Genomic DNA, 71,315 nt, shown 5'->3' on the forward strand with positions numbered 1-71,315 from the left:
TGAAAATTCAGTCAACATTTACTCACCCTCAAGTTGTTCCAAACCTGTATGAATTTCTTTCTTCTGCTGAACACAAAATAAGATATTTTGAAGAATGCCGGTAACCAAACAGTTGATGGGCCCAATTTGCCCCATTGAAAAAAAATATCATGGACGTCAATGGGGCCCATCAACTGTTTGGTTACCCACATTCTTCAAAATATCTTATTTTGTGTTCAGCAGAAGAATGAAATTCATAATGGTTTGAAACAACTTGAGGGTGAGTAAATGATGACTGAATTTTCATTTTTGGGTGAACTATCCCTTTAATAGATTTATAGTGTTTTTTTTCCTGCTGAGTTCAGTGTGGCAAACAGCAAAAACAGGCACAGCACAAAAGTCTATTTTTTGTGGCACGCCAGGGAGGCTTCTGAGGCGCAACACTGCTCACACGTGCAGTGGGAATGCTGCGTAACCTGTTAATATGGGTGCTGAAACAAATATCCATTGATCACATGCCACAGACGCTATATGTGTGAAACAGGCCTATAGTGAAACTGAGCAGCGATAGAGAGAAATTGTTTGACTCTGTGAAAGTGTATTGTGAATGCATGTTTAGTCAGACTTATGACCCAAGGCTTATTTCAAGACTAGAACTTGTACAGCTTATGACTTATGAAAATGTAAGGCTGTATGCTGCATAGAGGTCTGCATCAGTTTCTTAACCATTTTTAGACTGATTTAGGATCCATAAGAAGTGCTTCAATGTGATGCCAATCCAGGGTAAATAATATATAAATATTTTTTGATAAATTAAAAATTTCGAATTTGAATTCTTTTCAAAGCAGCTTTACAGAAAATAGAAAAATAAAAAAGAACATAAAGATCAATTAAAAATAATGCCTGACAACATCAGTAACAAGGAAAGGATACTAAGATACTGTAAGGAATAAACCTTAAACCTACAACTAAGCCAAGACTCTCTTTTTTTCTCCATTTAATGAGATTTTAAGAACACTGACAGATGACTCAATATGCCTATTAATTTGCACAATTAACCACAAACAAGTTCTATTAATAGTAAGGACTAATAGCTGTTCCTTCTTTAGAAAAAAAAAAACCCACAGTAGGGGATGCTAAAAGGAATTAGAGCTGAAGAAACAATGAAGTAAAGCTTTAACATGCTGCTCCAAAAACAGACCTTGAGGGGCATGACTGAGAATTTGATTTTAGCAAGTGCTGAGTGAGACTCTGTGATGGGAAACGGGGCACAGGTGTGGGTGAACAATGGCGAGGTGGATCTGGCCATAACATACCTCTGGATGGGCATCCCGAGGTATGAGTGGATAAAAAACAATGCAAAGAGATATTTGTGGCTCAAATAATGTTAAGTGGAAACATTTACATATGCATCTGGCACACACTTGCATCCAAAGTAACTGACATTTAATTCAAGGTCTGAATTTTTTCATCAGCTTGTGTGATACTGTATGTGGTTGCAGTGCCAATTTATGTTGTACTTGGAGTTCCATGCCTAAATCCTCAAGCTTGTTGAATGATTGTTTTGACTTAAAATGAAAATGAATTCATAAATTCAGTGTTGTTCTAATACAGTATGATGTTTTTTTTCTTTTATGGACTAAAAAGGACTCAAAAGTAGAATGATCCCATGTGACAGGTGTAGTATATTCAAAGTGTTCTGGGGGTATACGATATAAAATTTAATGTATTATTTAACGAAAATCATGACCTTGGCCTTTGGTCTTCGGTGCATGGCTACGCGATGTGTGCGTTCGTGTGACTCGAAGGACACAAGTTGGTAGAAATCAAGATTAACAAAAACACGACACGAAATCGACAGCATCCTGTGGCTTGCTGATGATTCCATATACGGCACTCTCATTACATCTCATCCGCAAAAAAGAACACACAAAAAAAGCAGAAAAGTGCAGCTTAATTTTTGTTGTTGTTGTTGAACCACATATTCATTCATTAATGCTATACAAAGACATGTGCTATTTGAGCTGAAAAATTTAGAATTTAAGAATCTGGCTCAATTTCAGTTCAAAAGTTGGAATTTCAGTAGGCCATATATAATAAGTCACTGCTATAATAGATCAAATATTCAAGCATAATGTCACACAAAAGATGTAAAAACAAATTGTATATTTTGTCCTGGGCAATAGGTGTAAATTGTCAATAGCCATTTTTGTAGTCTTTCTTATAATTTAAAGACTTTTAAGGTGAGACTTTTTAGTCAAGTCAAGTCAAGTCATCTTAAAAATATATCTAAATTTCGACATATGTTTTTAATGACAAATGTGGAACAGTTAGTTCATGTGTTCATGACCTCAGACTCCATCTGGTCCAAAATGAGGCAGCGAGTTCTTCCCAGAACCAGGAAGTTCTGTCAACACTGCATTGGTTCCCTTTTAAACATCATACATTTTAAAATCTTGTTGATTACTTACCAATCACTAAGTTTTTTAACTCCTCAGAACTTAAGTGAGCTCTTGACACGATTAGTCCTTCACGTCTATTGCAATCTCAAAATTCTGGCCAGTTGAGAATACCTATTTCAAAATCAACTGCTGGTAGTAGATCCTTTCCTATTTACAGAGGTGGACAGTAACAAAGTACATTTAGGCCTACTTGAGAACTGTACTTAAGTACACTTTTTGAGTATCTGTACTTTACTTTTATTATTAATATTATTATACATTTTATTTATAGGCGCCTTTCATGGCACTCAAGGACACCTTACAAAATCCATAAAAGCAATGACATTAAACAATAAAACCAGTACAGCAACAAAAATTAAATCACATAAAAGCCTGCCTAAACAGAAGTTTAAGACGAGATTTTTTTTTCTACAGGAAGTGAGTTTCATAAATGGGGAGCCGCATAACCAAAATCTTGTGACCCCATGGAAGTTGTCCGAGTGCGTGGAAGAACAAGTGTAAGTGCAGAAGCCGATCTTAAAATGTGGGAAGGAGTATGTATATGAACAAGATCTAGAAGATATGAAGGAGCCAAGTTTTGTAAGTTAAAAGTAAAAAAATTAAATTTACAAGGAATTCAACTGGGAGCCAATGCAAATTTTGTAAAACAGGAGAAATATGTTCAGAAATGGAAGTTTTGGTAATGACTCGAGCTGCAGCATTTTGTACCAACTGTAATTTATGAAGAGTTTTGGAAGGAAGCCCATAAAACAAAGCATTACAATAGTGGATTCGTGATGTTACAAGGGGATGCACAAGCGAAGCAGTACTCTTGAGTGAAAGGACAGGACGCAGACGATTTATATTCCTAATATACATATACTTGAGTTTAAATCAAAAATAATTGAGTATTATTTTTTCTGGAAACTTTTTACTTTAACTTCATTTGAAAGACAAATATCGTACTTTTTACTCCACTACATTTCTGTCATTCTGGTTGGAAATGACGTCAACATCCACTGTCGGACGGACGTTGGACTTTGGTTGGAAATGAAAGTCGGGTTGACTCCAGAACCCGACGTTAGACAGACGTTGGACTTTGGTTAGAAAAAAAAGTCGGGTTGACATCAGAACCCGACTGATGTTGGTTTCTAATGTCATTCTGATTTTCATTTTCAACCACAGTACAATGTCTGTCCAACGTTGGAGATTAACGTCAATCTGACGTTGGATTCCTGACATCAACCTTTTTCAATGAAATTTTAGCATTGTTTTGGAGCACTATAGCTTATAGAGAACAGTAAGGCTAACATATTCTTACTAAAAGCCAAAAAACTTTAAATAGGGCACTATTTGAGGGAACTGCCATTTGGGTGTCCGAAACCATTGTGGACATTATTGAGTGCACTTATTCAATCTCACATTCAATCCCACTTCTGGAACTGTGTTCTAGAAATAAATTTGATATTGATATGAGTGTAGGTAGGCAGGTATAGATTCAGAGGCATAAGGTACTGTAAGTATTACATACAACAATGCAACAATAATAAAACAATGCATTGCCATTTTTACTTTTGATACTTAAGTACTTTTAAAAACGAGTACTTCTGTACTTTTACTTATCGGTCTTTACAACTTTTACTTGTAACTGAGTAATATTTGACCTGCATCTGTACTTTCACTCAAGTAAGGAAGTTATGTACTTTGTCCACATCTGCCTATTTAGCACCTAAACTTTGGAGTCTTCCTAGCATTGTTAGAGAAGTAGACTCTGTCAGTTTAATCTACACTAAAAACAAATCTCTTTAACCTGGCATACACGTAGAACATTATTAATTTATATTAGTCAAATCAGTTAAATGATTGTAGGCTCCATAAACTAGTCAGCCGGATCCGGGCCATATCCAGATCAGATGGTGGACCTGCGCCATATGACCACAACGCATAATGTAATCAGCCGGACCCGAGCCGTATCCAGATCGATGGAGGGCCTGCGACCACAGCGCATCCCTGAAGTGTCAGCAGATATTCAACCCTCCCCTGTAAAGGCCTCATCGACACGACAGCCAGTGGTACTGATCCTCAACAACCCCGTCTCCATACTGGCGTCACGGCATGATGACTCCAATCTTTAACCAGATGGAACTGGATAAATATTCTGACTGTTCCGATCCAATTTGATTTCTGACCTATAATGCTGCCTGAATCATAATCATACACTGTTCGTTTGTTGGCCATGCAGAGGAGGACTGGCCCCAGACTAAGCCTGTTTTTTCCCAAGGTTTTTTCTCCATTCTGTCACCTGCTTCTGTCACTCCACTTAAGCTGGAATATGACAATATTTTCTTCTTGATCTGTTGCACAGCTGAAACAAACTTTGTTGCATTATTTTCCTGTTATATATCACTGTAAGCTATCATCAGCTGCTTTAAAACCATCTGTATTGTAAAAAGCGCTATAAATAATGGTGACTTGACTTATACAGTAGGCTATACATAGGAACAAGGGATTTTTTTTTTTTTTTTTTTACAAATTATATAATATTTTTTGAATTTGCTGCATTTACTTTCATCCCACAATCAAGTTTGATCTTTGGACATGAGTTTAGTCACCTCTGCACAAATGAGACGATTAGCCCCACAGAGCAATTGTGTTCAAATAAAGTAGGCTATAATGCGCAAACTTAAGTTGAATATTGATTATTTATTTACGTATTTATTTAATACATTTAATGTGTAATAGTTATAATTCAGATGTAGGCTACGCATAACTATAGGAAAAAAATAAAAGAATCAATGTTAAATGGGAAGATAGCGCGCGCCCACGTCCGCCTTCACGAGCATACGCTTGAGAGAGAGAGAGAGAGAGAGAGAGAGAGAGAGAGAGAGAGAGAGAGAGAGAGAGAGAGAGAGAGAGAGAGAGAGAGAGAGAGAGAGAGAGAGATTGGTGAAGATCAGTTGAGTCGTTGAGTCTCGTCACGGAGATCTTCAGTCAATGACAGCGCTCACATTCTCCTCTTGAAGGTGACGCATAAGGGATGATTGCAGCGGTTATTCGGTATTTTTCTGTCGTTGTGTTTATCCGAGTGTAGTGTGTTGATAGCTTTATCTATATCGATGCAGATGCTTGTGCTGGTCGGTGTGTGTGCGCTGCTGATCGCCGGGGCTTCTGCCCGCAACGACAACGGCAATTTTTTGGACGACAAATGGTTGACCGGGAGATGGGACAAATTCAGAGATGTGAGTGCAGCTCTGCTTCCTAATAGTGGCTCATTTGCTAAGTCTAGTGACCTGCCTACATATACGGCATATTTGGATATCTTAAGCGCGTTTGAATCCATGCTGACTAGGTAGGCAGCTCACTCGGTTTTGAGACACAGCATGCTATTTGGGACTGTATGTGTTGTGTGCGTGTGTAATGGATTTTTACTGAAAGATGCTAAATGTTTTGGAAGAAGCCGCATGAGATTTCATAACTCGCCTTTCGCAAATCCGTATTTAGTGCTCCGTGTGGTATTAATACTGTATTTTACGGAAGACAGTCACCAATCAATTAGACTCAGTGCGTCACTTCTGCGCCGTTAAGTGGGCTTTGGTACGGCTATTTTAACCATCCACTGGCTAATACACTTAAGATGAGATCTGAACTATATTAACTTAGTGTCTATCAGGCTGAGCACTTAATACACAGAGCAAAAATGTGAGTATCTTACAAACAATAACAAGTATTCTTTCACCTGCGGATGTTGCGATGCTTGATGCGTGTGCGCGTGCGTGCGTGTTAGTGTAGTGTTTTTTAACCTGGGTACCCCAAGGAGAACTTAACCTGGTTTCAGTGGTTACTATGGAAGATATTGCTTTGTTAAACATGTACAACTATTTCTTATTTAAAATGTTATTTAATATTAGGAGTGTCAACTCTTTTATTATTATTAAAACTCAGAACCACATGATTGTGATAGGCCTACTGATTTAAATACAACAACTAAAAAACAAGAAGTTGGTATTGAGTAACTTTTCAGGCAAAAAAATTGGATGGTTAGCTTGTATGTTTTTCTCAACAAAAATAGTTCCAAAAGAAGGCAAAAGCATCAAGACTGAAAGACATGTGATTTCTGCTCCCCTCTCAAAGCGTTCTGTAATCACTTGGCACCGCTTTTCTTTTTTTCCCTTTCCCTGCACACTTGTTAGAACACCCTAGAACAAGGAAATCTGCTCTGTCTTTAAATGCCGCTTGGCTAATTAAATTCAATGGCCGGGCCTAACAATTGTGTAAACAACTAAATTATATTCAGTGTAATAGGATGTAGCCTAGATGGAACTAATTTCTGGTTTAGTGTCGATTAAAAGACAAAACAGACTGGGAAACATTGTGTTAGACCAAGAAAATCTCCTCTGACCTTAGGTTGTAGAATTCAATAAATAAACTCTTTAAATGTTCTCTCCCCAAAGAATCTTCACTAAATCACTGTAATATTGTTTGCACAAAGTCATTAAAACATGAAGAAAACCTCAAAAATAGAGACGCATAGAACAATATAAAAATTATATATATTTTAAATACAGTTTTTATACAATTACTGGCAAACCAAAAGTGATAGCTCTTGGAAGCCCTTATAGCTTGTCTGAATTCACATCAACATCAAAACAACAATCAAGATGTGTCGAGGTATATAACAAGGTCCTTTATAAACAGGATGTTAATTGACAGTCTACACTTAGTGTAATGATATCATCTGGACCAGAGGACTTCCATTTCCTCCTGCATGTGTGTCTATTTGTGGTAATGATGTTTATGTAAGGGATGTAGTTAAGACAGTCACATGGGTGGCATAGGTCTCCCACATAGGGCATGACAACTTAGAACTGGTTCTCTACCTGATTATTCAATCTCTCTCTCTTACACACACTCTCATTTCAGCCAAATATTTAGATGTAGCTATTTAATGGGAACACCAGTAAAACAAACACTTTTAAACTAGCAGAATCAATAACACCGATGAAATTAAGTGCGTAAGTATCTCAATATCAAGAACTTCAAGGCCACACAGACACACTTTAACAAAACAATCATTAAGAAAATGAAAACAATGAAGGAAACATGATGCATTTTAATAACTGAGATTGCCATGATAAAATCTTATTGTGCAATAAATGCCCCTTGTTTAATTCAGCCAATAAATATAGTTATTGTTCAACAAATTATAATGAATATTTGTCTCTGAAGAAGACAACCTTTTGCACAGCAAAGATATTACTGTATGTTCAATAGTTTTAAATGGATAACATGGACCTCAACAATTATAACAAAAAAAGCTGGATGACAATCAGCAAACCTCATTAAGAAAAAGATGAGTTATTGACATCACCACACAGTAAAAAAAAAAAAAAAAAAAAAAACTTAAGACAAAGAACAACAGCATAAAGTCAAGAAACATTTAAACAATAATCCTATAACACCAACCACTAATTCATGCTGCAATGGCATGCTGGGCACTTGCAAACCCTTAACAAATCTGCAGCATTGCTCAATATTAAACTTTTTATTCATGTAACTCTTGACAAGTTTACGGAGAATTTTGTATTATACTGACAAGTCAATTTAATTCACATTTCTTATTCTGTGACACAAAAAGCCACATATGCTGGATAAAACGTAATTCCCCAGTCCATGCATACTTCCACTCTGTACCCATACTGAAAACTCACTCTCAATCGCCCTCTCTTGCTTCTTTTCTTTCCAGCTTCACAGCTAAAGGCACATCAAAGATTGCATAGACTCCCCATGTGACACTTCAGGCCATCAGTAAAGAGAAAGTGATTTATGCAGATTAGTTGTTCATCAAACACGGCTTCCACAAGATTTTTTTCCCATAATCAACTGACCCTTACAGCAAAGCAATTACTGAAAGACTCTGAGCCCTAAAATCACAGACCCCCAATCACATTTAAGCTTTGAGAGACACTGCACATGTAGGCCTACTGGAAGCACAGGCTGTCAAGCTTTTGTTTGGTGAAGTGTGTGTATGTGTGTGGCTTTGTGAGATTGACAGGCTGAAAATGGCCATCAGTGATCCCCCTGCAGTGTCAAACATCTTCTGTCTCTCTCGCGCGCATACACACACACACACACACACACACACACACACACACACACACACACACACACACACACACACACACACACACACACACACACACACACACACACACACACACACACACACTCTTGACTTCACTGTCAGCTTTGCTTTAGTGACATTTTAACGCTCTATCAACTTCAGGCTAATGCTGCCAGAGGAGGTAAGAAAAGAGTATGGAGAATTTTATGACTTTGTGAGAGGCTTGAATGAGAAACATAGCCAATCTACAATCATGTGTTTGACTTCGGTATAAAGGACAGATCTGGGAACTACCATAGTGATAGGAAGGACTAGATCTCACAAAAAGGAAACGCTGCAGTGTGTAACACTTCAAGATGATAGAAATTGGCATGTTTCATATGTTTACATGCACTAATTTTCGTCAATCCGAACGTATCCAATCTGATTTCAGATTCTGAAAGTTCTGCTTATATTAACCCTAAATATTAACCCTATAAATAAATATTATGTTAACCCTAAACTTTGCAGTCTGATTGACATATTCATTTACATGTGCATAACATGTATTCCGCGTTCAGAAGTATAAATAAATCCAACACGATAATGTCACCAGAGCTACCGTGAGTATAATTGAAATTTTTGATATATCTAAAAAGAAAGCTGATACTACTGTATGTCAGAAGATCCGTTTTTTAAAAGCAATATTTAGTAAATATTCCGTTTTCAACTACTGGCCAGTTTGTAAGTTGTAAAAAAAAAAACATTTGTAAGATGTAAGACGTAAAACGTACACATGCGGCACTGCAAATGCAAGGTATTTTTAAATCAGATAGAGAAACATTTTGGTTTACATGCTTATTCCTATTGATCAGATTATTTCAGGTCTACACCACCCCATCCAATCTGATTTCAATCTACAATTTCATTCTGATCGAGCTCAGTCAGACCGATTGAGGCGAGCACTAATGGATTATTTGATTGCATGTTAACTTAGCTAGAAATACCAAAATAAAAGCCTCAGTTTCTGATATACCTCTACTGACAAAGTTTATCAATAACATTTCCAGTAAACCAGGATTTGAACTTGTGACCTCAAACACAAAAAGGAATAGTTTACTTAAAAACTATATTTTTATATGTGGAACATAAAATCTTCAAATAATCTTTACACATTTCCATACAACACTCACAGTGACCACATCTATCAAGCACTAAAATTTACCAAAAACTTTGTTATGTGCCATTTGAAAAATATCCTCAAACAAGTTTGAAACACCATAATGGTGAGATGTTATATTTACTAATACATTACAATAATCTAATAATAATAATAATCTCAATATATTGTTCTTATTGATGAACATATAATTTCTGAAATGTCTGAAATCACAAAAATGAATCCTGGTTAATGGGTGGGTGTGCTTTGAGTATTGTGTTGGATAGAGAGTCAAAAAGGCTGAGAACCACTGCTTTAAAGTAAGCAATACTCCTATTTATTCATTTGCAGGACTGTTGATCAATTTTGAATGGTGCAATAAAAATGTCCCCCTGGGAAATCACTATTAGATCTTCCCCACAAAGACATTACCAATATTATTGCGAAATGACAATACAATATCACAGAGAATGAAAATGTAATTTACAGATATTACACTAAGGTCAAATGACCGTGTTTGGTTTTTGGACATCTGTGTATTGTTCATCCATTCGGTAGTGTTCCTAACTCTGAATTCCACTATGGTTTCATAAACTCCTGTACTAACATATGGAGAGATCGTGTCAAAGAATATAGATTAATTGAAGATAACTAATTCATACTCTGTCTACTCTGAACTGTATCTCTTTATTTCTCCCTTTCATCCTTGCAGCTTTGTCTCTGTGCATATCACTCTGTTCTCTCATTCACCCTCTTTTCTTTGTCCTCTTAATGGAATGGAGGTTGGCAGTCTGCTCCAGGCCTTGAGCTAATGGAGAGAGAGAGGAGGAATTATGCCATGTTTATGAAAATACCCCTTAGGACAATCAATGTGGACACACAAACACAGGCAAACTTGTGTCTGAGTGATGTTAAAACTGTACATTCATTCTCCCTCAACAAAATCTAACACAGCTGATACTAATCATGAATCTAACTGAACTTAGCTTGCTTTGCAAGCTAAAGCTGTCGTGTGGCATGACACAATTACAGCCAGTCAGAAGATATTTGATGTTTAATATAAAGTTATGTGGAGTAATTTTGCACCAATGAGATTTTATGGTGGGCGGTGTTATGCAGCTGTTCACACTGATTAAATCTCTCTTTGACATTGATTGCAGGTATAATAATATATTAGCTACATTTTTTGTAGCATGAGGGTCATTTTTAAAATAGTAGCTTTGCAGTGACAAACTATAACAAAAGATGCTAGATATGTAGATAGATAGAGACCTGTAGATGGATAGAAATCATAAAAACATGATTACAGGATATTTTATAGTAATTTTATATGATTTCTACACAATAAAATATTTTAGTGCTTGAAATAACTAAAAAACGTATACTCATTATAGACTTTTTGCACTTAATTTACATCTTGTTTTTAGCTGTTTTAGTTTATTTTAATGCTTGTTATATATGTTATATATTTATTAATATGCCTATATTTAAACCAACTTGTGGCCTCCTTGGAAGTGTGCTAAGGCCTCCTGGGTTCCGAATCCCGACCCTCTGGTTGAAAACCACAGTAGATACTTTTTGTTAGCTTGTGGTTAGCTAACAACTTTTTTCAAATGAGTAGCTTAACTATAGTCTAAAATAGTACTCTAATTAATAGCTGACTAAACATAGAAGCTACAATTTCAAATTAGCTTCAACTGAGCAGTGAGCACAGTCTTCAGCCACCATGGGAGTCGCTCAAATCGGTTCTCATTTGCATAAAGCATTGGCAACAGTCGCTGTCACTCATCTTGCCGGAAATCGTCAACTCTCTTTAAACATTAATGACTTCAGGCCGCTTTGTCACTGTAAATTGCTGTCAGCTTGAAAGCCCCTGAAGAGTTCGCTTGTATCCCTCATATCACGTATAGCATCTGGTGTTAGAGTGGCATGGACTTATTCTGTTCTGATTGTATGTAGCTTCTGCTGCCTCAGTCTGTACTCTGTATGGTTGCATGTGCCTGTTTGTGGTTCCCTTGTGAATGCGTATGTGGTTAAAGACTGGACAGAGAGTGGGGGGGGGGGGGGGGGGGGCAGAGAGTCATAAAGAATGAATGATGTCAGAAGGGTGAGACGCTTCCGGCACTTTCTGCATGAGAGAACAGCCGCCTTGCTGTCCTGCTGGCCGCCCTCACACACACACACACACACACACACACACACACAGCCCTGCTCCTCAATATGCGTTGTACATCTCTTAGTATTAACAGATTAATGTTGTTGTGCTGTTTCTTTATTAGTTATTCATTTAACATATGCTTGAAAGCCTTCTGATAATACCCAAGGAAATCCCTCTGTATGTGGAGAAAGGCCTTTAAAGTGATTATAGTGGAACTAAACATGATTTATTGTGCTCAGACTATGGTAATCTGTTTGTGTATGTGTGTTTGAAGCATTGGAACTGTGGTGACAGCGAGTATATTTAAATGAAATATATTATTGCACACTGTAATTATTCACTAGATTTAGATGCATTTACAATAAAATATAACGGGACTTTATAAATCCCTGAAAAGCAATTTAGTTTTGGCACAGGGAAGATCAGGCAAACAGACAGGTTACAGGTGAATACAGAAGATTGAATGGGAATTATAAGATTAGATTGGAGTGTTACTTTAAAATCTTCCAGTACCAACTGCTAATTGTTATTTAAAATGTGCTGCTTATATATTTCAGTCATGATAGTATTACATTTCTTTCCTTGTGAGATGAACTACACTTTAGCATACTTTTAAAAAGAGAATTTATTTTGTAAATAATGTACTTTAAAAAAAACTTAATTGGGAACTGAATGTAATGTTTTCAGACACTTAATTGCAATTATATTAAATGGAATTAGCTGAACTTTAGAATGCTTTTTATGCTCTTAACTAGGATTTAAGCACATCTTTAGGCTATATTTAATTTAATATTTCTTTGAAATAGGGTTAATGTGTACTGCTGAATATACTAACAAGCCTTTATATGGTAAACTATCTTTTAATGTCATTTCTATGGACTTGTATCATGTCATGCAGTTAAATATATGTGTAATTACACATTTGTAATTATAATGAAGTTGCAGTTTAGGACATTTAAAATATATTAATATTTGAATGTTGAATAACACACAGTTAAACTGATGATCAAGTACAAGTATGTTATGTAATATGTTTGTCAACACATCAAAATAAGTATTGTACTTTAAAGCACTACAAAAAAATATTAAAACAATGATACAAGTGTTGTACTAAGTGGATGTACGAAATTGTACATTCAGTACAATTAAGCTTATAATTTTTCATAAAGTTATTATTTTAAAATCAGAGTATTAATAATGCCCACTTTTATATATTTTTTTAACTGTAATGGAATGCAGTTAACCTTGTTGTATTGGGATTAAATAGCACCCTCAGTATTCTGAGAATAAATTATAGAAATAAAATATCTTACAAAATATACTGTTGTTATGCACAATGAAATGCGATATGGGAAGTATACAATAATGTAAGTGGAATAATAACATAAATATTCAACAAAATATATTATATACAACATAGTATACACAATCATCTAAATAAAATTAATAAACTGTTATAACTATCACGCTATAAACAACAGACAGTAATAATATCTGCAATCTGAATCTTGTCTAAATAGTCAAATTGTTAGCAGCTAAGAAGTAGTCTGGTGGTGTAATAAGGGCATCTCTAGTAACAGCTCAGAGCTATCATCTTTAATGGGCCTCTTCTCCTGGTCTGCACTTCGTCTAGACTTCATAAACCCACTACAGTGATTTTAGAGCAGATGTTTACTATGGGTTGGAGGCTGTTCCTGTTCTTGATCGTGAGATGTGAAGCAGCAGACAATGGAGGAGCACAGATTACTCTCAATATCGGAGCTGTAGAAAGGCTTGATGGCTTAATGGAGCATGCATCATGCACACGCACACACACACATTCACCAAAGGGAATGAAACACTTACCCAGGCCAGGAAAAATGTAAACATTAACATGTAAACAGTTGAAATGCTGTTCAATTCAGGATTATATCCAATAAATATTTACTTGAAGGTCAGTATACGGTTTCCTACTGAGCGTTAAGTATACCTTTAAATAAATATAGAAAATGTAAATTAAATTCTTGGTGAGTTGAATTCATGTAATTGCCTCATTTAGTTGAATTTATTTCATATAGGCAAGGATTAATTAGAACTGAGCAGGAATCAAACTCTACTTCAACACAGTATCAGAAATATGACCTAATATTTTAGTAATATATTACTTGCTATATTACTACATATATTTTTGGGGATTTTCTGCTGCTTTTTTTGCTGCCATACAAAATTAAATAATACTTTTTATTTAGTACTAAATTATATAGCTAAACAACATGGACAGATGCCATTTTATGCCATTTTGCCAATTTTTTTAAATACATTTTGAATAATTTCCCATGTCTACATTGAACAAGCAAAAAAATTTTTTAATTTTACGTCACTTTCCTTTCTGGTGAAAGTATGTGAATGTTCGTGTTTAAAGCATCAGCAGTATAAGCAAGAAAAGAGGACTGCAGCTGACCCGTTCTTTCACACAGTCATGCTATCACATGACTTTCATATAAAGGATGCTTGCAGCATAATGGAGGCTATTCTATTTCTATCCTGTTTCCCTCACATTCTCTATGTACAGTAGGTCTTAGAAGAATATATAAATATCTGTATGAAACGAAAGACAGACAGAAAAACAACTGCACAAAATCAAGAGAGATCTAGGTGTAGATTGGGTGGCAACTGTATTTAGCTGCTGAAATAGAGGCACAAACAAGAGGAAAAAGAACAATGAAAGTGTTTACACACAGTGAGGCTGAGAGATATAAAGTTCTTTGTGAGCGGGAAAGAAGGGAAAGGATATTATGAATGACCAACGGAGACGCTGTAATGGATTTCATGTGGTGTTGTTTATCCCAAGATGCATTTGCATGCCACACACGCAAACACACACTTAGAGGAAGGAGAGAGAGATATGGCAGTCATCAAAAATGTTTAATTGCAAAAGGACCAGACAGTTGCCATGTCATATCCATTTCTTTGTGTGTGTGTGTGTGTGGCCTGGTAAACCCTACGTTATGGGGACAAAATGTCCCCACAAGGATGGCAATATCCAAAATCCTTGTTCGTGTGGGGACATTTTTTGGTCCCCATGAGGAAATCAGCTTATAAATCATACTAAGTGATGTTGTTTGAAAATGTAAAAATGCAGAATGTTTCCTGTGATGGGTAGGTTTAGGGATAGGGTTAGTGTAAGGGAATAGAATATACAGTCTGTACAGTATAAAAATCATTATGTCTATGGAAAGTCCCCATAAAACATGAAAACACAACGTGTGTGTGTGTGTGTGTGTGTGTGTGTGTGTGTGTGTGTGTGTGTGTGTGTGTAACCATTTGGTGCTATCAGTCTTCAGTGTACCTTTGATGGAAACTGACATATTAACTTAATTAAGCATAAACAAGTGCAGACCAATTACTGAATGTGACAGGCAACAAACAGTCCAGTATAAACAGACACAATGCCAAGTCATACATATGCATTTCATTATTATTTCTGTGTTTATGGCTTATTCTGTTGTTTATGGCATCCATTTTGTGTTGTTTTGTTGAAGTGATCTTTGTTTAATGTTCTGTCTAATGTTTATTTGTTTTCTCCACAATGCTTCCTCTACAATCAGGAGGTGGAGGTTTGTATGATTGTGCCTTTGTTTTTCCATTGAAACAGAGTCTTGCTAATCTGCCTGTTTGTCTGCAAGGAAATCCTTCCAAGTTTACGTTATGTGCTGTAGTTGCATGATAATATGTGCAACGTACATTGAATGTAACTGCCTGTAAATACATGTTGAGCTGAATGTGTAACTACAAGCAAGGCAATGTAAAAATATGTACTTGCATAGTTCAAAGAGAAAAGATTACTTTATGTACAATGACATATAGAATTTCAGAAAAGAAAACAAATGCAGACTGTTGATTAATTCTGTTGATCAACTTCTGTTTTAGGAACCAGGAACATGGAGCCCAGGAAAACCATTCGATCAAGGTAGGACTGACAACCAAAAAGAGCAACATCATTGTGTTTTTCATGCGTTCAGAGTTAAAATCAAAGAAAACTCTAAAGCTAAAGTGTGTCATTTTTTATTGTTTTAGTCAAATTCTTTCTCCTGACCAGCCAGACTCGGCAACAACTGCTTAACCAATGGCGTGAGTTTAAAGCGTGACTATTTGTTTAAACAGTGAAGGATTAGTGAGTGTTCATTGTTAATAAATTAAAAAAATGCAAGAAGTCCAAAGTCAGTTATTGCACTTTGTTTATCGCAAAAGTTTTTGGTCTTGTGTGCACAACTTCTTTCTAACATCACTGATTAAGTCAACCAAACCCACGCTATTTCTAAGCAGTTATTGGAGTAACAAGTTTCTTTGTGTGTGTGTGTGAGTGTGGTATTCCCTTCGATAGTAAAACCTAAAAAACAATTGACATTGTGGGGGAATTTCGGTCCCCACATGAGGAAAACAGCTCATAACTATGTGTACCAAATGCTTTTTTGAAAATATTAAAACGGTAAATCCTTTCTGTAAGTTTTAGGGTTAGGAGCAAGCGGCAACATTCTAATCTGAAAAATGAAGCCTACCCGGAAGTGCGAAAAACTGCAATACATCGAAAATCCGCTAGACGGAGGTCCCAAAAGGGAGCAAATATCCATAGGCCGCATGTTAAAATGTCCGTTTTCACAGCATAAATTTATATGTTTACATGTTGGTCCCATGGACTTTTATTGTATTTTTGGATAGGTCCCGAGTGCCTGACAACTGTGAGGGGGGTGAATTTTTTTCTAACTCGGTAGTTTAGATCGTATTTAGATATAAAATGTATGACAAATAAGCGCGTGATTGACAGCTGATAACGGGCTGCGCCGAGTGGAATTCCTGAAATTTGACGTCTCGGCCATGATCTGACACAACACATCATACCACCTCTGTATCCTTTCTGAACATTTGTATTTGAAATATCGTAAGATTTTCCAAGATGGCACCGCCCATACCCCCCATAAACAGCCTCAAAACCGTTCTTCAGAAAGTCTATGGGTGACGTCACAGACGCTTTGTCCATATTTTTTACAGTCTATGGTTAGGAGATAGAATGAAAAGATTGTACAGTATTAAAATCATAATGGCTGCTGAAAATTCGGCTTTTCCATTACTGGAATAAATTACAACATTGTACATATTCAAATATATTAAAATAGTCAAGTTATTTAAAATTGTAATATTAATTCACAATATTACCATTTTGACCGAATTTTTGATCAAATACACGCAGCCCTGCCCTTGTAAGCATGAGAGACTTCTTTCCAAATTATTTTTAAAAAAATCTTACAGACCCAGAATTTTTTAACAGTGGCATATGTGACTTCTGAAATTAACATGGTTTCCATAGGTATATTCTTTTCCAAAAAAAGTAAAACATTATTTTGCTAAGGTAGACGGCTCTGTAATTAAATCATTTTAATAATTAAACTTTCGTTTCAGAAATAACATAAACGTCTGTCAAATAATCTGTATAAAAGATTTAACTGTCCTGTGGTATAGGGATACTTTATGTATGGGAGTTGTGCTTATAGGCAGTAAGAACGTCTCAGGTTACGACTGTAACCCTAGTTCTCTGAGAAAGGGAACGAGACGATGCGTCGATGACGCTTTGGGAACGCCCCCAGCGTGTATGCGTCTGAAACATCTATGTCAACTAGTCCAATGGAAAGAATGAACGTCACGGGCGGGTGACGTCATGAGCAGGAAGCGATAAAAGCAGATCCGGTGCAACCGGCATTAGCTACGAAAATTGCCGAAGCAAGTCGATCACAGGGATGCAGGAAGCATGGCAGAGCGATGCATCGTCTCGTTCCCTTTCTCAGGGAACTAGGATTACAGTCGTAACCTGAGACGTTCCCTTTCGAGGGAACTCGCGATGTGTCGATGACGCTTTGGGAACGAGAATACCCAAATCGCCAAACTTACAAATGCCTGAGTGTCAGCCTGTTGTCAGAACTACACTAAGCACCTGAGACCCTGGGGCAACGTCCAGGTCCAGGCTATAAAACCTCACGAATGTGAGCGGTGAGGACCAACCCGCCGTATCGCTAAGGTCTTGGAGAGAAACCCCAGATAATAAGGCTTTAGAGGCCGCCATACTCCTAGTGGAATGAGCTCTGACCACCAAAGGGCACGGCTGGTCAGAGGACTCATACGCAAGAGAAATAGCTTCAACTATCCACTTGCTAACTGTCTGCTTAGAGGCAGGAAGACCTTTCTTGGGGGATCCAAAGGAGACAAATAATTGATCAGTGCTCGCACTACACACAAGAGGTTCAGCTTTTCCTGGTCCAAACTAGTAAACGGAGGAGGACAGAAAGCCTGCTGCACAATAGGCTTTGGAATATTGGTCGGCACCTTAGGGACGTATCACGGCGAGGGAGAATTTTTTTAAACGCCTCTGACTGTTTTTTGGCCTCCTGGAACCTCACGACGACCCTTTTCTCGGCTGGCCATTTAATATGTAATTTATCCACAGCCCGAGTAATCACCTCCACCAACTGCTCTTACGCTGGTGAAAGAGGTGGCAAATCCTCTTCCCCCGTGATTGTGTCACTTCCAATGCTTAGCACATCTACCTCCTCGGAGCTAGAGCACTGAAGCATTGGGCTCTCTGCCCGGGCGGAAGAAGCCGCAGCGCGGGCTTCCGACACCGGAGAGAGAGCACTGGATCCCCCTGGAAAGAAAGGAGATAAGACCCTCGGACCCGTCTCCAACCCCTCCTTTTGCGATCCCCAGGAATGCATTCTCCGTGCTGCCTCGGCACCAGTGGGTCCTGTACCCTGAGGAACGCCCGCCCATGACGTTCATTCTTTCAATTGGACAAGTTGACATAGATGCTTCAGACGCATTCACACTGGGGGCGTTCCCAAAGCGTCATCGACGCATCGCGAGTTCCCTCGAAAGGGAACATAATAAGCCATGAAATCTCAACATCACAGCTTTTTTTTTTTTTTTTACTGTTTTATTATTAGTAGAAATGGCAAAAGAATTGCCTTAATGATTAACATTTTTTTATGTTGTAAGCTCGTCATTTTATTGAGGTCATTGGAAATGGAAAGATCTGTATCTCTTCTCCTTTGAGCCATATGTTGAGTGGATGTTAATCAGGCATATATGTTGTGTGAATTCACAGTCACATGCTGTGGCCTAATACCCATATCATCACGCTACATCCGTCTGAGAAAATGAGAAAACTGCTTTTTAAGACTCTCTATCACATCAAGCTCTCAGTGTGCAGTAAATCTTACGAGATTAAGCATATTCGAAAGTCATTAGAAGCCCCTTGAATATTCATCACGACTTTGATATTTATGCAAATGACAATTGATAGAGCATTGAGTGAGTCAAAAAGAGCAAGTAGAGCAATTTAAAACGGATTCTGATCATACTCAGACATGATGATGCTCAAATCAATCACAAATTTTGTCACATGCACACAACCTCACACACACACACCCACTGACAATGGACTCCGAGTGTGCTGAGGAGATTGGGATTGGATAAGCCCTAAAGCCTGTGCAGGATTTGACTAAGGCTCTTACCATGTGAGGTCAGAGAGCGTTCGAAGTGTGGTTGTGTGTGTGTGTGTTTGTGCTTTGACAAGGGGCAGGTAAAGGATGAGAATGTTTGTGAGATATTGTCTTTCTTCCTCTGTGCATGTGCACAAGCCTCTAAGGACTATAAAGGCACTTAATGGAATTAGTAGTCTTTTTTTCTTTCTCTCTCTCCTTTTCTACTCTTCCTTCCTTCTCGCTCTCTCTCTCTCTCTCTTTCTTTCTTTTCATCTCAGAGCATTAGCTTCAGCCCCATTTTAAGGCTATAATAGAAATAGAATCCTTATTTACACACACAGTGAAATCAGACAGATCATAGTTAGCCTCTTTAACTGTGTGTTTATTTCATGTATTTTTGTTTTAATGCTGCACCTGAGATACATTTTTGTTAGGAACATCTGATTTTAATGATTTTTGGAGTTAAGTGGTTTTAGTTAAGAAGTTAAGGGCATCTGCTGTTCAGTGGGCAAATCCACTAAAGAGTTACGCCACTTTTGCATGCTTTAATTCAGTGCAAAAACCTGCGCATTGTTTACTAACCACCACCAATCCAGCTTAACCAGGTGCTAATGTAGCGCTTAAAGTCTAGTTCACCCTTAAAGTCTAGCTCACTCAAAAAAGAGAATTGCTCATCCTCGTGTCATTCTAAAGTTAATCTTCGAAAAACAAATTAAGACATTTTTAATTAAACCAGAGAGATTTTGGTCCATCTGTTGAAAAAATTTTCAAGCATCAAAAATAAATTGTAAAGGCATTGACATACTGTAGAGTTGAGAATTGACCCCTACTGTTGAGGGTTTTCAAACTGTGGGTCGCAGAGTGGGAAAATGGTGGTCACTTGGCTGCAGCTAAATTTGCGTTTCAGTGAATGACACACACACACACACAAACAGTTAGTCTAGGGCTGCATGATATACCACCATCAAATAGAAATCGCAATTTCCTAATGTTTTATAGTATAGCGTACATGCGACTACTTTTCTGCGTCTCAGGGCGGCTCGTATCTTTATTAAGCGGCTTGGTGTGCATTATTAACAAGAAAAAACTTGTTAGAATTCAAATGTCACAAAAGGCTGTTTCAGGTCTGTTCATTCATCTCTGTCGTCTGTTCAACTCAGCGCTGTCGTCTTTCAGAGACATGGTCTTAAGAGTTTGTTCTTTGCATTCCCTCATGTGCATTTGGCTACCTACTGTACCAACACATAGGGAAAATATGTCTGTTAAAAGCATTTTAGATGTACACAGAGAACGAGTACGAGAGAGTGTTCTGCGCTGAACACCGCGATGAATTAACACACTGTTTACAGCACAGATGTGTGAACTCAGCATGGATCACAGTTTATATCCAGACCAGACCGAGTATGTCCAAACGTGAACATGCACCATTTATGCGCACATATTCAATCACGTCTTCTTAAAATGAAATAAATGTGCATTATACAGTGGTATGTCTGATCATGAATGCGATGACACAGTGGATTTGTTGTCATGGGTTTATACCTCATTTGTTTTGGTGGAAGCTGAAATCTCACGCAAGCACAAACCTCATTGTTTCTTGTACCTCAAGCAAGCATGTTTGAGCTTTCATTTACCATATTTGATGTGTTCTATGTATGTGTGTTGATCAGTGTTTAATTTGTGAATATAAATGAAATCTGCTTTATCAAAAGTGATTATTCATTTTCAGAAGACTTGGATTAAACTGTGATTCATATGCATTACTTTTGCGATGTATTTATCAACATTTTGAAGCGTCAAAGTTTAGATGTTAAGGACTTTTAATGATGGGACAGAAATCTCAAATTTCAGTAAAAATATCTTCCGTTGTGTTTCAAAGATGAACTTACGTTTTTATAGGTTTGGATTGGAACACCATGAGGGTGAATAAATGATGACAGACTTTTCAATTTCTTACTTCTGCTGAACACAAAAGAAGATATTTTGAAGAATTTTTTTTTTCCTGCTGAACATAAAATAAGTATTTTGAATAATGTCGGTAACCAAACAGTTGATGGGCCCCATTGACTTCTATAGTATGAAAGAAATACTATATAAGTCAATGGGGTCCATCAACTGTTTGGTTACCGACATTATTCAAAATACTTATTTTATGTTCAGCAGAAGAAAAAAAAAAATCATACTGGTTTAGAACAACTTGAGGGTGAGTAAATTATGACATAAATACAATTTTTGGGTGAACTATCCCTTTAAGTCATGTAATTGTTTTTAGTACATCCTTTATATGTAGATTAGGCTTATTATAGATTTTGCCATGTTCACAAAACACAATTCATTTATAGTATTTCAGGTGCTGAAATAACGCAAACAGCGTGTGCATCAGTGTGCACAATTAATTCTTAGTTAATTCATTCTTAGCAAAGCATATAGCTAAATATGACAAATATGTTTATCTGTTTGTATACATATACATATACATATATATATATGTTTATTTTTGCATGTGTTTCAGCTCTGGACCCTGCCAAAGATCCGTGCCTCAAGATAAAATGTGGCCGCCATAAAGTGTGTGTGGCAGAAGATTACCAAACACCCACCTGTGTTAGTCAACGCAGGATGAGGTAAACGTCTGACTCACAGTTATAGCTCATTACCGAAACAGTAGTAAAAACAGTGTACAGGCGTGGACAAAAAGATTGGCACACTTGCTGCCATGCTTGGATCTGTGTATGACATCTTTAATTACATACACATTTTGGAGCATTAGAAAGCTGCGTCTCAGTCAAAGATCAACAGTTCACCAAACACCCAGGAAGGGTTGAAAACAAAACACTGAGGGCCCTATCTTACACCCGGCGCAATGCAGCGCCAAGCGCGACGCAAGTGTTTTTTGCAAGCAGAGCAGTCATCATTTTCACGTCCTCCGCCACGTTGTTTAAATAGCAAATGCATTTGCGCCCATTTGCGCGCCCATGGGCGTGCTGGTCTGATATGCGCGTTGCTATTTTGAGGCAATTGAAATAGACTGCGCCATTGACCAACTGAAACCTGGTCTAAAGTATTTTTTTTTGTTATTTAAAGAGCATGTTAGTAATGCGCCCCTATAGGCGGGTCCACAACGCGCGTACACTCTGCTTATTAAACACACAGGGACGCACAGAAGCACTCAAACATTCCACATATTTAAAATAAAAGGATTACAATGTAAAAGATTATTATTGTGTACATAAAGATATGGTGGAATCCGGCTTGTCTCGTAGATGATCTGCTTGCGCACTTTTACCTCGCGCACGAGCAGATCCGTTTGCGCTCTGGAGACGTGTTCGGTCTTTCCACTATCAAATTGCGTCATGTAAATATCGAATCCGCCATGGCACGAGCACAGCTGGCATTCAAAGGGAATGGGAGATGAGACTCTGACTGGTTTATTGCACGTACAGCCCAAAACACACCCATTACTCATTAAGAGAATAGGGATAAGCCTTTTAGACCATGTGACTGGCGCGCCGAACATTTTTCTCCTGTTGTTAAACTAGCAAAAGTGGATTCGTACACGCCCTAACTGCACTTGCGCCCTGTGCTTTAGACCATGTGTTAACGTGTTAAAATAGGGTCCTAAATTGGAAAGCAGAATTAATTTCTACTGAATACCATTGGAGAAATCTGAAAACAGCAGTTTTGAAGAAACGCACTGATTGTCATTAGAGGCTTTGGAACTGTTTAATAGCTGTTCCACCAAATATTAAATCAATGGTGCCAATAATATGGTCCAGCTTTCAGTTTGTATCAATTCCATATTTTTTCCAAGCCAGGTCCACTGCAAACTAAACAAATACATATGTGGATAACAAAGGATGTTTTATTTAAAAAAAGAAATGTGCTAATATTTTAGGTCACAACTGCAACTGATTTTGTTATGGAATATGTCAGTAAGTTAACATTGCGGTAGCATTTTGGAATATATATATATATTTTTATAATGATTTTACATGGTACATTTTCCTGCACATTTGATGTTAAGTATGTCAAAAAAGCTTTTGAGAGGAAACAAGGGCTGTCCTATGTTCTTACCCAGTCAACCTATCCTGGAACTAACTGGGCAAACTTGCCTGCCAAAGTCTGGGAATTAGTTGTTCTGAGAGAGAGCGAGAGTAAGTGAGTAAGAGTGTGTGTGTGTGTGTGTGTGTGTGTGTGTGTGAGAGTGTGTGTGTGTGTGTGTGTGTGTGTGTGTGTGTGTGTGTGTGTGTGTGTGTGTGTGTGTGTGTGTGTGTGTGTGTGTGTGTGTGTGTGTGTGTGTGTGTGTTTGTGTGTGACCGAGGTGAAAATATGGCACAGACTGACCTGGATTTTTACAAACAGTGATTGTTGTTATGAAACTAATCATTTAGTGAATTGGAGGTGATAGCATAAAACAAATGTTGTTTTTTCAAATGGCCCAATGAAACATAGACAAAGAGGGATATTGAAAAGAAGTATCACAGAAATCAACAGAAAGAGAGAAAAATACATAACAGAGGTATGGGAAAAAACAACATTGGATTCTCAACTGGTGGGTCGCAACCCAAAAAGGGGTCACAGGTATGTTATATAGGGTTATGGGCAGGTGGGAAAAACAAATCTCACATAATAAAATGCATCTTATCATTTAATTGTGTAGAGCTAAACAATTAAAAAAAATGATCAAACTTGTAAAAAGAGAATCATTCATATATCTTGTCAAAGGCAACGTTAGAGCAGTGGTCCACAACATGGTCCAAATATTTAGCATGCTAAATATCTCATGGGTATCAATGATGCATCGGCGCTTCTATCAGATCGCGTCTTTGATAATACACACAACGCGATTGTCACTAACATGAATGAGCACCAATTTGCCTCTGATTTCCGGCATTTGACTGCAATTTCTACAAAACTGTCAGCGAGTGAAAATCGGGCCTAAAATCGTGCAGTGTGTACCCGGCCAACAAAACTATTAGACGCAAATTAATTTGTTACTTGGTAGAATTTAGACAAATTAAAGAATCCTATAAATGCATTTTAATAAAGTACTGAATCAAAAATGGTTGTTGATTAAATCAAATTATGTAAAGATTGAATCATTCTGATTTGGCATATATGGCTCTGGAATCGAATTTCAAATTTAAAAATCAGTTTGCTGTCAACCCAACGATTCCTTCTTATTCATTTAGGCAGATTCCAACATGTAGAGGTTCTTAACACCTCATCCTCAAAACCCATGAACAAAACTATACTAGGGACAATAATTTATGAAAATATTCACTTAAAGTGAGAATAAATATTATTTGTGTTGACCAGAATGACCATTGTGTGTTTATTTGAAACCATCAAAGAGAATTTTTTAGAAGCAAAATTGTCAGTTTTCCAACTCACTCTGTCACATAATGTTGGATTGGTTCTATGCAAATACATTTCAACTGATTTTAGGTAATTTTTTGTTTACTTTTTTGTACTGTATTGGATCGCTACTGGATTTGCCATGTTAAACTAGGTAAGCAAACCAGTGCAGTAGATGATAGTAGGAATAAGACAGATGAAAAAAGGCTGCATTTCTGCAATATTGTTTGGCTTCTTCATTGTTTGTATTAGAAGAGCAATCTCTCTTTCTGTCTGCAGTTTAAAGGACATGAATTTGAACTCACCACTGCTGAAATGCAAAAGATGTCCAGTTGTGCACCCTGCACCTGTTTGTGGAACAGATGGGCACATTTACTCCACCAAGGTAACACACACGCTGCCTGTTTGTGAGAACTGCCACGGTGTGTGTGTGTGTGTTTCTGTATGTGTATACTGTCTGAATTGCTTTTAATAATGCTGTGTCACGGAGGTATTCAACCAAGAGATTAATCCTCGATCAACAATGTACTTATCTAATCTAAGCTTTATGTGCGTGTCTGTGTTTGTGTGTGTTGTAGTGTAAACTAGAATATCAAGCTTGCATCTCTGGGAAGCAGATTTCTGTGAAGTGTCCAGGACAGTGTCCCTGCCTTTCAGGAAATACAGCAGAGAAGAGAGGTACATGCACTTTATCGATGCAGTTCATTTCTATTAGGCCTATAAATACTTGCACACAAACACTGCCTTTGTGTGGAATGGAATATGTGCACTGATTATTGCATACACAGATTGACATAAAGCTACAGGCAGGTGAGTTTTTATCAGGGTTGCCGGACAGTGGCCCTTCAGGACCTAAGTTGCCCTTTCCTGCTGTACAGTATTGGATTTAATATGAATTATGGATATGATAAACCTACAGGTCAATGACTAATAAGATTCTAGTTTAAAACATGCAAAGTTCTTAGAAGTATATTTTATATTCATGTTAATTTAGAAAAACATTTTAAAGAAAATGTTTAATTTAATGACACTAAAAAAGTCATGTGGTGTAAACAGCAATAACATTTTACCCTCAAACCTTAAATACATTACATTGTACACACCTTATAAATGTTTAAATATACACTTCCCTTCAAAAGATTAATAAGTTTAGTGAGACTTTTTTAAAAAGAAATTAAAACTTTTATTCAGCAAGAATGCATTTTAATTGATCAAAAGTGACAGTAAAGACATTTTAAACGTTACAAAATATTTCTATTTAAAATAAATGCTGTTCTTTTGAACATTTATCAGTTTCCTGTGTTTTTAGGGAGTTACACCACATGACATTTTACAACCTGAACGAATTGCCTTGTCATTAAAAGGTACACTTTTAAAATATATTTTAAGAGACTTTTTGAACTTGACAGACTTTGATATAATTTCCAGCTTTACTGGTGAATTAATAATGAAAGATTATAAATATGGACTGGTATAAAAGATCTAAAATACTTAGGGTTTCTTTTAATTATTATTTTTTATTATGATATCAGGCCAGTTGTGTCACTGTTACATTTTATGCCCACCAAAACATATCAAACTTAATTTTAATGTAGAAATTAAAAACATGCTCATCATAGACAAGGTGTATTCAAGTCTTTGTATGCATGAGTTACATTTTTGAATAATTTAATAGATCCGGACATTGTCATTGACCCATTTGCTACATTATGGTCACATGATCTCATTACCTTGATTGCTTATTTCAGCGAGTGGTGTCAAGTTATCAGCTTGGAAATCCAATGATGAGTAAAAAAAAAAAGATTACAAAATCACAGCTGATATTACTTCTGGTGCATTTGTCACACTAGAAAATGTACAGTATTCCATATTTGTTGTATACTGCATATTTTAGCTAATTTAGTAGGTCATCCATGTATTCTATACTTACAATTTGTACACTGCACACAATATACAGTGCATACTACATGGTAAGAATAGTATGGCAGTATGCGATTATGTATGTGTTTATCTCCCTTAAGCCCTCATAAATGGTAATAATAAATATCTCATGTCATTACTAGATGAACCAAATTATTCTATATATAAAACCAATATTTCATCTCTGCAGCTGTGGAAAGGAATGTGTACCCTCTTGGGTGGGTACTTGGCTTGTTTTCAGCTGCAAGGAGAGCAGCAAAAAGAGATTTCAATACACTAAACTAGTCTTATTTTGTGAAGATTCTCAAAGCTGAATCCCTTAGGAACTTATTAAATGTTTGCTGTTCCAGATTGTTTCTGTCAGTGTGTTTATGCGTGTACGTGTGAGAAAGACAGCACGGTAATGTTTGCTTTCATCATTATCCCAATGAACATAAGTCATGTCTTCAGCTGCTCTGCATCAGGCTATAGAGAAAATTTACCTTCGCCATCAAAAGATTGTCAATGATACCTCACAGCTCAAATCAATGCAAACTAAACTTAAGATCATGAAACTGAAGTCACAATAGTTTTTTTTGAAGGGGTGAGAAGGATGAATGCTATTGTTTTGTCCAGTTGCCAAATATCAGCAAGACCAAATATCTTCCTCATCATTCATAAGTTTGGGGTCAGCAAGAAATTAATACTTTTATTTAGCAAAGACACATTTAACTGACCAAAAGTGACAAGATTTCTATTTCAAACAAATGCTGTTCTTTTGAAATTTCTGGTCATAAAAGTATCTATCCTGAAAAAAAATATATCACAATTTTTACAAAAATATCAAGGGGAGCTGGGCTCTGGAGATGATGACTCGGCTGCGCTGCCTCCCTCTAGGAGACCAGCGTTGCCCGATCTGGATCCAGAGATGGTAGGGCTCGAGTGGAACACTCCACCGTGTCCCGAACCTTCTTGGTTGGATGATTGGTTTATCCGAGCGGGCCGGTCTGGTTCTCAGCCCGTCGCTCCGGTACCTTTCTTTCCTGAAGTGCATGAGGAGTTGACGAGGGCATGGATGGCACCTTTCTCTGCCAGAAATCGCCTGAGTAGCTCCTCCCCCCTCACTACCCTTGACGGGGGAGTGGTGAAGGGTTACGAGGCTATCCCTCCAGTGGAGCGGTCTGTTGCGATGCAGCTGTGTCCACCGACCGCTACCTCATGGAAGGGGGATCCTCGTCTCCCCTCTAAGGTCAGTAAGTTTTCTTCCATTCTCACGGGCAAGGCTTACAAAGCCTGTGGGCAAGCCGCTTCCTCTCTGCATGCCATGGCGTTAATTCAGGTCCACCAGGCCCAGGCACTCATTAACATGCACAAGGGTAGCCCAGACCGTGAGCTCATGGATGAGCTCTGCACTGCAACTGACCTCACCCTCCGGGGCATGAAGGTTGCAGCTCGCGCGGTCAGTCTGGCGATGTCCACTCTGGTGGTCCAGGAGCGCCATCTCTGGCTCAACCTGGCAGATATGAGAGAAGCAGACAAGGTTCGGTTCCTGGACTCTCCCATTTCCCAGTTTGGGCTGTTTGGCGACGCGGTTGAGAACTTTGCCCAGCAGTTCTCGGCCGCCCAGAAGCAGAAAGAGTCCATCAGGCACATCCTGCCCCGATGACCTGCTACTGCCTCCACCAGTCCGTCGGTGGCAGATCCTCCGCCTGCTCGTCGCCGAGGGCGCCCGCCTGCAGCCGTCTCTGCTCCCGCTGGACCGTCGCAGCAGCCTCCACCCAGGTCTCAGCGTGGAGCCGGCCGCAGAAGGGGCGCCCCCGCCCCCTTTAGGCGCTGCCAAGCCAGATGGAAAGCGACAGCGAAAGTGCTAAACCTGAGGCGGGCCACCAAGGGATGGAGGAATGCTCTTGGAGATGGTCACCGGCCACTCCCTTCACTCGTAAGAGGACAGAGTGAAGTTTTTGTTTTGTGTATGTGTGTTGTTCCGCCGTTGGTTTCCAAACAAACGGAGCCAGCGGCACCCACATTTTCAAAGAAAGAGCAATTTCTCCTTTCCTGGGCCCCAAGAGAGCTAGTTGGCGGTGTGTGACCCTGCAAAGCCTTGCACCCTTCAGCTCCCTCTTGTTCGCCAGCCGGCACCTGGGTGCGGTTCGAGGACCCGGTTATCCGCCTTCTCACGCATCCCCTGCCGCTCAGTGGAGTCAGGTAAGTGCTGCACTGCACACTCAGACCCTGCTTCGGGCCGTCTCCGGGCCTCTTGAGTTGGGTCCCTGTTCTCCACCTCTCTGCCCCACATTGGGTACGTCTGTGGTCTCTATGGCCCCTGGTACGGTGTGTGTAAACCTGAAAGTGCTTCCTACCGCTCCAGTTGGCCCTGAGTTTAACCGGCAGACTCGGCTTGCGATTCATTTTGTGATATTATTCACACCTACGTGTTGAGCGCTGCTCCTGTCCTGCGTGTGCACGTCACCGTCCTACTGGCGAAGGACGTGGTGTAGCCTCTTCCTCCAGCCGATATGAAGACCGGTTTCTTTAAACCCGTACTTCATTGTACCCTAGATATGTGGTGGGCTATGGCCGTCTTGGACCTGTGTCAATTGAAATTGACCCTTTTTCGAAAGCCTCCGTTCAATTACTAACACAGATATGCATTTTCAAATGCTCCATCCCCAAGGTTGGCCTGCAGCGTTCGACCTGAAGAACAGTACTTCAGATCTCTATCCTTCCGCTCCACAGACCATTCTGTGTTCTTGCATTCGAAGGTGCGAAGTATCAGTACAAGTCCTACCCTTCGAGTGCTCCATAGCCAGTTGGGTCATTAGGTCAACTGGGAGAGAGTAATCTCGCCCACGGGCTGAGTATCTCTTTTTCAGTTCAGGAGAAGGACTCGGTCCACCACGTCTCTTCAAGAAGAGTGTGTTCGGCTGGTGCTTGAAGTGACAAAGGGTCCCACTGAAAGAACTTTCAGAGGCTCCTGGGGCATATGGCAGACGCAGCCGCTATGGCTTCCTCCATGTGAAGACCGCTTCAGCACTAGCTTTGTGATCGAGTCCCGAGGTGACAGTGGCAGAGCGGCACGCCCTGTGTGACGCAAAGATCACCCCGGCCTGCCGTCAAACCCTCAGCCCGTGTTCAGACCTTTTGTTTCTCCGGGCCAAACCGTTCCTAGAACGAGGTCCACTAGCACCGACTGAGAGGCCATGCACAAAGGGCATTCTTTAACGGAGCCCTGGGCGACCTCCGACTGCATTGGCATTCGTTACCTCGAGTTGGCAGTTCACCTCGCTTTGATCCACCGCTGCTCAGCGAACTGGTACTGGTCTGAAAAGACCACAATTTGACCATTGCGCTAAGCTTCCCTCGCATGTCACAACTCGCCCGTCACCTCCTCCTTGGAGTCAGAAGCTTCTGAGGTCGCTTCATTCCATTATTTCTTCCGGCCTGCTCAATTGTGCCGCCAATGAGCCTCACGACCGCTATGGCCAGGGTTAGTGGAGACTCCATCCCCTGGCGGTCCAGCTGGGCAGGGACCACTTCGGGGCCGCACAGTTACATCTGTTTGCCTCTCATGACTCGTCCCTCGGCCAGTTGTGTTTCTGTCTGAGCGGACAACCCTTGGACAGACACTGGCTCTCAGCTGACCCCGGGGTTCCGCAGAAATGCGTTCCCCAGTGAGCCTTCTAAGAAAGCGGCTATGCGATTCATGCCGCTTGGTGCCTGCACAAGTTCAGTGAATTTCATCACACTCAGGTGTTGAACAGAAATGCTTCTGAAGCTCTGTGAAATTCATCACACTCAGGTGTTGAGCAGAAATGCTCCTGAAGCTCAGTGAATTTTTGTCACACTTAGGTGTTAACCCTCTGGGGACCAAGGTGTTTTTGGGGCCCCTGGGATGTTTTGACATGCACTGACATTTGTGCTTTTTTCAGTTATTTATAAACATGTTAATGGCAAAGGTGTAAATTCACTCTATATAGCACAAACGGGGCTACCATAATATGTGAGCAACATGTATGTACATATTTGTATTTTTAAGAGAATAATGTTTATGCATGGTTATTGAAAAAACAAAAAAATAAAGTTTCTGAAATAAAGCCACAAAACACATACTAAATATGTGTCCACAAGACTTTTGACTAATGGAAGTTGTGGCCTAGAGTTTTTGCTTCAAAATGATCTGAAAATCATCCTGCCTAATCATTGACATAACACAATAGATTCTTTTAAATTGTGAAAAACATTTTTTGTTAGCCAAGGCAATATGCGAATGGGCGTGAACGGCCCAACCCCATTGTGAATAATTAGGTGGTTCTCACCTGAGAAGACAAAGACCTGCATAATAATGAGCCTTTCATTCAGGTGTGTCACACAAGAAAGAATGCAAGGACAATATATATATATATACACACATATACACACAGACACACACACATATATATATATATGAAAAATCAAAATATAAATGAAAGTCAAAAGCACATTTTTAGTCATACCTGGAAACAAATCCTGTTCAAATAGGTTATATGGGCCATTCTACAGAATTGGTTCAAAGTTAGAGTTGGAAACATCTTGAAAAGAAAATAGTCTTTTTCCATAAATGTCTTAGTAGGCCAATACATTTTATCATACATATTTCAAAGTTAAGGAATCATTATTTTGATATAGCTTGCATTGGAACAAACACTATAACATCTTAGTTGATTAGTTTATTGACAAAACATACTATATATTTAACATATGAGCAGAAACTGCTAACAAAAGCTTATTTGATGTCTATTTTAGAGTTAAAACTGTATAATCTATCCAAAACTAGTCACACACACACACACACACACACACACACAGAAACATGATTCAAATTTAAACAGTAGGCTATTTTTGCGTTTACAGACACTAACGTTATTATATATCGCGATTAGAACAAAGCACAAGAATAAAACACTTACAGCTCAGCTCGCTCCTGGAAGTGAAAATAAACCAGCACTTGTTCTGAGGTAGATAAAAGTCCCAGGATTATTCCTCACAGCCGCGCAAGACAACAGTACATTAATCTGACTAAATATAGTGTGTTTACCGAGTTTATGTGGGCGTTTACACGTCTCAATGTGTTGCTTCAGATAATTAGCGTTTGAATAGCGCGCGCTCTCCGTGGGCGTGTCACATTAGGAAAATAATGAGCTGAGAGAACGATAATGAGAACGGCTGACACTTCTCTCTTTTTATATAGATTACATAAACAGAGAATATTTATTTTAGTTTTAAATTAGATCATTTAAAAATACAAACTTAAATGATCATAAACATATATTGCTCATGTCTGGGGAAATAGTATTCGCTGATTTTTGTTTAAGTTTAGAGACGTGCTCCAGAAAAAAAGTTCACGGACACGGAGAGGCAGAATGCACACCCTGTTTATTTTCTTTATTTTACAGAAGCACAATATTTTATTTCGATTGTAGGTGGGCACATAAAAAGTAGACATTTAACAGTTTATTTTTTCATATTTCTTAACTCTGTATGACCAGAAATTAGGGAGTAGTTTAAGTCTATTTTTCTGCTATGTGAAAAAAATCTGCCAAAACGCGCCGGCGCGTTTGCCGTCCCCAGAGGGTTAAGCAGAGATGCTCCTGAAGCTCAGTGAATTTTATTACACTCAGGTGTTGAGCAGAGATGCTCCTGAAGCTCAGTGATCTTCACATCTAGTGTTGAGCAGTGCTCCTGTCTTGTGCGCACATGTCGCTTGCACCTACTGTGCTAGGTCAGGAATGGAGCAGGTCTTCATAGTTGCTCCTTATTGGCCCAACCAGACCTAGTTTCCCTTGATAGCCTTCCTGACTTCCCCTGAATACATTTCAGGGACGGGGCCTGATGGCACCCGCGTTCAAAAAACTGGACGCGGAGGTTCAGGTGGCTACCACAAGAATATGTGGTAGGTACCATCACTTCTGCCAGCTCCCCCTAAAAAAGAGGAAGTTGTGCTTCGCTAATTAGAAGTGGAACCTATTCGTTGAGTGAGTCTTCTCTCCGTGAGGAGATCCTGAGAGCGGTCGGTCATTTCAGTGCTCTCTTTCCTGCAAGATGGGTTGGAGTAGGCTGTTCCTCCACCCTCAAAATGATGTCGCCTCTGTTTTCTTGACGCACATCATGATGCAGAAGCATGGGTAGCACATCCTGATCGTCAGGTTCCTGAGGGAGCAAGGGAAATCTTTATCCTCTTGGGCCTTATCTCTGGTGCTACTGCACTGCAGAGACCGCCCCTGAGCCACTGCAGGCAGTGAGTTAAACAAATTATGTGTTGGACAGTTCTACTGCTCGCATGGTCTCTACTAGAGGGTAGGGACTTGCTCGCTTTCGGTCAACGAGTCGTGCCTGGAATTCGGACCGGCTACTCTCACGAGCTGAGACCCCGGCCTGGATATGTGCCCAAGGTTCCTACCTCTCCCTTAAAGGGACCAGGTGGTGAACCTGCAAGCGCTGCCTGGAGGAGGCAGACCCAGCCCTGGCTTTTCTCTGTCCGTCCGCTCCATTGCGGTTATACGTGCACAGAATGCAAAGCCTGGACCTCAGACCGGCTCTTGTCTGTTACGCAAACCAGCAGAAGGGAAGGCTGTTTCCAAGCAGAGGTTGGCCCAATACATGTGGTTGCCTTCATCTCAGTGAGAAAGGTTTCCCAAGATGCACGTGCCCACCTGGGTGGTGAGCTCCTCCTAAGTGAGGGTATTGCTCCCTCCTAGGCGTTGACACAGAGTGCCTCGCTGAACAGATGTTTAATAGAGTTGGGGGCTGGGCGACACCCATCATGTTCACTAGAGATCTAGCCTACGTGTCGAACCGCTGCTTCCCTTGGGCTCCCTTCACATGAAGCCAGTTTCACTGTAAGCCCGGTTCGTAGTGTCGGCTTGCTGCGCCATTCCCCTCCTTTGGACTGGATACGTGTGCAATTCTTGCTCCAGTTGAGTTCTCCTTATTAGCCGAACCGTCGAGTTCCTGGAACCTGTGTTAGGCTGGGTCCATATGCTGTGATCCCTACGGCGATCCCATGTGTGTATTCTTCCATGGTGTGGCTCCCTGCGGCGAGCCCGTGTCTTCCCTCTGCCGTCACTGTCCGGTTGAGTCTCCCCCTGTCATATGCTGAAGCCACCCCAGTGACATTCCATATGTTGTACTGCCCGGTCTTCCGCCCAGTCCATATGTGTATTCTCCACGTTACCTCTCTTCGGGCAGGATGTGGCTTCCGCAGCGTCCCTTCCTTCCATGTTCAGGGAACGCTTTCCCAGTGGTGGGAGTAAATGATAACCCTACCAGAAGCCGGTATAACACCGTGCCTTTACCGGACACAACAGTTGTCACGCTGCACGAAGCGCGAATGTAGCAGTACTTCTGAAATAAAATGGGCCATTAATTTGCTTTCAGTGATTTGTCGTGTCAATCCAGTGTAGACAGCGGATGTAGAAATTAAATTGGATTCTATTTGCTTTTGTTGTATTGCATCGCCCCGAACATGTCTGGTGTAGACACGGTGTAACACGCTAAGGAGGAGTAAAATTAACATATGTGGCTTCAACAAACAGATGCATTTATACTTGTCCAGTTTTCGTGTGGAATGCATCTCAAACCTAGCCTGGCTCCGTCCTCCTACGTACTTCTGCTCAATTTTCATTTTCCTTCAGTACTACGTCTGGGATTGTGGTGTATTCTTTGGTTCTCTTACGAGAGTATCTCTCGTACTGCGTAATAGCTTTACGCTAGGGGAAAAACTCTTTTCCGCGAGATATTGAAGCCAAAAATTATCCTTTAATTTTTTATTAATGCAAAACGCTTTGCAGCAGCAAGCAAACATAGGCGAAACAGCTCGCGCGCCTATTGGTTGCTCTGCAGCAAATGCAGCAGCCTATCGAGAGAGACTCTGCGTGACGTAATGACCAATGGGGGCAATTCGCGCCCATATCGTCACGTCCCGCCAGAAGGGGCGTGGTCTCGCCCTATAAATATGCTCGTTAGGCTGATACAAGCTGATTTTTACCTCTTCAGCGAAGCACACGCATCGCTGGATCCGGAGTGAGAAGCCGCGCCGTCGAAGCAAGCCTTTCAGCGGGACGAGCTCTGGAGTCGCTGGCCTCGCCGCCTTCATCTGCCGTACCTGCTGCGCTTTCCGGCGTTATATATCCTTTCAATACTCTGTGTGTATTTCTCTGTTGAGAAGTGTTTGTTCGCTTACTTGACGCGACTTACACTTCTCTCACAAAAAGAGCAGCGTCTTTTTAAAGATGCCTTCCTGTGGCTCGTGCCGCGCCCCGCTCAGCGATGGAGATCGACACGTCATCTGTGTTTCCTGTCTGGGTGAGGATCACGCGGCTCTCGCGCTCGCTGACGGCGGATGCCCTCATTGCGAGCTTTTGCCCATGGTGACTCTGAGGACGCGCCTGGCATCATTCTCCGAGCCTTCACCACAGCCCGCCGTGACGCCGCGCCGTAAAAAGCGCCGCGCCCAGCGCGCTCCCGAGCTATCTCCAGCCCGCCAAAGCTCGCCGGTTCGCCCGCCTGCTTCGCCGGCTTCGCTCGAGTCGCTCACTGACGGACAACGGCCGCCGCCTGCCGCCGCGTCCATCCACGAGCCTGACGAACCCTCCGAGGCGTGTTCTCTTCTGGCGTCCGATAGTGAGGATTGGGCGAGCTCCGTGGATCTCCCCTCCGCTAGCGTTTCCCGCCAGACCACTGGTAAGAGAGCCGGCATTGAGACTGAGCTGATGCGTCTGCTCTCTCAGGCCGTTGAAAGCATCGGCCTCGATTGGGAGGCGCCCGCGCAGCCGCCGCGCAACAGAATGGACGGACGCTTTCTCGGAAGTGACGAGGCTCCGTCGAAATCGCGGCCCGCGCCCTTCCTCCCGGAACTTCACGACGAAGTTACGAAATCGTGGAACGCCCCCTTCTCCGCCAGGCTTCGTACCTCTGCTTCTGCTGCTTTCTCCTCTGTGGATGGCGCGAAGGAAAGAGGATACCTTTCTGTTCCTCCTGTGGAACCAGCTGTAGCGTCTCATCTCTGCCCGCCCTCCGCTGGACGGCGCGCGCACACGACGCTTCCATCTAAAGCCTGCCGGGTGACGTCATCCATGCACGGTCGCGCTTACACCGCCGCCGGGCAAGCAGTTTCAGCGCTGCACACTATGGCCATCCTGCAGATTTTCCAGGCCGACCTTCTCCTTAAACTGGACGAGGAAGGACCCGGAGCGATCTGCGTCGCGGACCTGAGAAGCGCTACAGACCTCGCTCTTCGCGCTACTAAAGCCGCTGCACAGGCCATAGGACGAAACATGGCCTCTCTCACCGTGGCTGAGAGACATTTGTGGTTGACGCTGTCCGAGATGACGGAAGCCGAGCGCTCTGTGTTCCTCGACGCGCCCATTTCTCAAGCGGGCCTTTTCGGATCTGCCGTCACAGACTTTGCGGATAGATTCATGGAGGTGCAAAAGACTTCGCAGGCCATGAAGCACTTCCTCCCGAAGCGCTCGAGCTCCGCTGCAGGTCGCTCTAAACCGCCGCCTGCTCGCAGCTCTCAGCCGCAGCCTGCACCGCCCGCCGCCGCCGCTTCACAGCGCCGCCACGCCCGAGACCAAAGACCGCGCTCTCGCTCTGCTGGACGCCGCCCCCCTCAGCGCGGGCCCCGGCCGAGGATTGAGATCAAGCCCGAGGCCTCAAAATCTTCCTAGCCATTCTAGGAAAACGACGGTGTTCAGATCCCGCTGCGGCCGGTTTTTCACCAAAACTTCTCGCTCGGTCAGTTCCAAACATCGCGACTGTCCCAGTGTATTTCGCAGAGAGTCAGCCGGTGTCACAGCCCGTTTGCCTGCGCACAAAAGCCGTTTTTACGGCTACCCAGATAAATCCAATAAAGAGTGCATTTTCTGGTGTTCCGGCCACGGCCGAAGGTGTTATGAGTGTTGTAAGAATGCCCACCCAGTGCCCATTCCCACACACAAACACAGCCCGCCACGGTGCAGGGCTAGCACAAATAAAATCGACTCCGGTCGATTGTGCAAACAATGTAGTGCAAGTGCCCATGTCATCATGCCCGCTCACACTACATGCTGCGTGTCCCATGGTTTCTGTAAAAACGAAACCAACACACATTCAGTCGGCCATGAACGACAGTGTTTTCAGTGTATTAAATGTGCCCGCAGCCCCGCGCCCACATTTTCTCACAGACACGCCGATTCCCACGGGATCTCCCCCGCTCGCTTTTTCTGCACAATCTGCCATAAAAAAGCTGAGCGCGGCCCCCGCCTCGAACGCTGTAAACACGGTGTTGTGTTCCCAGTATGCCCAGGCTCTCGAGCTGCCGTTTTGTCGCGGCCAGAGCCCGGATTTCATTCTGCCTCTAGCTATTCACGCAGATGCGTGGTCAAAGCTTCCCGGGGTTTCAGAATGGGTGCTGAACACTATAAAGAGAGGCTATTCGCTACAATTCGCTCGACGCCCGCGCCGTTATACGGCGCGCGTCGAAACCACGGTGAAAAACGAAGTATCTCATCTACTTCGTGCCGAAATAGCGAAACTACTGAGCAAAGGGGCTATAGAACCTTTATCTCAGGCTCAGAGCGAAGGGGGCCTATACAGCAGATATTTTCTGGTACCGAAAAAGGATGGGGGTCTCAGACCCATTTTAGATCTGCGGCAGCTGAACAGAGTGCTTGTGAAGCGCCAGTTCAGAATGCTTACGACCAGGAAAATCCTCGCGCAGGTGCGCTTCGGGGACTGGTTTATGTCGATAGATCTGAAAGACGCCTATTTCCAAATACAAATAGCGTCCCATCACAGGCGATTTTTGAGATTCGCCTTCGAGGGCCAGGCATATCAATACACAGTCCTGCCGTTCGGCCTGTCCCTAGCGCCTCGTACATTTACGAAGTGCATGGACGCGGCGCTCGCGCCCCTGAGACTTCAGGGCATGCGAGTTCTGAACTACTTGGACGATTGGCTGATTCTAGCTCGATCACGATCGGAGCTCATAGAACACAGGGCCGCATTGCTCGAGCACCTCGAGAAGCTGGGCCTCACAGTCAATTGGGCGAAGAGCTCACTGTCTCCCAGTCAGAAAATTTCCTTTCTGGGAACCGTGTTGGACTCGCTGTCCATGACAGCACGCCTGTCACCAGAGCGCGTGCTAAATATTCAGCGCGGCGTGAAATCCTTCCGCCACGGCGCGATAGTCCCGCTCAAAAGGTTTCAGAAAATGCTGGGGCTGATGGCCTCAGCAGCCTCTGTACTCCAGTTGGGCCTGCTCCGCATGCGCCCACTGCAGATGTGGCTGAAGACGCGGGTTCCACCCAGGGCATGGACAGCGGGTCTGTTTCGCCTCAGGGTCGACCTTCAGTGCGTTTCAGCTCTGAAACCTTGGAGAGAAACCGACTGGTATCAGTCAGGTGTAAGTCTGGGGACCGCTTCGAGCGTGAAGGTGGTGTCTACGGACGCCTTTTCGAAAGCCTCCGTTCAATTACTAACACAGATATGCATTTTCAAATGCTCCATCCCCAAGGTTGGCCTGCAGCGTTCGACCTGAAGAACAGTACTTCAGATCTCTATCCTTCCGCTCCACAGACCATTCTGTGTTCTTGCATTCGAAGGTGCGAAGTATCAGTACAAGTCCTACCCTTCGAGTGCTCCATAGCCAGTTGGGTCATTAGGTCAACTGGGAGAGAGTAATCTCGCCCACGGGCTGAGTATCTCTTTTTCAGTTCAGGAGAAGGACTCGGTCCACCACGTCTCTTCAAGAAGAGTGTGTTCGGCTGGTGCTTGAAGTGACAAAGGGTCCCACTGAAAGAACTTTCAGAGGCTCCTGGGGCATATGGCAGACGCAGCCGCTATGGCTTCCTCCATGTGAAGACCGCTTCAGCACTAGCTTTGTGATCGAGTCCCGAGGTGACAGTGGCAGAGCGGCACGCCCTGTGTGACGCAAAGATCACCCCGGCCTGCCGTCAAACCCTCAGCCCGTGTTCAGACCTTTTGTTTCTCCGGGCCAAACCGTTCCTAGAACGAGGTCCACTAGCACCGACTGAGAGGCCATGCACAAAGGGCATTCTTTAACGGAGCCCTGGGCGACCTCCGACTGCATTGGCATTCGTTACCTCGAGTTGGCAGTTCACCTCGCTTTGATCCACCGCTGCTCAGCGAACTGGTACTGGTCTGAAAAGACCACAATTTGACCATTGCGCTAAGCTTCCCTCGCATGTCACAACTCGCCCGTCACCTCCTCCTTGGAGTCAGAAGCTTCTGAGGTCGCTTCATTCCATTATTTCTTCCGGCCTGCTCAATTGTGCCGCCAATGAGCCTCACGACCGCTATGGCCAGGGTTAGTGGAGACTCCATCCCCTGGCGGTCCAGCTGGGCAGGGACCACTTCGGGGCCGCACAGTTACATCTGTTTGCCTCTCATGACTCGTCCCTCGGCCAGTTGTGTTTCTGTCTGAGCGGACAACCCTTGGACAGACACTGGCTCTCAGCTGACCCCGGGGTTCCGCAGAAATGCGTTCCCCAGTGAGCCTTCTAAGAAAGCGGCTATGCGATTCATGCCGCTTGGTGCCTGCACAAGTTCAGTGAATTTCATCACACTCAGGTGTTGAACAGAAATGCTTCTGAAGCTCTGTGAAATTCATCACACTCAGGTGTTGAGCAGAAATGCTCCTGAAGCTCAGTGAATTTTTGTCACACTTAGGTGTTAACCCTCTGGGGACCAAGGTGTTTTTGGGGCCCCTGGGATGTTTTGACATGCACTGACATTTGTGCTTTTTTCAGTTATTTATAAACATGTTAATGGCAAAGGTGTAAATTCACTCTATATAGCACAAACGGGGCTACCATAATATGTGAGCAACATGTATGTACATATTTGTATTTTTAAGAGAATAATGTTTATGCATGGTTATTGAAAAAACAAAAAAATAAAGTTTCTGAAATAAAGCCACAAAACACATACTAAATATGTGTCCACAAGACTTTTGACTAATGGAAGTTGTGGCCTAGAGTTTTTGCTTCAAAATGATCTGAAAATCATCCTGCCTAATCATTGACATAACACAATAGATTCTTTTAAATTGTGAAAAACATTTTTTGTTAGCCAAGGCAATATGCGAATGGGCGTGAACGGCCCAACCCCATTGTGAATAATTAGGTGGTTCTCACCTGAGAAGACAAAGACCTGCATAATAATGAGCCTTTCATTCAGGTGTGTCACACAAGAAAGAATGCAAGGACAATATATATATATATACACACATATACACACAGACACACACACATATATATATATATGAAAAATCAAAATATAAATGAAAGTCAAAAGCACATTTTTAGTCATACCTGGAAACAAATCCTGTTCAAATAGGTTATATGGGCCATTCTACAGAATTGGTTCAAAGTTAGAGTTGGAAACATCTTGAAAAGAAAATAGTCTTTTTCCATAAATGTCTTAGTAGGCCAATACATTTTATCATACATATTTCAAAGTTAAGGAATCATTATTTTGATATAGCTTGCATTGGAACAAACACTATAACATCTTAGTTGATTAGTTTATTGACAAAACATACTATATATTTAACATATGAGCAGAAACTGCTAACAAAAGCTTATTTGATGTCTATTTTAGAGTTAAAACTGTATAATCTATCCAAAACTAGTCACACACACACACACACACACACACACACAGAAACATGATTCAAATTTAAACAGTAGGCTATTTTTGCGTTTACAGACACTAACGTTATTATATATCGCGATTAGAACAAAGCACAAGAATAAAACACTTACAGCTCAGCTCGCTCCTGGAAGTGAAAATAAACCAGCACTTGTTCTGAGGTAGATAAAAGTCCCAGGATTATTCCTCACAGCCGCGCAAGACAACAGTACATTAATCTGACTAAATATAGTGTGTTTACCGAGTTTATGTGGGCGTTTACACGTCTCAATGTGTTGCTTCAGATAATTAGCGTTTGAATAGCGCGCGCTCTCCGTGGGCGTGTCACATTAGGAAAATAATGAGCTGAGAGAACGATAATGAGAACGGCTGACACTTCTCTCTTTTTATATAGATTACATAAACAGAGAATATTTATTTTAGTTTTAAATTAGATCATTTAAAAATACAAACTTAAATGATCATAAACATATATTGCTCATGTCTGGGGAAATAGTATTCGCTGATTTTTGTTTAAGTTTAGAGACGTGCTCCAGAAAAAAAGTTCACGGACACGGAGAGGCAGAATGCACACCCTGTTTATTTTCTTTATTTTACAGAAGCACAATATTTTATTTCGATTGTAGGTGGGCACATAAAAAGTAGACATTTAACAGTTTATTTTTTCATATTTCTTAACTCTGTATGACCAGAAATTAGGGAGTAGTTTAAGTCTATTTTTCTGCTATGTGAAAAAAATCTGCCAAAACGCGCCGGCGCGTTTGCCGTCCCCAGAGGGTTAAGCAGAGATGCTCCTGAAGCTCAGTGAATTTTATTACACTCAGGTGTTGAGCAGAGATGCTCCTGAAGCTCAGTGATCTTCACATCTAGTGTTGAGCAGTGCTCCTGTCTTGTGCGCACATGTCGCTTGCACCTACTGTGCTAGGTCAGGAATGGAGCAGGTCTTCATAGTTGCTCCTTATTGGCCCAACCAGACCTAGTTTCCCTTGATAGCCTTCCTGACTTCCCCTGAATACATTTCAGGGACGGGGCCTGATGGCACCCGCGTTCAAAAAACTGGACGCGGAGGTTCAGGTGGCTACCACAAGAATATGTGGTAGGTACCATCACTTCTGCCAGCTCCCCCTAAAAAAGAGGAAGTTGTGCTTCGCTAATTAGAAGTGGAACCTATTCGTTGAGTGAGTCTTCTCTCCGTGAGGAGATCCTGAGAGCGGTCGGTCATTTCAGTGCTCTCTTTCCTGCAAGATGGGTTGGAGTAGGCTGTTCCTCCACCCTCAAAATGATGTCGCCTCTGTTTTCTTGACGCACATCATGATGCAGAAGCATGGGTAGCACATCCTGATCGTCAGGTTCCTGAGGGAGCAAGGGAAATCTTTATCCTCTTGGGCCTTATCTCTGGTGCTACTGCACTGCAGAGACCGCCCCTGAGCCACTGCAGGCAGTGAGTTAAACAAATTATGTGTTGGACAGTTCTACTGCTCGCATGGTCTCTACTAGAGGGTAGGGACTTGCTCGCTTTCGGTCAACGAGTCGTGCCTGGAATTCGGACCGGCTACTCTCACGAGCTGAGACCCCGGCCTGGATATGTGCCCAAGGTTCCTACCTCTCCCTTAAAGGGACCAGGTGGTGAACCTGCAAGCGCTGCCTGGAGGAGGCAGACCCAGCCCTGGCTTTTCTCTGTCCGTCCGCTCCATTGCGGTTATACGTGCACAGAATGCAAAGCCTGGACCTCAGACCGGCTCTTGTCTGTTACGCAAACCAGCAGAAGGGAAGGCTGTTTCCAAGCAGAGGTTGGCCCAATACATGTGGTTGCCTTCATCTCAGTGAGAAAGGTTTCCCAAGATGCACGTGCCCACCTGGGTGGTGAGCTCCTCCTAAGTGAGGGTATTGCTCCCTCCTAGGCGTTGACACAGAGTGCCTCGCTGAACAGATGTTTAATAGAGTTGGGGGCTGGGCGACACCCATCATGTTCACTAGAGATCTAGCCTACGTGTCGAACCGCTGCTTCCCTTGGGCTCCCTTCACATGAAGCCAGTTTCACTGTAAGCCCGGTTCGTAGTGTCGGCTTGCTGCGCCATTCCCCTCCTTTGGACTGGATACGTGTGCAATTCTTGCTCCAGTTGAGTTCTCCTTATTAGCCGAACCGTCGAGTTCCTGGAACCTGTGTTAGGCTGGGTCCATATGCTGTGATCCCTACGGCGATCCCATGTGTGTATTCTTCCATGGTGTGGCTCCCTGCGGCGAGCCCGTGTCTTCCCTCTGCCGTCACTGTCCGGTTGAGTCTCCCCCTGTCATATGCTGAAGCCACCCCAGTGACATTCCATATGTTGTACTGCCCGGTCTTCCGCCCAGTCCATATGTGTATTCTCCACGTTACCTCTCTTCGGGCAGGATGTGGCTTCCGCAGCGTCCCTTCCTTCCATGTTCAGGGAACGCTTTCCCAGTGGTGGGAGTAAATGATAACCCTACCAGAAGCCGGTATAACACCGTGCCTTTACCGGACACAACAGTTGTCACGCTGCACGAAGCGCGAATGTAGCAGTACTTCTGAAATAAAATGGGCCATTAATTTGCTTTCAGTGATTTGTCGTGTCAATCCAGTGTAGACAGCGGATGTAGAAATTAAATTGGATTCTATTTGCTTTTGTTGTATTGCATCGCCCCGAACATGTCTGGTGTAGACACGGTGTAACACGCTAAGGAGGAGTAAAATTAACATATGTGGCTTCAACAAACAGATGCATTTATACTTGTCCAGTTTTCGTGTGGAATGCATCTCAAACCTAGCCTGGCTCCGTCCTCCTACGTACTTCTGCTCAATTTTCATTTTCCTTCAGTACTACGTCTGGGATTGTGGTGTATTCTTTGGTTCTCTTACGAGAGTATCTCTCGTACTGCGTAATAGCTTTACGCTAGGGGAAAAACTCTTTTCCGCGAGATATTGAAGCCAAAAATTATCCTTTAATTTTTTATTAATGCAAAACGCTTTGCAGCAGCAAGCAAACATAGGCGAAACAGCTCGCGCGCCTATTGGTTGCTCTGCAGCAAATGCAGCAGCCTATCGAGAGAGACTCTGCGTGACGTAATGACCAATGGGGGCAATTCGCGCCCATATCGTCACGTCCCGCCAGAAGGGGCGTGGTCTCGCCCTATAAATATGCTCGTTAGGCTGATACAAGCTGATTTTTACCTCTTCAGCGAAGCACACGCATCGCTGGATCCGGAGTGAGAAGCCGCGCCGTCGAAGCAAGCCTTTCAGCGGGACGAGCTCTGGAGTCGCTGGCCTCGCCGCCTTCATCTGCCGTACCTGCTGCGCTTTCCGGCGTTATATATCCTTTCAATACTCTGTGTGTATTTCTCTGTTGAGAAGTGTTTGTTCGCTTACTTGACGCGACTTACACTTCTCTCACAAAAAGAGCAGCGTCTTTTTAAAGATGCCTTCCTGTGGCTCGTGCCGCGCCCCGCTCAGCGATGGAGATCGACACGTCATCTGTGTTTCCTGTCTGGGTGAGGATCACGCGGCTCTCGCGCTCGCTGACGGCGGATGCCCTCATTGCGAGCTTTTGCCCATGGTGACTCTGAGGACGCGCCTGGCATCATTCTCCGAGCCTTCACCACAGCCCGCCGTGACGCCGCGCCGTAAAAAGCGCCGCGCCCAGCGCGCTCCCGAGCTATCTCCAGCCCGCCAAAGCTCGCCGGTTCGCCCGCCTGCTTCGCCGGCTTCGCTCGAGTCGCTCACTGACGGACAACGGCCGCCGCCTGCCGCCGCGTCCATCCACGAGCCTGACGAACCCTCCGAGGCGTGTTCTCTTCTGGCGTCCGATAGTGAGGATTGGGCGAGCTCCGTGGATCTCCCCTCCGCTAGCGTTTCCCGCCAGACCACTGGTAAGAGAGCCGGCATTGAGACTGAGCTGATGCGTCTGCTCTCTCAGGCCGTTGAAAGCATCGGCCTCGATTGGGAGGCGCCCGCGCAGCCGCCGCGCAACAGAATGGACGGACGCTTTCTCGGAAGTGACGAGGCTCCGTCGAAATCGCGGCCCGCGCCCTTCCTCCCGGAACTTCACGACGAAGTTACGAAATCGTGGAACGCCCCCTTCTCCGCCAGGCTTCGTACCTCTGCTTCTGCTGCTTTCTCCTCTGTGGATGGCGCGAAGGAAAGAGGATACCTTTCTGTTCCTCCTGTGGAACCAGCTGTAGCGTCTCATCTCTGCCCGCCCTCCGCTGGACGGCGCGCGCACACGACGCTTCCATCTAAAGCCTGCCGGGTGACGTCATCCATGCACGGTCGCGCTTACACCGCCGCCGGGCAAGCAGTTTCAGCGCTGCACACTATGGCCATCCTGCAGATTTTCCAGGCCGACCTTCTCCTTAAACTGGACGAGGAAGGACCCGGAGCGATCTGCGTCGCGGACCTGAGAAGCGCTACAGACCTCGCTCTTCGCGCTACTAAAGCCGCTGCACAGGCCATAGGACGAAACATGGCCTCTCTCACCGTGGCTGAGAGACATTTGTGGTTGACGCTGTCCGAGATGACGGAAGCCGAGCGCTCTGTGTTCCTCGACGCGCCCATTTCTCAAGCGGGCCTTTTCGGATCTGCCGTCACAGACTTTGCGGATAGATTCATGGAGGTGCAAAAGACTTCGCAGGCCATGAAGCACTTCCTCCCGAAGCGCTCGAGCTCCGCTGCAGGTCGCTCTAAACCGCCGCCTGCTCGCAGCTCTCAGCCGCAGCCTGCACCGCCCGCCGCCGCCGCTTCACAGCGCCGCCACGCCCGAGACCAAAGACCGCGCTCTCGCTCTGCTGGACGCCGCCCCCCTCAGCGCGGGCCCCGGCCGAGGATTGAGATCAAGCCCGAGGCCTCAAAATCTTCCTAGCCATTCTAGGAAAACGACGGTGTTCAGATCCCGCTGCGGCCGGTTTTTCACCAAAACTTCTCGCTCGGTCAGTTCCAAACATCGCGACTGTCCCAGTGTATTTCGCAGAGAGTCAGCCGGTGTCACAGCCCGTTTGCCTGCGCACAAAAGCCGTTTTTACGGCTACCCAGATAAATCCAATAAAGAGTGCATTTTCTGGTGTTCCGGCCACGGCCGAAGGTGTTATGAGTGTTGTAAGAATGCCCACCCAGTGCCCATTCCCACACACAAACACAGCCCGCCACGGTGCAGGGCTAGCACAAATAAAATCGACTCCGGTCGATTGTGCAAACAATGTAGTGCAAGTGCCCATGTCATCATGCCCGCTCACACTACATGCTGCGTGTCCCATGGTTTCTGTAAAAACGAAACCAACACACATTCAGTCGGCCATGAACGACAGTGTTTTCAGTGTATTAAATGTGCCCGCAGCCCCGCGCCCACATTTTCTCACAGACACGCCGATTCCCACGGGATCTCCCCCGCTCGCTTTTTCTGCACAATCTGCCATAAAAAAGCTGAGCGCGGCCCCCGCCTCGAACGCTGTAAACACGGTGTTGTGTTCCCAGTATGCCCAGGCTCTCGAGCTGCCGTTTTGTCGCGGCCAGAGCCCGGATTTCATTCTGCCTCTAGCTATTCACGCAGATGCGTGGTCAAAGCTTCCCGGGGTTTCAGAATGGGTGCTGAACACTATAAAGAGAGGCTATTCGCTACAATTCGCTCGACGCCCGCGCCGTTATACGGCGCGCGTCGAAACCACGGTGAAAAACGAAGTATCTCATCTACTTCGTGCCGAAATAGCGAAACTACTGAGCAAAGGGGCTATAGAACCTTTATCTCAGGCTCAGAGCGAAGGGGGCCTATACAGCAGATATTTTCTGGTACCGAAAAAGGATGGGGGTCTCAGACCCATTTTAGATCTGCGGCAGCTGAACAGAGTGCTTGTGAAGCGCCAGTTCAGAATGCTTACGACCAGGAAAATCCTCGCGCAGGTGCGCTTCGGGGACTGGTTTATGTCGATAGATCTGAAAGACGCCTATTTCCAAATACAAATAGCGTCCCATCACAGGCGATTTTTGAGATTCGCCTTCGAGGGCCAGGCATATCAATACACAGTCCTGCCGTTCGGCCTGTCCCTAGCGCCTCGTACATTTACGAAGTGCATGGACGCGGCGCTCGCGCCCCTGAGACTTCAGGGCATGCGAGTTCTGAACTACTTGGACGATTGGCTGATTCTAGCTCGATCACGATCGGAGCTCATAGAACACAGGGCCGCATTGCTCGAGCACCTCGAGAAGCTGGGCCTCACAGTCAATTGGGCGAAGAGCTCACTGTCTCCCAGTCAGAAAATTTCCTTTCTGGGAACCGTGTTGGACTCGCTGTCCATGACAGCACGCCTGTCACCAGAGCGCGTGCTAAATATTCAGCGCGGCGTGAAATCCTTCCGCCACGGCGCGATAGTCCCGCTCAAAAGGTTTCAGAAAATGCTGGGGCTGATGGCCTCAGCAGCCTCTGTACTCCAGTTGGGCCTGCTCCGCATGCGCCCACTGCAGATGTGGCTGAAGACGCGGGTTCCACCCAGGGCATGGACAGCGGGTCTGTTTCGCCTCAGGGTCGACCTTCAGTGCGTTTCAGCTCTGAAACCTTGGAGAGAAACCGACTGGTATCAGTCAGGTGTAAGTCTGGGGACCGCTTCGAGCGTGAAGGTGGTGTCTACGGACGCCTCCACCTCGGGGTGGGGAGCGCTGCTCGAGGGCAGACCGCTAGCTGGCCTGTGGTCAGAACGGGAAAAGCTCCTTCACATAAACTGCTTGGAGATGATAGCAGTCGACAAAGCGCTACGGCGTTTTTGTCCCCAGATAACAGGCCACCACGTCTTGGTCCGGTCGGACAACATGTCGGTGGTGGCATACATAAATCGCCAGGGCGGCGTCAGGTCACGAAACCTTCACAGGTTGACGGAACGCCTCCTGGTTTGGGCTCAGCACAACCTGCTCTCACTGAGAGCGGCGCACGTGCCTGGTCACCTGAACGTGGGACCAGACAGACTGTCCAGGAACAACGTTCCAGCAGGGGAATGGTCGCTGCACCCGCAGACGGTCCAGTTGCTGTGGAAAACGTTCGGCAGAGCTCAGGTGGACCTATTCGCGTCCCAAGAAAACGCTCATTGCCCGGAGTTTTTCTCGAAAAGCAAGGACGCGCTGGCTCATGTTTGGCCCCGCTGCCCCCTGTATGCTTTTCCTCCTGTCTCGCTCCTGCCTCAGGTGTTGGAACGAATCAGGGAAAACGGATGCCCAGTGCTGCTTGTAGCCCCGCTCTGGACGAACCAGACGTGGTTCCCTGCCCTGATGCAGCTGACCAGCACTGCCCCATGGCCTGTACCATTGAGGAGAGACCTCCTCTCTCAGGCGGAGGGCTCAATCTGGCACCCTCGCCCGGAGTTATGGTCCCTGCACGCATGGGCCATCAACGGGTACCCGCTAGCCTCCCAGAGGGAGTGTTAAACACGATCGCGCAGGCTAGAGCTCCGTCTACCAGGCGGCTCTACTCCTCGAAATGGTCTGTTTTCTCTACATGGTGTCAGGCCCAGAGCCTTTCACCTGTGGAGTGCGGGGTTGCGGAAGTGCTTTCCTTCCTTCAAGAGCTACTGGATAAGGGCAGGACCCCATCCACGCTCAAAGTATATGTGGCGGCCATAGCAACATTTGCAAAACCGGTGTCTGGCCAGTCGCTTGGGAAAAACGACTTAGTCGTGCGTTTCCTTAGGGGAGCTCGGAGGCTGAACCCTCCAAGGCCCCCTTCAGTCCCGACGTGGGACCTTTCCACGGTCTTGGAGGCCATGAAAGGCGCCCCGTTCGAGCCAATCCAGCTGGTGGACATGAAACACCTGTCGTTCAAGACAGTGTTTCTCATGGCTCTCGCTTCAGTGAAGCGCATAGGGGACCTACAGGCGCTTTCAGTAAGCGCGTCATGTATGGAGTTTGGGCCTAATGACTCAAAGGTCATTCTCAAACCGAAACACGGGTATGTCCCGAAATCCCTCAACACGCCGTTCAGGGCCCAGGTCATTTCCCTGTCTGCCCTTCCGGTTCTCAGTGAGGAGGAGGATGCAAGTCTCCTCTGCCCCGTCAGGGCATTGAGAGCTTATGTGGCACGCTCGTCTGTTTTCAGACAGACGGAGCAGCTTTTTGTTTTGTTCGGCGGGCGTTCCAAGGGACTCGCCGCCTCAAAACAGAGCCTATCCAGATGGATAGTGGATGCCATCGCGCTCGCTTACTCTGCGAAGGGCTTACAGTGCCCCTTGGGTGTCAGGGCGCATTCCACGAGAGGCGTGGCCTCTTCGTGGGCATGGTCTAGCGGGGTTTCCCTGCAAGATATCTGTACGGCCGCGGGCTGGGCCTCGCCGTCTACATTTATAAAATACTATAACCTGGAGGTACCCGCCTTACAAGCTAAGCTTTTGGCGGTCTAAATTCAGTGCTATCTGCCCCGCTCTGCGGCCCAGATGCTGAGTTTACTGCAGCCCCATGAGTGTTGACTCACGTATGGCCGCCCAGATCAGGCTGAATGCTTTCACCCTGGCTGCGCGTTGATGGTCATATAATAGCCCCGCTGGGTGCTTTTGTATAGGGAATGACGCTTCCAGCCTCTCTTCCTTTACTCTATGTGAGTTTATGGTGATTATGCACTACATGAGCCCTGGGCTTCGGCCCCTGGGACTTTGGTGTTGGATCCCTTTACGCACGGCGTGTTGCATTGTGTTCCCCTAGCGTAAAGCTATTACGCAGTACGAGAGATACTCTCGTAAGAGAACGTACTCGGTTACTAACGTAACCTCGGTTCTCTCTAGAGAGGGAACGAGTACTGCGTATCTTGCCGTGCGTGGAATACGCTCTGGTTCGCTTCAGCGATAAAAACCAGCTTGTATCAGCCTAACGAGCATATTTATAGGGCGAGACCACGCCCCTTCTGGCGGGACGTGACGATATGGGCGCGAATTGCCCCCATTGGTCATTACGTCACGCAGAGTCTCTCTCGATAGGCTGCTGCATTTGCTGCAGAGCAACCAATAGGCGCGCGAGCTGTTTCGCCTATGTTTGCTTGCTGCTGCAAAGCGTTTTGCATTAATAAAAAATTAAAGGATAATTTTTGGCTTCAATATCTCGCGGAAAAGAGTTTTTCCCCTAGCGTAAAGCTATTACGCAGTACTCGTTCCCTCTCTAGAGAGAACCGAGGTTACGTTAGTAACCGAGTACGTTTTCTCCGGTCAATTTTTTACCGGTCCAATCAGCAATCAGCGAACAGAGGGTGTGGCTGAGAACAATGACGTTGATGTTGTGCGCTAGTTTGAGTCGTCATACGTCACGACCAAACGTTAGTGATTGGTTATGGCAGATCCAGAGTGACTCTGGGCAAATCCAATAGTTTTAAACTTCAACGGAGTAGACGCCTACAAGGAAGTTAACTCTTGTCAATGGAGCGGAGCCAGACTCTCTGTACAAATTAAATGTACGAGAGTCTGGTGGGACCAGGCCATCTCAAACCACCTCCTGAAGTAATTTGAGTAATCGGATTTAAATCCGTCTCGAAAGCTTTTTGGAAGGTCAATTTCACCTGATCTAACAGCAAGTACTCTGATTGGTGGAGTTTTCTTCACGATTATGGTTAGTGTAGTCTTTCACAGGAAATTAGACAACTGAACAGTCATTTAAAAATAAAATCACTCTGAAGTGTCACTGCTACAAAAGCATATCTTCGTTTAACCTCAAATTTCTTTGAATAAAATTAATGAGATTTTTACTTCTTAAATACTACTGTTGTGCTCGACTGAAGCTGTTTCATTTATGAATGTTCTGCTTTTATTTGTTTTGTAGAGTGTGGTAATGCAGAGATGACTGAAGTGGTTAGCAGATTACGAGAGTGGATCACAGTTCTTCATGAGAGTGGCAATCCCAGCAAGAAATATAAGTTCCAGAAGCCAGAGAGGAGTGAGTACACACACACACACACACACACACACACACACACATCAAAACTTCTAATATGACTGCTAACCTAATAACAATGACAATGAAATCAATAAAAAAATGACACCAAACACCTTTCTACAATCTCTCTATCTGTCTGTTTAGAGGTGGACATGAGTAAGGTGCCCCTCTGTAAGGACTCTCTGGGCTGGATGTTCTCCAGACTGGACACAAACTTTGACCTTCAGCTCGACCAATCAGAGCTGTCCAGCTTGAGCTCAGAGAAGAGTGATGTGTGCACTAAAGCCTTCCTCAGGTCATGTGACCCAGACAGAGACAGGCTCGTTTCCAGCCAGGAGTGGTGTTCTTGCTTTCAGAGATATCAAGGTACAGTAAAACTTATTGTAAACAAACTTTTCCCACATGCTTTCAAGAATTTCAAGATAGAGGAGGACTGTCTCTCAGCCAAAACCAAAAGACTATTCACATACTGTACCATTAAGAATTTGCACAAGCACACCGCCTGATAGAAAGTTACAGAACAGTTACGTAAGGCATAATAAACCCTGACAGGGAGATCAGGACCTTGACGCAAAGAAGACATGAAAGTAAACCCTGTATGTTTCCATGGACAATTCTCAAATATGTGACCCTGGATCACAAAACCAGTCACATGTCGCACGGGTATATTTGTGGCAATAGTCAACAATACATTGAATGGTTCAAAATTATAGATTTTTCTTTTATGCCAAAATCATTAGGATATTAAGTAAAGATCATGTTCCATGAAGATATTTTGTATTAAAGGGATACTCCACTTTTTTTGGAAATAGGCTTATTTTACAACTCCCCCAGAGGTAAACTGTTGAGTTTTACCGTTTTTGAATCCATTCAGCCGATCTCCGGTTCTGGCGGTACCACTTTTAGCATAGCTTAGCATACATCATTGAAGTGGACAAGACCATTAGCATTTCTAAAAAAAAAAATGACCAAAGAGTTTCGATATTTTTTCTATTTAAAACTTGACTCTTCTGTAGTTACATCGTGCACTAAGACCGACGGAAAATGTAAAGTTGCCATTTTCTAGGCTGATATGGCTAGAAAGTATACTCTCATTCCTGCGTAGTAATCAAGAAACTTTACTGCCGTACCATGAGTGCAGCAGGCGCAGGCACTTAGTCCCGGTCACGTTGGAAGTTACCGAGCTGGGGACTATTTTCAGGCGCTGCGTCATATCATTACGCCTGCTGCACTCATGGTACGGCAGTAAAGTTTCTTGATTATTACGCAGGAATGAGAGTATAGTTCCTAGCCATATCAGCCTAGAAAATCGCAACTTTAGATTTTCCGTCGGTCTTAGTGCACGATTTAACTACAGAAGAGTCAAGTTTTAAATAGGAAAAATATCGAAACTCTTTGGTCTTTTTTTTTTAGAAATGCTAATGGTCTTGTCCACTTCAATGATGTATGCTAAGCTATGCTAAAAGTGGTACCGCCAGAACCGGAGATCGGCTGAATGGGTTCAAAAACGGTAAAACTCAACAGTTTACCTCTGGGGGAGTTGTAAAATAAGCCTATTTCCAAAAAAAGTGGAGTATCCCTTTAAGTTCCTACTATAAGTATATAAAACATTTATTTTTGTGAGTGAATGCAGCACAATCGCGAACATAAATGGACAACTTTAAAGGTGATTTTCTCAATGTTTCGATTTTTTTGCATCTTCAGATTCCAGATTTTCAAATAGATGTATCTCGGCCAAATATTATCCTATCCTAACAAACCATACATCAATTGAAAGCTTATTTATTCAGCTTTCGGATAATGTATAAATCTCAATTTCAAAAAGATTGACCCCGTGTGACTGGTTTTGTGGTCCAGGGTCACAGTTTAGAGGTCACTATACAAAAATATTTCACCAGTCATAATTTACGAATGGGAATTAAGTATTCCAGAGCATAGGTACTGTTCTATTAAGGGTGTACATGTTGAAATGAGATAATTTATTCTGAAATAACACTATTTTTTATGAAATTTAAATATTTAAAATTATCTTGTAAATGTTAATATATATACTATTGCTTATATTTATGTATAATCTAGGGATGCAACAATGCAGTTAGCCCACGGTTCAATACATACCTCAGTTTTTTAACCACGGTTTTCGGTTCGGTTCTGATGGCTTGACACATAGAAGTTTTTTTTTTTTTTGTTATTCCATGCTTAGACAATAGGAACAGTAAGAGGTTAAGGAGAAAAAAATAAAAACGATTTATTGAAATACTCCTTTATTTTACTTAAAAGCTAAGAAAAGTCCACTAGTTCCTAGTGTATTGTATAATATAAAATGAACACTGACATTTCACAGCTGCTGGTAGCCCATGTACAAACTGGGGAACACATAAATTCCTAAATTTTGAAAATAAACATACATGTGAAGTTGGTAAAATTGACCATTTCAAATAAACATACTTGCACTTCAGTAAACATAAATAAACCATCTTAATTAAACTTAACAGTACTCCAGTACAGTATCCTTCATTCAGAATGTAAAGTGCAATTTCACTTAGGTGCCCTATCTATTCCTATATTTTGACCCCGCATTCCTAACCCTGCAGATGTGCAGTCATGTTGGAAGTGTTTCCGTTTGAGTAGGCTACACGTGTAAAACAATGCATTTTTTTGTTTACCGTTTTTTCTTCCTCAGCATTATACTCAATGGCAAAACCTAAATGTCCCCACACCACGGATTTGAAAGACGCCGGCGCTTCCTCGTACTGTAGCCTCACTTCACCGCCGCTCGCCATGTTAAAGTGTGGAATGATGGTTAAGCCGCGCCCAACCCCCCCCCCCCCCCCAAACTTTAGAGCATAGTGATTAAATATTTATTCGCGGGGAGGAGTTTCCTCATCTCAGTTCGTAGACTTACAGGCACACACAAACAGTCAATTCGGAGAGAAATAAAACGCACATCAATTATTTAACCGTAAAACCGAACGGTTCCGTACCGAACGGTTCAATATTATATTGAGAATTGTGGCATCCCTAGTATAATCCATTAGCTAAATGTTTTAATGGTTATTTATTTTATTTTGATTTACATTAAATAAATTGTTACAAATACTAATACTACCATATACAACCTTACTGTAAAGTGTATTAAGATTGAACATTTCTTTATCACTTCTGATCTGAAATCAATGCATTTCAGAAACTCCCTGCCAATCAGAGATCACCGTCATCCACAAACAACAAGCTGGGAAGAAATTACTGGGTGAGTCCAATCTGTCGTCTAGTGTGTTTCGTTTATACATGTAATTTTTGCAAACACAGAAAAAAGGGGTCCATGTTTGTAATCCAGAATCATGTTAAGTGACAGACCAGTATTTTGGCTTCATGTATTTGGCCATTTTGAGATTACAAGCCTTGACTGATAACCATTTTCAATTGGCTGAATAAATGGAAGTTGGAGTAATAATTTCATGGGTAATTTTATCATCTATATGTATCATCTATATTAGCTAGATTAATGAATCAATCTTATGTTGTAAATATTTTTTTTATTATAAAACGAAAAAAAAAAAAGATTGACCTAATAAATTTAGTTACAGTTGTCTAAAAAGCATACTTTTTAAAAGTAATTTTTCATCATACGTTTTGAACCGATTCAAACTGAATAGTGGCTAAATGATTCCATGATGCATTACATGATACTTAGTAAATAAATTGCATCATTGTCATTTAACATTTTTGTCTGACATACCTTATTGAAACACAAAGTGCATTAACATTACACACTAAAATCTATTCTAGAATCATAGCTGTAAACACCAGACTTGTGTTCCATAGTTTCAAATCTTTTAAACTTTTTTCCTCAGCATTTTACACCATGTTCATATATAAAGCACTAGCATTTAACAATCATCTCAATGTCATCACAACCTGAACACAGTTACAGTAAAACCAGGGTGCCAAACAGCGAGAGGCAAGCCAACATTAATTCTATTAAAGCTAGAAATCACTCAGAGTTTTTTTCCCTCACTCTGAAGGTCGCGTGTTTAATTTGAGCAGGGGAATGAGATGAGGGGAAATTGGACATGAAAAAAAGGATATTTTTAACTGCTGTTTCTCCCCTGAGTGGAACGCACAGTGACGGCTCTATGGCTTCCGGCACTGAATTATAAAAAGACAAAAAAAAAGAGAGAAAGATAAAAAAAAAAGCTTGACTGTGGTGATTCTGTAGCAAGAAGCTGTGAAGTTGAAAAGAAATGAATGTGAGCGAGAGACTAAGAGAGAGAGCAAGCTCTCGGAGGGAGGTGACAGTTATGTTCTCTGACATTGAATATATCATCTCCCTATCTGTGTGAGTGTGGCTGTGAGACACTCTCCGTGGCTGTGTATAATCTTGTCGGTGATGTAATGTTTCCTGACATTAGGACTGATGCTAATGTGTGTGTGTGTGTGTGTGTTGTTTGTGTAGGTCCATACATCCCCTCCTGTGATGAGAATGGCTTCTATAAGCCTCACCAGTGTCATGGTAGCAGTGGTCAGTGCTGGTGTGTCGACCGCTATGGAAACGAGGTCGCGGGGTCTCATACCCACGGGCCTGCTGACTGTGGTAAGAGGGGCTCATCATACGTAACCTTTAGATTCATTATCTAGTAATGAGAAAAGTCAAATAAGTAATCTGTTTAATATGTAAAATATAGGGATGCAATGAACTTCACAGAATTCTTGGCTGATACGAAAACCAATCATTTTACATTTCGCATTTTAGTTCTTCCAACTGGAGGGGCTAGTTAATTAGCTAATAAATTAGAAAACAATCAGTTGACAAAATCGATCATTTAAAAAAAAAAAAAAACTTCCAATTTACAATGCAAATAAGTATTCTGATGATCAAACTATAGCAAGTATTTGTGAAAATAATCAGAGTATTAGTTATTGTGTTCAATAACAATTACACTAGAGAAACGCGAGTCCTTGGTTTCAAGACTTTAACTTGACACGGTGTCTTAAAGGTCCCCTGACATGGGGTTATTTTATTGTTTTATAATGTTTCCTGGGTTGCCCTTATAATGTTAGTATGTTTTTTAGATCAAAAATAGTTATAATTTAGAAATAAAAGGCATTTTTCCTAGCCTGATTTTAGCCTCTGATTTGAACGCTCTGTTTGAAGGGGCGTGTCTGCTGTGGGATTCAGTGGAACCGCCCACTGCTGTGATTGGCTGACATGCTTGCATATGAAATAGCTATGTATTACATGCGAAACTTTCTCGAATATTTTTACTACAGCTATTATACGTTTTTACTATTACAGCTATCGAGATTAACGAATCGTGAGAAGTTTTTAAAGTTTTTAGATCTATTCCCATCACATAAAATGTTGCAGTGATGAGCATTGAGCAGATGACAGTGTGTTGATCGCGAGAATGAAGATCCTATCATTGCAACGCAGTTTCTGCACTCTCTCTAATGCTTTCACCAATGCAAACACGATGATGTACACACAGTAAGTGCGTCATTGATTTCATAACGAGTTGTCCAGATAAACTCGCGCTGTGTGGAAAGATTGTTCTTTGATCGCTTTTTGTATAATTTGTTCAGAATTTAAATAAGATTATTTTCATCCTACTAAAAGAAACGATGTGAAGTTGATATTTTAGTCACTGGCTTGACTTACTGATGCATAAACAGTATTGAACGATTTTGAGAGAAAGATTGTTGCTTGGTAGCTCGATATTTCCAGAGAAAATAAAATTAACCCATTGTTTCTTCAGAGGCTCGGATGAAGGAACTAAAAAATACTTTTGTGTTCATTTGTACATCCGAACACTGATCAACTGCCATGCTTCGCTCGTTTGCAAGCCATGATATCTCTCGAGGAAAAACTCAAAGCTATTTCTCTAGGAAAAACTAAAATCGCGCCGGCCCGTTCGTACTTCCTGTTCCTAGCTCATTTTCTCCTGGGTGAGCCAAATTCTCCGGGCGGGCAAAGCAGAGAAAGGGGAGGTAACCTTTCCTCATTATGACGTCATAAGGAGGAGATTCAAGATCAGCGCGTCTGAGCTGCAGAGAAGAGAAAAATAGCCAAAGCTCGGTTTACACCGATTGAAAATTCTAGACACGAGGGGACCAAATACAGGCTAGGGGAACTAATATTAATGTTAAAAAACCTCAGAAAGTGAAAATTTCATGTCAGGGGACCTTTAAAAACGTGTATGCTACGGGGTATTGAATGCTTGAATCTGATTGGCTGATGAACGTTCTAAGGTGTGCAATTATTTTCAGAGAAACGCACGGCTAAAGTAGTTCCAGGCAGGTCTTGACCGCATTACAGTTACATATCACTTTGCATAGTTAACTATAATAACAGAAAATAGGATACAATTCATAACAAGAAAAAACATGCAGCCCCATGCGCTTGATCTGCCATTTTTGATGTCTAACTTCACAATCAATGAAAACGTGCAGTTATTTATAAATAAATTGATAACCCGTGCAGCAGGATTTTCGTTATTATTGCAGATAATATAACAAATAAATAAATAATGATAGGCCTACTTGTTAAAAAGGCTTTGTGTTTAATTTATTAGGCTAGCCTACTGTCAATAATAGAAAAAAAAAGAATTAACGAATTAATTAAAACAAATGAATGAATTAATAAATACATAATATTGACGCTCATGATTTTCTGTCTCATTATTGCAATCTCTCCCCCTCTCTTTAATAACTGCATTAATAACTGCATTAGTCTGCTATCAGTGGCTCAAAACTCCGTTACTAGATCTAAAATTACGTTTTGGATTTAGCAAACTATTAAATTAGCAAACTATAAACTCCGCTTCACGTCGTGACCGCATTACCACCTCGAGTGTGCATTATTTTTCGGATAATTCAACGGCCCATCGTCAATTATTCCTTACGTTGTTCATGGCGTGAGATGCTGAAGAAAAAAAAAAGTTATCCGACATCAATTATGCAGACAAAACAAAAAAATGTGAACTGTGTGAATGACTACAGATGTAGCTGTTTGCAGTTTTGCATATTACCTCATGAAACTGAATGTTGTTAGATTATTTTGATTGGTTAAATTATTATTAAAAAACATTTGACATGTTAAATTAATATTAAAACATTTGACATTATTACTACACTACTGTTTAAAAGTTTCGGGTTGGTAAGACTTTTTAATTGTTTGAAAGAAATCTCTGATGCTCACCATGGCTGCATTTATTTGATGAAAAATACATTACAAACAGTAATATCGTGAAATAATACTATTTAAAATAACATAATTTATTCCTTTGATGGCAAAGCTGGATTTTCAGTGCCACATGATTCTTCAGAAATCATTCTAATATGCTGATTTGCTGCTCAAGAAACATTTCTTATTATTATCAATGTTGAAAACAGTTGTGCTGCTTTTGTGGAAACCGTGATATTCATTTTTCTTCAGGATTCTTTGAATAAAAGAAAAGTCAAAAGAACAGCATTTATTTGAAATAGAAATCTTTTATAACATTATAAATGTCTTTATTGTCAATTATTTTTATTTCAAAAACAGCAATGAAATGTGTTCATTGTAAGAGCTAAAGTTGTAAGAAATCAAAAGAGCTACTGTTTTTCCTTTCAGCCGCGGAGTCTTCCGGAGATTTTGGCAGTGGCGACTCACTGCTCTCAGACGATGAGGATGGTGATGTTGTAAATGATGAAGAGGAGATGGGAGATGATGATGATGAATATGAACAAGTTGATGATGAGTATGGGTACCTGTCATAATCAGGTTTTTTTTTTTTTTTTTTTTTTTTTTTTTTTATTATATAAAAATATAAATAAAAAAAAAAGGAACCAAATAAAAAACAAACTTTCATTTGGTCTTAAAGCACGTTTCTAGGTGACCTCGGCAGAGTGCAGTACTAACATTACTAAAGGGTCCATCTACCCCTTGTGCTGTATAACATTTGTACAAAATTAATAATACTCAATAACCACATTTCATTTTTGTTATATTTCTTATATTCATCCAAAGCGAATAAGTGTATTGACAGACCTAGAAGTTCAGGAATTCATTAGCGGGTTTGATGAGAAATTAATGAGGGTTAATTTAAGAAATTAATGAGGTTGTATATGAGAAATTAATGAGGGTTAAATGTTTGCACTTATAAACATGCACACAAATACACATACAAAATACATGCGTACACACACCTGAAGGCATGATTCCATGAGCAACTCGCTCCGTAACTCTTTACACCTGCTAGGATGTGATTTTACAGTCATGCCATGAGGTCTTAATGTTGATTTTCACACATTTTGTCTCATAACGGTTCGCCATAATCACATGCCTACACTTATTTATCAATGTTTTTCCTTAGAAGAATGAATACTTAAAACTACTGATGAATTATCAAAACGTATTAACATTTGATATTTAAAGGTCGACATTCTAGAGCAAATTGTTTGACGCAGCCTGGATTGACCACACTTCCGACACACAATAAAATAGATGTGACTGCAGTTGATGTTACGAGAGGACAGAGTCATGCTATTTACAGAGGCTTATACACACACACACACACACACACACACACACACACACACACACACACACACACACTTATCTTGTGAATAGTTTGGCAGTCCTTGGGCATGAGGTGCCTTTGACGCAACACAGAGGAACGGGTGGAAAAGAGGTCTGGAGAAAAGAGAGAAGGAGATATTTAGAGTTAGAATGTAGAACTTGACTGCCATATGAATAAAAAAATGAGAGGTTTTTGCGTCACGTTCTGTTGTTTTTGTCTATAGGAGAAAGTGAACATGATTAGTTAGTTTGCATATGTTACTGTAGACAACAAATCATATGATAGATGCTGCTGCTGTCACTTATTCTCCTCGTCCCTCTCAGTGCTTTTGCATTTTCTGTCAGATTTGTTTTAATAATGTGCATATGAAAATATTAATTTCCTTCTATGGACATTGTGGTGTTTCCTGAAAAAGAAAAACTTATTTGGTTGAATGAGTTTATGATAATCATTTACAGAGGTAAAAGGAACTACCTTTATCAGTATTGTCCAGCTGTTGTCATAGAGATAACACTCTTTGGTTTGTTTGTTTGTTTTTTACAGTATACATATAATTTGCTCAAATAAAGTTACACAGACCAAAACAGTTTTCCGTACAGTAATTCTCTGTGTGTGTGTGTGTGTGAGAGAGAGAGAGAGAGAGAGAGAGAGAGAGAGAGAGAGAGAGAGAGAGAGAGAGAGAGAGAGAGAGAGAGAGAGAGAGAGAGAGAGAGAGAGAGAGAGAATTCTGGTGTGTCTGGTCTGGTTAGTGCTGCATTATGTATAAATGCAATTTTAATATTTTATATTCCACAATTTCTCATCTATACACACACACAGACTCAAACACACGCCACACTTAAACTGGGGCATCTGTGGGGTTGAACACTTGTTTAATCATTTAAACACAATCATGTGCCTGTCAACGTGTGTGTGCGTGCGTGTGTCTGGATCAAATTTACACTAGTTCTGTTGGATCATTTCTCACTGAATTAAAATAATACACATCTAAAATTCAATTAAAACATGATGCAAAAACAAACCAATATCTTGGAAAACAGTTGCAGCTCTCACCAGAACACCTGCTAAATATGCTTGTGTGTATAATGTAATAATAATATGTATGTAATGTAAGAATGTGTGAGAGTGCTTTTGTTTTAACGTGTGTATTAGTGTGTGTCTGTTAGCAGCGCTGTACTAGGAAGCAACTGGATAAACAGAAAGTGTTTTCATTCAACGTTCCCCTTCCTGTCATAGAAAATCACACTACTGCTGGCTTTGGACTGAAGTCACACACATACCCCCCATCCACACACACACCCTTTGTTTCGCTATCTTTGTGGGGACTCTCAATAGGTGTAATCAGAGGTGCAGTGGTAAAAAAAGAGGTGGGTAAACTATAAATTCTGGTGGACCACGACGTGGTCACCCGGTAAGGTGGGCCACTGCGTATGTGTATCCTGATGTCCTGATGACATTGCTATTAGGCAGGACTCGACATTAAGCCTTTTCATACGCTTGTCCTGACCTTAGGACAAGTAAATCTGTCATTCACTTGTCCGAGTAAAAAAGTTTCTCGTCAGGATTTTTTTTATTTTTTTTTATTCTGAAACAACATTCTCATCAGTGTTCAATTAGCTTTGATATTTAAATCGGCATATTGTAATATTTGCACCTTTAAAGGGCATCCCCTCCCAGATATTATTAAATGTATGCTTCATCTTTCATTTTAAATTCCTAAATTTGATCAATAAATTCAATTATTTCGAATAATAAGACACTATAGGGCTGATCAAATTAAATCATTTACACTGAAAAATTACAATTGCATAAAATAATGTTATGAAATTGATTTAAATTTACAAATAAGAAACGTTGGAAAGAATGATCTACTTTTAAACATAACACGAAACCGCCAGTAGGTGGCGGCAGGCGACCGTCTTAATGAGCGAGTCATTGATTCATTCATGATTCAAACGATTTGTTCAAACGGCTGATTCATTCAAGATTGAGACAGATGTTTATGAATGGGTCATTGAATCTTTGACTCAATCGAATCGTTCAAAATGCTGAATGATTCAGTAATGAAAACAGGTTGAGTGTTCCTGTGAGATGCGCCGTGGTTCTGCTGTGATTTTTGTTTGGAACTATTTTCGCTGCTGAAACAGAACAAAAACAGCCAATATTGCATCTAAAATGTAAGTGACTTAATTTGAACTGTTTATTGAACTGTTGTAGGAAATCAATGTCACATTTTCAATCGTGATGGTGTTCAGGAAAAATAATTGAGGTTGCTTAACATATGTTAAAAATATAAAAACTCCACATTTAGATTTTTTATAGGCAGTATGTTGTTAACTGAGTGTGTGTGTGCGCTCATTTGTGTAGATTTCTCCTCGAGAGGCTGCGCGAGCGTCAACAGCGCAACCACCGTCAGTAAAAGTCAACAACACTGACAGTAATGCAGCGCAATATGAAAGAGTTCGTCTTAGGTTTAACAACCTAAGAAACTAACTAATAATTAACAATATGAAACTAAAACGACATAAGCTTAATTTATAGCTATTTAGAGGTGGATAAACGCAATTTAGAGGTGGATAAACGCACTTTGGAGGTGGGTAAACGCTATTTCCGAATATTGGGAGGTGCGTAAACGGCGTTTACGTGCGTTTAGCCTCCACTACATCCCTGGGTGTAATGATGTTTATACTGTACAAACTGTATATTCTATCCCCTTACACTACACCTACCCATCACAGAAAACTCAAAAACACACAAAAAAGGACATTTGGTCCTCACAATGCAGTATATATACATGTACAACACACACAAACACAAAGCATCCACAATGCAAATGTGGTTAGGTTAAATAGACATGAGATTTGCAAGCAGTAAAAAACAATACACAAACTATTATTACAGGTGATACTGCTCATTGGTTTTATCATGTTTCCAAGATTACCAGATACATTTTCATTTTCGAAATTCTCTTACAAATCAGCCAAATGAGGACCATTTCAAGCCTGCAACAACTTGAAATACAAAACAACATCCAGATGCACATAAACACATACAGCACTGACCCTTAGCCTCTTTAAAAATGAATAGAAAAGTTTTTAAGCTTTAGGTGAATGAACACCCATTTAATTTCCCTGGAAACACACAAGGCAGTGATCTAAATTAATTTTTCATTGCAGTTCAGACTGTTCAGTTAGATGAGGAGCAACCTAAATTCAGACAACAATAATGCCCAATAATGCTGTATCAAGCTATTGCAGAACAAATTAAAGAGATTTGTATTGGATATTATGTAGTTTAGGGAATAGTTAACCTAAAAATTACATATCTGTCTGCATACTCACCCCCATGTAATTTCAAACCTGCATGCTAATATATATATATATATATATATATATATATATATATATATATATATATATATATATATATATATATATATATATATATATGTACACTTTTTTTTATGCGTAACGTTACTTTTGAGTTACTTTTTCTTAACTGGTCTGGGCTTGCTTGTTTGTTTTTTAATAATAAAAAAGTTCTATTTTTGGCAAATGTAAAGTTCCTTTCACACCAAAAGTGGAAATTGCAAATGGAAATGCAAATTCACTCCTGTACAGTAGAGGGCACTAAACATTTCAGCTGTGCTGCCATTTTCGATAGCAGAAGAAGAGGACGAAGAAGAAAGTTCAAAACTCTTACTTCAGCAATAAAAAACAAACAAAAATATTAAACACAAATGTGCTGTTTATCTAAAGTAATTTTTGCATTAGATAAACCAACTTTTACTTTGGTTGAATTGGATCATCAAAGGTCAGCAGCAAAGACATTGGTTAATAAAGTGAGATTAAATACATAAAGTGTATTTCTATTATTTAGCATATTTTTATTCATTTTGAGGAATCTGTTTTTGTGCAAGTGAGATGGGTAAATGTTCACATTTAGAACAACAATAACCGTCATGTTTACACAGCACACAACACCTCTGCACCTCACTCATGTCTGATGTCACACAACAAAGACATGGTACTGTATTTCATAGTTTTTACTTGTTTCTACTTCCTCGAATTGGACAGTAAAATTAAAGTAAAATTACATGAAATACATTAAGCCACATTAGACCTATGTTAAATCATTTTACATTTTTCTCTGTATATATTTTACAGTTAACCTATTAACAGCTTTTTACTGTAACATTTTTAGTCATTTTCTGTAAAAAAACAAACAGCTTTTAGCTTTTTTTAGTTTGAGCTTTTATAAGGGGTCATCAATCTACAGAAAGTACAAAAAAGCATCCTAAAAGTTGTGCATATGACTTGTGGGTTATAAGCCTTGGTATATTTATATTATTTAATATATATATATATTATTTATATTATAATATTAGCTTGCTTGTTCACATTTGTGTCCATAATTCAAAAAGGAAATGTGTTCAGTTACTAGTTACACACCCAGTCCAATGTGCCATTTTTGAATACGGACAAGGATAGAAGTGAGCTTTGTATATTCTTTTAAAGACTGTTTTTTTTTTTAAAAACTGTTTCTTTTCAAATTTGTCGTTAAAATATCAAGTCATTTTCATGACAGGTTGAAATAGCTTCTTACGCTAACAATGGCACATTCACACTTTTTACTGTACATTCACATCAATACCAATGTAAAGTATTTGGTTTTACTAGGCCTGCGTTGTTAGCTAACACACTGCTGCTGGTTTTATCTTCCCGTGTCATTTCCACTGCAGGATTAGAAGAGGAAGAAACATTTCCCCCATCCTCGCTCTCTCTGACTCTTTGTCTCTGTCCTTTCCTCCAATTTAATGTGAAAATCATTAGCTTCGATCAATGACTGTTCCACCTCCCTTATCTTGTGTGGAGCAAGCTAGCGCATTTTTTCTGCCCATATCAGCATTTAAGAAGCCCATTAAAAATGAAGAAGTCACATGGCAAACACAACTCTTCGCTGCTGCTCATCGATTCATAGTTTCTGTTTTTAGTGCCCTGTGCACTTTTTTTTATCAGAATGGTTTTTAAATGGGTTTAAAAGATTTTACTGTAAATGCAAAATACTATCTCTAACCTTCCCCTAGGGGTCATATTGATCTATGTGTGTGTATCTGTGTCTACAGTTCCCAGTAGAAAACTGATGGAAGTGGAATTGCATTGTGTGATAAACTATTTCCAGCATCGCGTAGCAACCAGAGCAAACAGACGACTGGGGAGAGTTATAGTTTGTAACTATATTTGATGGCACACTTCAAGCAATGTCATTAAGGCCAATTCTGAGTCTTTAAAGAGACAGACACACACCTCACTGATACTTCCTGAACTTCAAAAATGAAATGGACAATAACCTTTTTTTTTACAAAAACTTATTGCAAAACGCACACATCACCATGTGAGCCATCACCATGTGGATGAAAGGAACTAATATTTGCATATACAATTGGTTTATGTTCATTGGGATTCATTATACACATTTGCCAGTCCATCACAGCTGTGCACCATTCATAATTGAATTGAGAATGTCTTTAAAATTCCATTTAAATTGAATTTAAAGAAGTAGAATAAAAATAATAGCAATTAGGCATGCATTTAATTTTTCAGAATGAATTACCCATAAACATTTTAAACACAACATGAGGTATCTCTAGAAACTAGATAATATTAAAATGATGGAATAACACATAATTTTCAAAACATCCTCTGGTTTATGATATTAATATTTATTATTATAAATGCATCAGTTTATTAAAAAAGTATTCTATATATCTGGCCTTAATTAATTATATAATTAATTTTACGATGTTACAAATTTACACATATTTGTATTTCATTTGTATATATTCCATGATATTTAATATATTAACTTCTTATTGGCAACAATGTAAGAACACACCTATTTTCCAACATATATGTTTTACACCAAATTTTTATATTATATGTCAATATATATTTTATAAACACATGTTAACATATTTTTCAGGTTTTAGTCTAAACAAATAATTTATTAACAATCATTTCCCCCCATTTCTCTAATGCAAATCATCTGTTGCGTGAATTTCTTTTAAATTGCATTTCAGTAAATTTTCTTTTCCTGTCATTTTGATTCAAATTCCAATCCAACATCATGTGTTGTAGTAAATTCAATTCAAATTCAAAGACATGCAATGAAAGTTAATTGTTAAATTTAAAATTGTGCCCAACAAATGTGCAGCCACAATCATTATCTGTAATCATCTGAAATATCACTTTTGACAAAAGGCACAGGAAATTTGTTCTAATTTGTTTAACCTCTGAAATGAAACGAAATAAAATTTTAGGGTCAGTTAGGTTTATCCATTAATTGAGAGTGCAAAAAAGAATTAGGTATGCGGCTTAGCAAAAGAAGAACTAAACCTATGACAGGTGTGTGCAGAGAATCAGTGTGTGTTTCCTGGAATTACTGCATGTGTGATTGTGTGGGAATAATGGGACTTTCCAGTTATCTGAGAGGTGGGTGATAAAAGGCTTTTACTGGCAGACAAAAAGAGTGTAATCATCATCATGATTAAAAGAGGAAAGTGTTCAGAAAGGGATGGGAGGGGGTGAGGAGAAGAGAGGAGAGATGGGAAAGCAGAGAGGTTGTTTTCCTCTGAAACTGTTGTTTATGGAGGGTGTGTGTGTGTGTGTTGCACAGATCAATGCAACTCATCCACTTAAATCTCCTGATCCATTCATCAATACAAACTAATGAAACAACCAGACACAGACAGACACAAATAGAGAGATGGGGAGCAAGAAAGACAGAATGAAAAAAGGATCTATTGTTACAATGATACATACAACATAGCATTAGAACAATTATCAATACAAATCCCATGCCACTGCATTGAAGGTTATAAACACGAATGTAATTATTATTATAAAGCAATATCACGAGTGTTGTTGTAATTCGGGTGTATACACAGTCCTTGATATTCAGACCAAGAGCACGGTTGTAAGTGTGATATTTATACAACTCTTCAAAAAACAAAGTCAATATTGAGTCACTTACATTTTAAGCCAGTTACTTTGTCTATTTTTGCTCCCACAACAAAATAGTTACAAACAAAGCCAAAGCATATTCAACTGCTACGTCTCCAGCAATACACAGCAGTGGTGATTCGTTCCTGAATGACTCAGTGTTATTAAACAAATGGTTGAGTGAGTCAGTGATTCAAATGGTACTCAACACCATAGGCCTACTCCTGAAATGAGATAACCTGTACAAAGAGTCACTGGAAAATCCCCACCATTAACAGTCTGTCTAGAATGCACACACACTGGCAGCACCTGCTGGTCAAAATGGTGTAAATGCAAAAAAAAAAAAAAATCCAAACATGCACAAAATATAAAACACACCTTTTACGAAACAATTTCAAATGTTTTCTTGTTAGCTCTGGGGGGTTAATAAAGGCCTTCTAAAGCGATGTGTTCGTATAAGAAAAATATTCATATTTAAAACTTTATCGACTAAAATAACTAGCTTCCGGCAGACGGCCGTACGCTTCGATTTACGGCGAAAGTAGCTGCTGACACTTGACCTGATGCATGACGCATTGACGAACGCGGAAGCGTAGAGGATAGAGCAAAACAAAACACCAGTCACGAATTAGAAGTCTAAAATGAGAATTTTTAAAGAGAAATGTCGAAGGAGCTTGAGTTTGTTGCCCAGCTTTGTTTGTTTGAACCGCGAGAGTCGTCAAAGCTTACGCTAATCCTACTACGTCATACATCATCAAGTGTTACTCTTTTGGCGCAAGTCGACTTGCATAGGCTGTCTGCCGGAAGCTAGTTATTTTAGTCGATAAAGTTTTAAAAACTTTTACACGAACGCATCGCTTCACTTTAGAAGGCCTTTATTAACCCCCCAGAGCTGCGCAGAGCAATTTTATCATGGATGGATGCACTTTGACGAACAAAACAAACGGCCATTCACTGCCATTATAAACCTTGGAAGAGCCAGGAGATTTTTTTTTTATATATAACTCCGATTGTATTCGTCTGAAAGAAGAATGTCCTATAGGCCTACACCTAGGATGGCTTGAGGGTGAGTACATCATGGGGTAATTTTCATTTTTGGGTGAACTATCCCTTTAATCTATATAATGAATAAGACATTAACAGAGTTCCAATTGGCATCAATATTTTATTGTCAATTTGTTGTAAAAGTAACCCCAATTAATGGAATAATTTAGACCTAAATTTTAAGGAACTGGTCATTGAAAAAAAACATTATTCTGAATATTGTCTACGGTGGTTATTATGACCCTGCATTATTGTAATCAGGGGATACTAAAAATTAAGAAGAAATCTGACTCTTTTCTAAAATGGTCTGTTGGTTCATATCTAGCTGTCAAAGAGACCTATTAGGCTAGAGGGAAAATCCAATTAAAATCACAATGTTATCTCTGAGTAAATACCTAGAAAGAATGAGGGTGAGAAAGAAAGGAAGAATCCTCAAACCTAGGATAACAGAACAAACACAATCCAATCAATGCAGCTGAAAAAAAAAAAATAACAGCTATAAAAAGACACACAGAGAAAGCTTGATGAATTTCCTCTTGATGATTTACATTTGACCCGAGGTCCATTGTGTGATGCTCAAAATTCAAATTCAAACCCAGATTACACTCACCTGATTCTTAAAAGCACAAATACACAATAAGACAACGTTTGAGTAACTCTATCCATCTCAGAGTCCATTTTAGCCACGTGTTAATGGTAAAGAGCGTGCTGCCATCTAATGGTAGTTTGCTGATATTACTACCAGTAGACATTTATTTGACTGTGAATGCAGGCTTCATCGATTGTTATAATTTGCAGGGCAATACTGTCACTGATAAAGCATTTAATACAATAAAATTAAAATAAAATGTATCTTATTTTGAAAATTCTAAAATAAAATAAAATGACAATAGTTTAACAATGATTTATCAAGCCTATTACTAATTGTTCACCATTGGATTTTTGTAATTCTTATGTAGCCTACATCTGTGCTTGTATGTGTGTGTGTGTCCGTTACAGGCCGTTTGAAGCAGACGGAAAGGTGTTTGTTTGTCTACATGACATTACTCTCACCATATGCTTCATGTGAGGCTCCACAGAGTAATCCACTTTAGCTCCTCGACATATGCACTTGTTGTTCTTTCATGGTGGGAACTTTCCTATGGAGGACCAAACTTATAAAAATTAAAAATGAATAAATAAATACACGAAGAAATGTAAAAACAAAACAAAAATAAATGACTATTTATACTTTTATTTCCCTATTTATGTATAATTATATATTTTCCCACATTTATTTATTTATGAATTTATTTATTTCCACTTTTATTTATGTATATATGCATTTACGTCTACATTTATTTATTTATAAATGTATTTATTTATTCATTTATTTATTTATACATTTATTTATTTATTTTATACATTTATTGCTCTGTATGCTAATGAGGGGGGCATGTTTTACCTCAGACATAGCAATCGAGCTCAGAGTGGCAGTGCTGAAGCTTTGAGGCCACAGTGACACCTTGTGGTGTGACCAAACACTATGCAAGAGGTTTGTGGACGTGACTTTACAGGTGTCACGTGAAATTTAAAAACCTTATTAAATAGTAGGCTATATGCGTCATAATGTAGCCTATAAGTTCTTAAGTTTAACTGGTCAATTTAGTTAATAAGGCACTACTATAGGGCTGTTACCAGGCAAATAAAATCAGTTTCAACTAGGGATGGGACGAAATATCGTTTGACAAAATATCGCGATTCAAAACGTGACGAAACGCATCGAGGTCGAAAAGAAATGGATCACGAAATAAAGATAGATGGCACTGCTGCATGATTTGCGTAGTATATAAATAATTTAGTGTATTATGTGTGTGTGTATGTATATGGGGCAGACATATGAGCTGTGTCCCAATGTGAAGGCTGCATCCTCCGAAGGCCGCGGACTTCGAAGGATGCAGCCTATTCGTCCTTCGAAGGACGCACCTTGTAGCCTTCATAGGATTTCCTAATTGCGCATCCAGGTGTTCCCGATTACCGCTCCATGGCGCCAAGCAACAGTGCGAGATGGAGCTGCCGTCCTGATCATTAATTTGTTATAATTGAGTAAACAGCTATGGAGCCAGAATTGGCTATTGTCATTTTTATGTTTTATATTTTACTGAGGATGTTAAATACATGAATTTTCTAAACGACATTTAGGCCACTTGTCTTTAAAGTCATTTTTTTAGGAGGAAAAAGCTCAGTATAATAGAATAAGCAAAAAAAGACTTCACATATAAAAAAGAAATATAACACAAACACAATGTTAGGTTATATAAAAATAAAACATTCATGAATTATTTTATGATTATTACTGTCTTCAGTGAACTCAACGCAAATGATAATAATATTATTATTATTAGCCTACATTTAGGCTACATATTTAGAAGGCGGTTTTATCCAAAAAAGGAACAAAGAAATTCGTCAAATGTCAGTCATAATACAGGGCTAAGATTATCACAAATAAACACAAGATTTTGACGCAAATGTGTGTGGGAGTGTGAGCGCGCACTGCATGGCACGGAGGCGCGGCCGCGAACACTTGCATTTTCCCATCAACAGTGGAAACAACTTAAAAAATACTCTATAATTTCTGGTCATACAGAAAAGAATAATACATCATTCGCAACTACTTTTATTTGTCCAAACTCACATAACAAGAAAACGTTGTGCTTTTGTAAAATAAAATAAAACAATCAGTCGCGCTTTCATGATCTCCGTGAACTGGAGCGCGTCTCATAAATGAACTGAAACAAAATATACCTTGCCTAAAGCTTGAAATGTTCACTTTTAAACGAACAATTAAAATGCCTCGTTATTTATGCAGACACATTTATTATCATTAGCCTATAAATCATGGTTCCAGAGACATGGCTCTTCTCATTCAGCATTGCGGGAAAAATATAATTTCCAGGTTCTAATCTGGCCTTAGAAAACCAGTAAAATCGACATTTGTCCCATAGTAATTTGTGAATATTTTAAATGTTTAATAATGATAAATAATAATAAAAAAGATTAAATAATAATAAAAATGTTTAATGTTTAAATTTTTTTTGCAGCATTTGTGTAGCCTACTACAGTTCAAATTTTGGTGTTCAACTTTGGCTTTTAAAAATACAACAACCTTTCATTTTTAGTTTTTCAATTACGGGTTAAAAAAAAGAAAAACAAATGGACGCAAAAGTAGGCTACCTTATATTATTAAATATTTAAAATAATGTTTTTGTAGAAAGGTTTGATAGTCAATTAAAATACTAGTAAAATCAAAGACTTTAATCTAAAAAACTATCACTCTAAACTATCTTTAGTTTAATAGTCTGTGTAAATTTGCATCCATTCGTTTTTAATTTTTTTAACCCGTAAATGAAAAATGAACGGTTTTAAAAGGCATAGTTCAACACCAACATTTGAATTTGAACTGTAGGCTACACACCAAATCCTGCACCAAAAATGCTGTCGTCACTGGCGCGCAATGAATTATGGGGTAGGATCAAGGTAGGATAGGCCGCTAAGTGTCCATTTATGAATACTTCCTTTCACGGGAAACGAAGGGTGCATTTGGCGTCGCTTTTGAATCAGGGTAGCCTTCGTCACGCGCCGTGATGACGCAACCGGCCTTCTTATACGGCCTTCGAAGGATGCGGAATTGAATTGGGACAGCCTTCATCGCGCCGCGGTGACGCAATCGGCCTTCAAATGCGTCCTTCGAAGATGCAGCCTTTGAATTGGGACAGCCCTCGTCACGCCGCTGTTACGCAATCGGCCTTCAAATGCGGCCTTCGGAGGACGCAGCCTTCACATTGGGACACAGCTACAGTCTATGGTGGCAGGCTGGCAGCACCATCTTTATATCCGGGGAACGGTGCGGTACGTCATCACGTCAAGACAGCGCATGTTGCAACAACAACACTGCAGTCTACAGCGAGCTAACAAATATTAGCATCAGTACCAACTGCCTTGCCCCCAAACAGCCGACCAAGGAGTCAAATGTATATATATACCGTAAAACTTCAAATAATAGCCCGGGCTTTTATTTTCCCAAATCGTCGAACTGCACCGGCTTGTATTTGAGACAGGCGTCTATATTAGACCGGCCTTTATAATTTAGTGTTAAGATGTTCATTGAGTCTAAGTAAGCCTAGAGTCTCTAATCTCTAAAAATCTCCAAATGCTCCACGTGAAACTGCGGTCTTCCGACCTTTTACTATCGTGTCAAACTGTCAATTGATTTTGATTAATATGCGCGAGGGAGAGAGAGCAAGACAGCGCTCGTTTTGTTTGAAGACGTGAGAGTGCGCGCGCGCGGCCGGGGTGCTCGCTCTCTCTCTCTCTCTCTCTCTCTCTCTCTCTCTCTCTCTCTCTCTCTCTCTCTCTCTCTCTCTCTCTCTCTCTCTCTCTCTCTCTCTCTCTCTCTCTCTCTCTCTCTCTCTCTCTCTCTCTCTCTCTCTCTCTCTCTCTCTCTCTCTCTCTCTCTCTCTCTCTCTCTCTCTGCT

The 71,315-nt window shown here is 41.2% G+C and overlaps 1 protein-coding gene across 2 annotated transcripts; it reads left to right on the forward strand.

Annotated features, from left to right (window-relative positions):
- The first annotated feature begins 5,326 nt into the window (after positions 1-5,326).
- spock3 (SPARC (osteonectin), cwcv and kazal like domains proteoglycan 3) lies at positions 5,327-59,176 on the forward strand. Of its 2 annotated transcripts, XM_056256898.1 has the most exons (11): positions 5,327-5,443; positions 5,543-5,659; positions 15,747-15,786; positions 21,861-21,969; positions 24,983-25,088; positions 25,282-25,381; positions 50,082-50,195; positions 50,340-50,561; positions 53,383-53,445; positions 54,652-54,789; positions 57,808-59,176. In XM_056256898.1, exons 2-11 carry the CDS (start codon positions 5,543-5,545, stop codon positions 57,951-57,953), a joined length of 1,155 nt encoding a protein of 384 aa, XP_056112873.1. In that variant the 5' UTR covers positions 5,327-5,443; the 3' UTR covers positions 57,954-59,176. The 2 variants fall into 2 exon arrangements, with proteins under 2 accessions (XP_056112873.1, XP_056112872.1); XM_056256897.1 differs by lacking the exon at positions 5,327-5,443 and having other exon boundaries at positions 5,537-5,659.
- Positions 59,177-71,315: the final 12,139 nt, after the last annotated feature.

Source organism: Rhinichthys klamathensis, unplaced genomic scaffold (assembly GCF_029890125.1).
Source record: "Rhinichthys klamathensis goyatoka isolate OS25496 unplaced genomic scaffold, OSU_Roscu_1.1 h1tg000133l_1, whole genome shotgun sequence".
Classification (NCBI taxonomy): Eukaryota; Metazoa; Chordata; class Actinopteri; order Cypriniformes; family Leuciscidae; genus Rhinichthys; species Rhinichthys klamathensis.

Excerpts from the sequence above, each read along its gene's own strand:
- spock3 (XM_056256897.1), top strand. The coding sequence starts at position 5,537 with ATGCAGATGCTTGTGCTGGTCGGTGTGTGTGCGCTGCTGATCGCCGGG. Across the intron at positions 25,089-25,281 it reads GGCACATTTACTCCACCAAG|TGTAAACTAGAATATCAAGC; the intron begins GTAACACACACG and ends TGTGTGTTGTAG. Across the intron at positions 50,196-50,339 it reads GTTCCAGAAGCCAGAGAGGA|AGGTGGACATGAGTAAGGTG; the intron begins GTGAGTACACAC and ends CTGTCTGTTTAG.